The sequence below is a fragment of the Mytilus californianus genome, unplaced genomic scaffold (genome assembly GCF_021869535.1).
Source record: "Mytilus californianus isolate M0D057914Y unplaced genomic scaffold, xbMytCali1.0.p SCAF_6, whole genome shotgun sequence".
In the NCBI taxonomy this organism is placed as follows: Eukaryota; Metazoa; Mollusca; class Bivalvia; order Mytilida; family Mytilidae; genus Mytilus; species Mytilus californianus.
Window position 1 is genome coordinate 106,026,180 of NW_026262712.1, and position 72,089 is coordinate 106,098,268.

Genomic DNA, 72,089 nt, shown 5'->3' on the forward strand with positions numbered 1-72,089 from the left:
CTCAAAAATCATTTTGTCTCTGATAGTACAAATATTTAATTGTTTTAAGTACACATGCAATATTATAATTCATTTTTTTAATTGTATTCCAAGAAATAATAGTGGAACATATGTGTCAGAATTCAAAGTAATTATAGATTTTCAATATTATGAAATTGAATATCTTTAAATATATATATATATAAAGACATATGTAAATGATAACTATTGTACATGGATTTTTGGAGATTCTTACATGCAAGGTACTATAATTTTTTTCATTATTTTATAAACACTATCTGTTATGCACTCCGTTTTGAGCAAATGAATGTAGGAAAAAAAGTCACAGGAAATAAAGTCACAATAAAAAAAAATAGTAAATTTTGTATAATAAATTTTTGAAGATTCTTATTAGATGAAGACAGATACATATATATGTATATTTTCCCGTTTGAATGGTTTTACACTAGTAATTTTTGGGGCCCTTTATAGCTTACTGTTCGGTGTGAGCCAAGGCTCCGTGTTGAAGACCGTACTTTGACCTATAATTGTTTACTTTTATAAAATTTTGACTTGGATGGAGAGTTGTCTCATTGGCACTCATACCACATCTTCTTATATCTATATATTATATGTTTGAAAGGTATGGAAAAAGTCACAGGAAAATCATTTGAAATTGTATTTTGTAAATTATATCAACTGAATAGTGTTTCAGAATGTTTCAACATCTTTTAATGTTAGAATACAAGGGTATTTCAATGTAGGTGTTTATTGCAATTTAATAAATTTTACAAGATTAAAACAAAATGTTGCCCAAGAAAATGTCAATTTTTTTTAGAACAATTGAACAGACGGTTATTAGCTATATCGGGGCCTCGGTGGCCGAGTGGTCTAAGTAGTTACTACTGTAATCACTAGCCAGTCAACACTGAGGTTGTGAGTTCGAACCCGCTCGTGCGGGTGCACTCGACTCCAATCTTAATTGACTAGGATTGTCAGTTTTCCTATCGAAGGTCGGTGGTTTTCTCCGGGCACTCCGGCTTCCTCCACCAATAAAAACTGGCCGCCACGAAATAGCCCAAAAGCGGTGCTTAAAAGTGGCGTTAAAACACCAAAAAATCAAATCAAATATTAGCTATATCAAATGGCTTCAATTCATTACTCATTTACATTTCCTGTCAATCGTCTTCTGTCTGGACAGATTAACACTTAAAAGTGTGACTTTAAAAAGAAAAAAAAAGCAATGAAATACTGTTAAAAATGTGTATAAAATGTACATCATTTCTCATCAGATGCGTGACTTTTTTCCTACATTTATACAATGTGTGACTTTTTTTCCTACCAAATTTGTGACTTTTTTTCCTGTGACCTTTTTTCTGTTTACCGAGCAGATTATTGTCATCTTTGGGTTGTGTCATCATTCATCTTTACACTATTAAATTTCAATACAATTAACAAAGTAAAATCTGTATTCAAATAGGATCATTCCTTAAACTTCTTTCAATTGATTCAATTGTTTTCGAGGTGAAAATCTTTGATGCAAAAATGTAAATAATAGATACAAATTTTCAGTTTAGGGCAATATCATAAAAAGGAGTCAATTGATATTTTCACTCAAGCTGGCATTATTTTTAATAGATCTTGTAGGACTAAATTTAGACACTTAAAACTGATAAAGGCACATCTGCAGTAGTCTGACTTGCTAGGAGCTTTGGATTTAGGTTTAGATAGTAAAAGTTTTTATAATTTATATTGTTATATAATAGATTAAAAAATTATCTAAGTCTTTGTCATTTGTTCTTTATGGATAGTTGTCTCAAAGGCACTCATACCAAATCTCCTTAATTTTATACAAAGGGTAGTTCAGAGCTTGTTTTATGATATTGACGACTGTGTGTGTAGACCACAAGATGTTATTTGATTTTTGCTTTATGACGTTGTTGGGTTTTAGTTTCATTCATTTCTACTTTAATTCATATACACCAAGGGTGACTGGAGAATTTAAATCAGGCCAATCTTGGACTTCTTCCAACAGACACTAAAACCCTTGTCAAAGTGGGGCCTCCATTTGGTTGTGCAGGATGTATAGATTTGCAGTCACGATCAGGTCAGAATGGGGACGTTAAATATGATGACTAGAGGGTGTCACACTTTCTGCACGTTAAGAACCCTTGCAACAACTCTTTGAGGGGTCTTTGGTGGCCTCTTGTAATGTTAAATCTTTGTCCATAACCAATTTATCCTCATTTTTAAAGTCACTGTGGCAGTCTAAATTTCCGGTCCTTCATCCTTGACAACCATTACAGGACCTACCTATTTTATGCATTGCTGATTTGTTCTCATCCTGAACCTGTATGTTATATTTCCCACTGGATGTCAAGCAACTAACAATCAATCAATCAATCTTTTATTCATAAATACAAGCAAATTTATATCAAATAAAAGAATAATGTGTCTGAGGACACAATTGCCCCCACTCAAGCTTTGCAATTTTCCAAGTTAAAATATGGGCATAACTCTAGAACGGTAAATAACTCACTGCCCAAATTCGGACGCAGTCTGCGTGTTGTGGTTCTTAAGATTGTATATGAGTTTCATCAAATTTGGATGAGACAAACTTAAGTAAGAGTGAAAAATCTGAAAAGTTTGCAATTTTCCAAGTTATAAAGGGCATTAGACCGTTGGTTTTCCCGTTTGAATGGTTTTACACTAGTAATATTTTGGGGCCCTTTATAGCTTACTGTTCGGTGTGAGCCAAGGCTCCGTGTTGAAGACCGTACTGTGACCTATAATGGTTTACTTTTATAAATTTTGACTTGGATGGAGAGTTGTCTCATTGGCACTCATACCACATCTTCTTATATCTAATAACTCAAGAACAGTAATTAACATACTACCAAAATATAAATTCAGCCTGCGTGTTGCGGTTCTTAGAATTGTGCAACAGTTATATAAAATTTGGGCGAGGCAAATGTAAGTAAGAGTGCGAAAACAAAAAAAAAAAAGGCAATTTTCAAGTTATAAAGCGGCATAACTCTAGAACGGAAGTTGACTGACTGCCCAAATTCGTACTCTGTCTGCAAATTTTGGTTCTTAACATTGTGTATTATTTTTTTCAAATTTGGATGAGACAAACTCAAGTTAGAGTGAGGAAACAAAAAAATTGCAATTTTCCAAGTTATAAAGGGGTATAACTCTAGAACGATAAGTAAATCACTTCCCACATTCGAACTCTGTCTGCAAGTTTTAGTTCTTAGCATTGTGTATGAGTTTCATAAAATTTGGATGAGGAAAACTTAAGTGAAAATGTAACGGACAGAGAGCCAAAGGTAACACTTAATGCCCCTGTTGCCTAAGGCATAACAATGAGGAGATGTGGTATTGTTGCCAATTAGATAACTATCCATCAGAGTTATAAAAGGAACTGGTAGTAAGCAATTAACGGCACTGTATGTCCTTTTACAATGAGAAAAACCCATACCGTATAGTTGGCTTTAAAAGGCCCAAAAATGAAAAATATAAAAAATTTCAAACGATAAACTAATGGCCTAATTCATAACAAAACAATTTACGAAAAAACAAATATGACAGACATGAACCAACAACAACCACTATACTACAGGATCCTGACTTTGGACAGGCACATAAAAAATGTGGCAGGGTTAAACATGTTTGTGAGGGGTCAGCCCTCGTCCTAACCTGGACAGTGGTGTAACAGCACAACATAAGAACAAACTTTTGGCTTAACTCAAAAGATCTGTAGGAGGCACAAAAATCACTAACATAAAACCATAGAGCAAAGCAACGAAATAAGTGAACTCTCAGTTATTGAAAGCTAGTTCAAAGCCAATTCCAACTAATAAATAAATCATGTTCCCCCAGACTCAAGTATCAATCAGTACACATCCAAAGGATTTAGTGTGAAGACATCAATAACAGTCTGAGAAACGCATGACCTTATGTAATGCCAAAATATAAGTAGACAGTATGGACAGGATGTAGGATAATGAATTCTCATAGCTGTACATACATAGCAATAAATATTTAGCTACGTTTTAATTTTTCAAAAACAAAATCAATGTTAGTACCGATAAAAAAATATTCAAAGATTTTACTACTGTGTTCAATTGATAACCTTTAGGAATAAGTTTGTTCAAAGGATCAATTAGTTTACATGGATAGTGTCTTAATTTACGGGATTTATAAACAACATCACCATACAAATTACAATGTGATATCCCTTTTTTAATAAGACTTCTAAAGGTACAGCCAAACTTTCAAACCAAATCTTTGTATCTATGACAGAACTTAGTAATGGTTTTAATGAATTTGTGGTAAAGAAATCCCTGACTTAATAATTTACCAGTTATACATAAATAACGTTCATTGAAATTTAAACGTTACTACAGACAAGAGCATAGTGAATAAGTTGTGAAACATACACACTGTAAGACCTTCATTGCGTCGCAGGAAACAACATATCTAAATTGGAAAAGATCTCGTCAAAGCGTTTTCAAGTAATTGCACGGACAACGCTCTAAGTATCACTTTTCACTACTTAAAGGTCTACAACTAAACAAAACTAAAAGTTAAAATCATGAAAATTAAACTTAACCTTCATTAAGTCACAGGAAACAACATATCTAAATTTGAAAAGATTTCGTCAAAGCGTTATCAAGATATTGCACGGACAACGCTCTAAGTATCACTTTTCGCTACTTAAAAGTCTACAACTAAACAACTATAAAAGCTAAAATCCTGAAAATCAAACTCGACCATCATTGAGTCACAGAAAGCAACATGTCTAAATTTGACATCTATAACAACTATAGAAGCTAAAATCGTCAAAATTGAACTTCACCATCATTTAGTCATAGGAAACAACATATCTAAATTTGAAAAGATATCGTCAAAACGTTTTCAATTTATTGCACGGACACTGTTTGGCAGCCGCCCGACTGCCCGACTGCCCGAACATCACCAAATTAATAACCGATACTTTCCTTCGGAAATCCTGTTAAAAATGGAAAATTAACAATTGGGATTGAAAAATTGTCTCTTTCGTCATACATTTTAGAAAAGTCAGTTTCCTGTGTGACACTGAAATATCCAAATCTAGAAAAGGACATTAAGTGATGTCTGTTTTAGATTTATTTAAAGTAAGTTCCTTTGGGTAAATTTCACATATTCCTTTTTTATTTGTCATACACATGGTTTAGTTTATAATGTTGCTTCATATAACCGAGCCAAATCAATTATTTCAGAATGAATATCCTCTCGTTCTGTTCAATCATCAGTATCTTGGCATTGACCGATGTACTTGCCGAAAAGAACAAATGTTCGGAAGCAGAATCTGATCTCATGAAATACATAAAATGGCAGATGGAGATTTCTAATGGTGGACGTAACAGACCCTCGCCACACAAATGCCAATGTAAACCAAAAGGTATAGTCATCCTTATTTGATGTAGATGATTTATTCTTGTTTTTTCAACAATCCTTGTCAAAGACCTTTCAGCTAGAAATATACACTTGATTTTCTTTCCTGAACAACACTTTATGTCTAACAGAGAATTATCAAAATTATGGGTTTATTAAAAATTCTAGAATGCAGATCAGTTTTAAATTAGAATTTCCTCAAAGATTATGTATAAAGGTAAATTAGAGCAAATATCATTTCCTATTTTGCTTCCAATAACATTAGTCGGATAAATCTTAAATGACTAATTACATATCCACAACCACCTGACATTTAACCATTCTGTTGATGTACTGTCCAGAATGTTCAATGTGTCAAAACATTCCAGAATAGTAAATGAACTGCAGATATTCCTAAATGGTAGATACTCTTTTCTCTTTTCTTATTCAAGACTGGTAAACTGTTTACACCATTTCAGGATGGTCCCAATTTCAATGCGACAAAAAACAAAATAGAAATGACATTTGATCCAAGGACCTTGACATTGAAAACACAAAAGTGGTTTTTGCGTTTTAAAGAACAAAAAATGTATATGGAAATTAAAATCTATCTACATTCTTAATTTTTTATAATACTCTTAATTTTGATAATTTGTTGTTAAAATGCACAAGAAGCATATAACTTACTCAGCTGCTTACTTCTACTTCATTTGGTATATGGTGGATAGTTGTCTCATTGGCAATCATTCCAAATCTGCTTGGTTTTTTTTTATTAAGATAATTTAATTGTTCATTTTTGATTATAATAATAGTAATTCTTCATTTTAAAAAGGGTTACACGGTTAGCTATAAAACTAACATTCCCTGAGGCCATCATTGAAAACATTGAAATATAACAAACAAAGATTTACAAAATAATCAAATAAACACACACGTAAGAATAATCAAATGAGAAATTGTTATACAACAGGTAAAAATGATGAATTCATGTAGTATTGGCATTATTCAAAATACCTCAACAATATTTAAAATTTAAATAAGTGTTCGAAAAATTATTATGCAAATCAAATTACACAGCTTCTTAATGTTCCAACAAGTAATTTTTAGGTCTTTTTTGTAGGAACTTGTACCTGGGGTTGATATTTTCAGTGATATTGGTAAGTTATTCCATAAAATAGATCCTAAATATATAAAAGATTTCTTAAACAGCTTTGTTTTGGCTTTTGGAACTTGCAATTGTTTTGTAAGATGTATTCCTCAAATAATATTGGTTTATTTCTGGCATTTCTTTAAATTTTTCAGTTAAACATACAGGGGCTTCATACTTAATCCATTTATGCAACAGAACAGATTTATGGTATGAGATTCTGTCCATGATAGATTAGAGTCCATTCTAACACCTTAAAGTTTTTCAATTGATGATTTTTGAAGAATAGTATTCTCAATGGTTAGAATTTGTTCTGCTTGATGGAAACGCAGTCTTTGTCTTGTACCTATAACCATATCATTTATCATATTTTTATCAGAATTAAGTAACATATTATTTTCATGACACCATTTTTCAACAAATTGGAGATCATCTTTTAATTTTACTTATAATTGCATATCAGCAATACTCTCCTGATGTATGCATTAGTTGTGTCATCTACATACAAGTCTGTATGGCAACCGTTAATATATAATGGAGGGTCATTTATGTACAAAACAAACAAAATGGGACCAAGTATTAGGTCCTGTGGAACACCTAAATTTATCAATGTTTTATCAGAATAATATTGAGTACTGTTATGGACTTGCTGTGTTCTTTCTTTCAAATATTATTTTACAGAAAGCAACAGTATTGTCATGGAAGTTATAAATTTCAAATTCTTTGTATAAGATTTCATGATAAACATCAAAAGCTTTTTTTAATCCAGGAGAACTGCCAAATTGATATTTCCATTATTCATTTCATGTAGCCATTTATCAATGATATTAATGAGGGAAGTAAGACATTAATGGTTATGTCTAAAAACTGACTGGAAAGGGTGTAAAATTTGAAACTTAGTCAAATAATCATACAGATGTTTAGATACATTTGATTTTTGATCTCACAGTAGAAATAAAACAGTGGTACAGATTACAATCATTTTACATTTACAATTTAATACATTGTTTGAGCAAATCTGATCAGGACTTCTAGACTAATGTTCACTTATACAAAAAATATTATGCCATTATGGTGACAGTAGTTTATATTGCAGATAGATATACTTTTCTAGTACGATTGTGTGTAAACTGAGGATTTGTTATGATTTCTGGATACCAGTTTCAGGGGTTTTGACAAAATTCAGTTGTTTTTCAGACTTTTTAGTACCAATGTTGGAGAAAACCAGTGAAGTTTTAATTTTAATTTTTCTCTCTGCCAAAACTGAATATTATTAGCCAAATAATAAAAAACATATTTAAAAAGTTATTCTACAAAACTTCTGTTTTCAGTGAGCGAAAATTATTTTTTGAATATCAAATACGTTGTAATCTTCTGTGAATTGTGGGATAAGAGTTGACATTTAAAAAACAAGAGGCTCCCCCAGAGCTTGAATCGCGTATCTGTAACTTTTTGTGTAGATCCTGCTTCAATGATTATTTTGCTATTTTATGTTCAAGTATGTTAATCCGTGTTTAAAAATGTCATTTAAAGTTTCTCTCTATCACAATTTCTGCAAAAACTGAAGAAAAAAACCCCTGGAAAAATCATCTTTTAAGGGCAATACCTCTTTATTATAAGGGGTTTATTAACAATTTTGGTCAATTGATTTATTTGTATGCCTTACTTTGCTGAATAATTTGACCTTTTACAGATTCTCTTTATCTGTCATAGATTTTTTTTTAAATTATAAAAAAATGGTAAAAATCTTCTTTCAAGGTCAATAACTCTTATCAGAGATCAATCGATGATTTTGTTAATGTTGAATTATTTGTAGGTCTTACTTTGCTGAACATTTTAGCCAAGCAATCTATCATAGTTTTTGAGAAATAAAAAAGAAATGGTAAAAATCATCTTTCAAGGGGATAACTCCTGTAGGGGATCAATTGACGATTTCGATCATGTTGATTTATTCATAGGTCTTACTATGCTAAATATTTTTGCTGTTTGAAGTTTCTCTATATCTATCATAGTTTCTGTAAAAAACTAAAAAAAAAAGACAAAAAAATTTCTTTCAAGTGCAGTAACTCCTATAAGGAACCAATTCACAATTTTGGTCATGTTGACTTATCTGTAGCTCTTACTTTGCTGAACATTTTTGCTGTTTGAAGTTTCTGTCTTTCTATCATAGTTTCTGAAAAAAACTTTAAAATTTAATAAAAATAGCCTTTCAAGGGCAATAACTCATATAAGTGATCTTAAGACGAATTTTGTTCTTATCTGTAAATCTTATTTTGATGAACGTTTTTGCTTTTGCAGTGTCTGTCTATCTATCATAGTTTCTGTGAAAAACTAAAAAAATCGGTAAAAATTATCTTTCAGGTACTATAAGACATATAAGGCATCAATTGACAACTTTTGTTATGATGACTTGTTTGTAAGTCAAACTTTGGTGAACATTTTTGTTATTCAAAATTTCTATCTATTTATCATAGTTTCTGAAAAGAAACTTAAAAATTAAATAGAAATAGTCTTTCAAGGGCAATAACTCCTATAAGGGATCTATTGATGAATTCGGTCCTAAAACGTATTGGTAGATCTTACTTCCCTAAAAATTTTTGCTGTCTTAAATTCCACTTAATCTATGGAAGTTTTCAAGATACTAACCAAAAAGTGTGAAAATTCATAAAGAATACTATTTCAAGGGCAATGACTCCAAATCAGTCTGTCCGATTTGTCTGAAAAATTACCAACAAATAGACCTTTACCTGCTGATAATTTTACCCAGTCAGTTTTGCTCTAACTGCTAAAGTTGTTGACATATAAGCCATATAAGCCAAAAACTGTGGTTTATCCCTACGTTCTATTTTTAGCCATATTGGCCTTGTTAGTTGACTGACCGGGAAAAAACTTTATACTAGATACGTTAGGATCATACTCCCCAAGTTTGGTTGAAATTGGTTTAGTAATTTCAGAGGAGAAAATGTATGAAAAATTTTAGACGTAGACGACGACGGACACCGCCGGACGGACGACGACTACAGACACCAAGTGATAGCCCTTTGGGCAAAGTGAGCTAAAAATTATTTTGAAGGCATTTATTGTTGGATTTTGACAAACCAGGTGTTAAAAGACAGAATTGTTTAAAGTATATTTATTTATTTGGTCATAGTTTTGTCATCAATTGTTTTTGTCTTCTCTTGATATGAACACGTATAATATTTTTTTATAATTTAATATGATTGAAATATATAGTAAATTTATGAAAAAGAAACCAATACCTGTGTTGATATCATCAGAAAATGAAAACGCGTCACAACAAAAATATAACTAAATAAACAAATAAGTTTGTGACAATTCTACTTTATCAGTACCAAGTTAATTAAAATCTGACCAGAAATTACCTCACAATATTTAAAAAAAAATAAACAGTTTTAAATGAAATATATAGTGAAAAATCACAAGTGACAAATACTTATGGAATTGTTAAAAAATTTTCTGAAACTGACATTATCAAGATGCTTGATTTCTTGATTGACAACATATTTGTTACGTTTGGAGGACGTGTTTTTCAACAGACTGTCGGAATTCCAATGGGAACCAATTGTGCCCCTCTTCTTGCCGACTTGTTTCTTTATTATTATGAGGCTGACTTCATACAGGAACTTCTTAGGAAGAAAGATAAGATTTTGAGTCTATTTTGCGATTTTAATACGACCTTGAGAGGTGAACAATGACCAAACTGTGTGTCTTTGTCGTTCATTTATTACCTTGTAGTAACAACGGTCCATCCAGGTTGTCTGGAAGTAAATGTGACTTGATTGTACATCCTTGTGTTCCTGAACTACCTATGCATGTATTTATGATAATAGTTAATACCTACGATCCATACCATTAACGTGGTGGCCATCAAATGACTCCCATCCTCACCTTATTTTGGCCACTTTTCACTAATTTCCTATTTTGCACTCTAAGAAGGGCATTAAGGTTGTCAAATATTCATAACAACACATCTTGAAAGAGTTTATGGACCATGAATTGCATGGTTGAACTCCCTACTGTCAACACAGTTCAGCAGTGGCAGTTCTAAAAAAGTATGGAGGGTCATATAGGCTATCAAACAATGGAGGTTCTAATCACCACTAGAAACGGGATTGGGGGCGAAGGGGTTAAGTGCCATCAAATTTTTAATGATTACTATTTAATCGATCCTAAAAATATCCTAACATGTTTAAACATAAGCCAATATGTTGACCCTTCAACATGTCGGAACCTACAAGTAGCATCAAAACAAAAAGAGATTGCGTAAAAAAGACATAGTTCCTTGATTTCTACTTGATTTCCATTTAAATGTAAATGTAATAAAATTATTAACTCATCTAAAAATTAAAATATTGTAAAATATTCCACTTGTGACAAATTAGAAAAACTGACTATTAACTCATGCCCTAAGCGCATTCTTAAATGTATGTATTTTCATTCTTTGAATATTTTTCCATATTTTAATTCTTAGAAAATATGTAGTTATTCTATAACAAGTTTTCTATTAGACACAACTAGGAGTTCTGCCTTCAAATTTGCTATGTAAATTTAATCCAGTTATGACATCCAAGAATTTTAAGAGAAGCCAGTTTTACTTATTTTGTAATTACATGTATATAATAATTGCGGAAACAAATATAACATTTTTTTTTCAGATATGTTGAAAGACAGACCAGCTTTCTTTGCATTTGAAAAGACTAATAGTGTTATATTCACTGGAAATGACATTTTGAAATTTGACGATGTGAGAACAAACATAGGGAATCACTACAACCCAACCACTGGACACTTTACCGCTCCAAAACAAGGATTGTATGAGATATCTTGTCTTCTTATGGCTTTAGGAAGCTCACGAATCACCTTCCAGATAAACAAAAACCAGGCTATTTTTGCTAATGGATTTACACCAGGCAGAGAATGGAATTCTAACACTATATCTCTACTGATGGAATTGAAGAAAGGAGACAAAGTATATGTCAAACATCGACTCCCAAACAGGAAAGAAAATGTCCAAGGCAGTCAACATTCATTTTTTTCTGGCCGTCTTCTACAATAAAGTGTCAAATCACCTAATTAAAATGCTTCACAATTCTATATATACAAATCCAGTATAATCCTTAAAATATTTATTTCCCAGTTTGCAAGTTTTAAGCATAATATTATCAATTATCAATAAAACTCACATCCTATCAATGTTGATCTTCGTTATAAGGCCTCTGTATCAATCCTTTTGTCCTGATGCAATCTGATTGAAATAGAGACCATGTGTCCACCTTTTACTTACAAGAATCTGAAAACGCTCCATTCTATTTTCCGTTTTAAAGACCTTTTTTTAAAGACTGAAAAAACACCTTTAAAAATTTGAAGGCTGAAATATTATTGGCTGATGTATCTATTACAACAACAGGGAGTAAAAATGGTTGTGTTGTCAGATCCTTGTAAGCATGGACACATGGTCTGTATTTTTAATTATATTGGTTCTTATTTAACATACCTGTAATTGCTAACCCTTTAGGATAAGATCCAGGATAGCCACCACTAACAAGAACAACTCCAGCCACATGTTTATCTTGTGAAAATACAGGTTTGTGTTGTTTTAATGTCCCATCAACACAAGACTTGCACACGTCATACAAATCAGATTCCAACAAAGGAAGTATGGTCTGAAATTCAATACAGAAACAGTAAATAGAATAAAAGTGTTGACATAATAATAAATAAACCTTTCCAAACTTTCTGTCACAGAGACTGTGGATTTATTTATTTTTGTGGAAACAAACTTTCCTGGATTGAGGAAAGATCATATTTTCCTGAATATTTGATTCTGTTGATTTACCAAAGTCTGCACTAATCTTACAAGCCTATAGAAAATTTATACTTCTTTAAAAATCTAAAATGGTGGTTTGCATAAACCTACGAAATCCATGAAATTTGGTACCCCTCGCCCTTACAAATCAAATCACCCAATAAAAATGCAACCTGGGTTGTTACATGTATTCTTTGAACCAGATCATTATTGTCAGTCACAGCAGTATACATATATATATAGTGTTGACAAGTACAATTTCTATGAATCTTCTTTTTATGAGTATCATAGTCTGTCTTGTCAAAACCAGAACAAGAAGAACAAACATCTACAAATCATAAGTGTAAAAACAGAGCAAATATCGTTGGCATATATCATATCTACAGGAGCTGCTTATAAAATTGATTTGTACAATTTTAATTAAAATTTAAAAATCTAACGGCAAAATTGTTTCAATGGTATGTTATCTTGAATGCAACACATTATCAATGAAACTACACATCAAATATTTAGATATAAATGCAAAAAGGGTATAAATTTAAGACAGCAATAGCATTTCACCAACTCAATTAACATAAAAAAAAACGCATGCGTAACCGTATAAGTCAATCCTTTGCCTCTCTTTTTCAAGACAATATTACAGTAATTACTCATTACAACTTTCTTTTTATTTGAAGATTATGCTAATTTTTATAGTTTGACAATGTTCTTATGTTATGCTCTTACACCACTATCCCCGGTTAGAGAGGGTTGAGCGCTTATAAACATTTTAATCCTGCCACATTCCTTAGTCTGCCCAAGTCAGGATCCTGTAATTCTTTGTTGACGGTTGCTGTCTGTCAAATTTGTTTTCATTAATTGTTTTGTCATTAAATCAGGTCGTTCGTTTTCCAATTTCAATTGTTTCACATTTTGATATGTCTGTTCTTTTTATAGCTGACTATATCGTATGGGTTTTGCTCATTATTAAAGATCGTAGAGTGACCTATATTTGCTTACATCCACATCAACTGGTGGATATTTGTCTCATTGGCAATCATACCACATCACCTTATTTTTATATTGAATGAGATATCTTTAAGTAAGATTACAAGCGAGCACACACTGAAATGTCTCGCCTGGTTTACTAACAATGATTAACTTAATATTGACAGTCTTAAAAATAAAGGTTTTACTACAAGTAACGCATGAACTGTACATTATCATTGATCAATGACAATAAGGTCAAGGTCAGATAAACCCTGGTAGACAAACATAAACACCTCACAATCATTCCATACACCAAATATAATAGTAGAATAGTAGACCTTGTTTTCGAAGTATATCAAAAAACCAACTAAACAATCAAAACTCAACATTGAAAAAAAGGTCAAAGTCAGATGATACATTACAGACAGACATTTACACGTACAACCATTCCTTGCACTAAATATAGTTTACGTATTGTTTATAGTATCAAAGAAACAGACTAAACCAGGAAAACTAAACATTGACCAATTAACCATGAAAATGAAGTCAAGGTCAAATAAATCATGCCAGACAGTCATCTATACATTAAAATCTTTCCATGAACCAAATATAGTTAACATATTGCTTGTAATATCTTACAAACAGACTTAACCATGAAAATGAGGTCAAGGACAAATGATACCTGTCAGACAGGCATGTATGTACACTCTATTGCTTAAAGTATTGGAAAAACATACCGAACACAAAACGTAACATTGACCAATGAACCATGAAAATCAAGTCAAAGCCAGATGAAACCTGCCAGACTGACATGTACATTGATGTCAACCTCCTTCTGTTGCAATCAGTCAACTAGAGGCCCTAAAGATCCTGTTTCACTCACCTAGGTCTATGTGCATCTGACATGATTTATAACAAACTTTTCTAAAATTGTCCGTTTATAAATTTTGAAATTATAAAGAAACTAAGGTTTCAACTCCCTCAGGCAAAGTTGACCTTAGATGGATTTGGCTATTTGTTTTAGGTATTTTTGTCATACAGCTCTTCAACTGTTTCGGTACTTATACATCCATCGGATTTCAAATAGTTGGCTTTGAGCGTTCCTGATGAAGGTAAATCCAGAAAAGCGCTTCGGACGCATGAAATTATTAAACGTGTTGTTTTCAATTTTTTAACAATGGACACTATCAAACATTGTAGACTAGAATAGAATTCAAGACAAAAATCTTTTATGTTGATCTTGTATTGCTTTTTAGTTTTGTCTCTTAAAGTTTGTATCAATTTTTTATAGTTTTTAAGATAATAGGCAAAATCACCAAAAATTGGTAAAAATCGTCATTAAAGAGCAGGGACTCCAATAACGAGTCGACTGACGATTTCAATCCTGTTGACTTATTAATAGATCTTGTCTTGCTGATCATTTTTACTATTCAAAGTGTCTATCTATTTATTACCGTTTTCAAGATAATAGGCAAACACACTGAAAATTGGTAAAATCGTCATTAAAGAGCATGTGAAGTCACTAAGATACAGAAAGGACCCATACAATTTTAACCTCAATAAAACCACATATAAATATATTGCTGAACTACCTTGTATAGATACTGAGGCAAAAAAAAATCATAAAAGATACCAGGCCTACAATTCGACACATCAGACACTCATTTCATCTCAAATCAAAACAGTTGAAAACATATTTAAAAAGCATTAATAACCAAAAATTGCGAAAATGACTTGCAGTTCAAAAATACACCTAAGGCAATGTGTACCTGGGGTTTAAAAACCTTAAGTGTTCCGAATATTTCAACATTTTATAAACAGCATATTTACATAAAATGAAAATATCAGTATTTCATGTCAGCACAAAAGTGCAAAATACTGTCTACTGGGCTGGTGATACTCTCGGAAACCTCCCCCAGCAGTGGCATCGATCCAGTGGTTGTAAAAGCTGGTATGCAAGACACGTGCATCGTATTCATAAGACTCATCAGTGGACGTTGAATCAAAAGTTAGCAGGCCAAATCAAATACAAACCAGACATTACCCTAAAAGATTAAAATGATTACTGAAGACACACATTGATTTCAAGCGGTATATACTGATCCTTACTACTGGAAAAGAAAACGAGGTCAATGACATAAGACATGTGACGTCAGACAGATATCATCCTCAAAGTAAGCCACACACTATACAACATTGGCACCACAAGCTTATTTAAAAAGACATTATCCTTAAAACTAAACCCAACTACTGGAGAGTGAAAAGGTTTGTGAAAATTAAAGAGTAACAAGTTGCCAAGATAATGAGATGGTTCATCTTAGTTAAAACTAAGTGATTTAGCATTGTCATCTGTGTTTTTCAGTTTTCTCATTTCCCTAATCTCACAGAAATTGTTTCGTATAAGCTATTGTGTAATATCTGCAATGAGAAAACTATCCGCACAAAACAAAGGATGGAAAAGTGAACTTATTCTGGTCCCAAAAGTCAAAGGATAGGAAAGGGAACCTATATTGGTCACTGTCACTTTTCATTATCCACAACTATCCATTGCAGACTAAATGATGGGAAAATAAATTGATACTGATTACTCTATGGTCCCCATCACTGTAGGATTGATTCGTATTTTTCAACGGAATAATGAAGATAATCCTGGTTTTCAGTGGAACAAAAAGGTAAGTTATCAAAATTTTATTGAAATATAAACTCAAAATAAAGTGTAAAAATATTGAATAAAGAGATTCATATGATATAAGGCACCAATTCAATAACAAAATATCTGAGATCCAATGTTTACATAAATGTACAATGGCACATACTGAATATAACAACAGCACTAAGTATTCTAACAGTATTTCAAATTAATGGCACTTCATATTAATGTAAATGTTAAACACAAAAACAACCTAGTGGTGATGACATGCATTTGATATGAGTACTATATTTCTATGTGGGGTGATTTTTACTGTTTTCAACTTTTCTGTAAAATTTCCTCACTCCTACAATGTTTGCTGTATAGTAACAGAAAAGATCTGCAACTTTAAAAAACACCCTTTACTCATTAATTCAAGTGTGAACAAAAGATAGCTACATGGACTATTACATGGAAATATTCAAATTATTTCTTTTTTACCACACTGTAACAAATATGTCACACACAAAAATCATTAGCCATAATGAAAATGGAAAAATCAAAATTTGCCCCCCCCCCCCCCCTAAAAAAAATTTCTTAGTCCTACACTTCCTCAAGAATAGTTTCTCTTTTTATTTTTAGCATAAGCTATAAATTTCAACAACAAAATGTTATTTGAAAATTTTCTCCATTTCAGAATGCTTATGAATTTTCTTGGGGGCAAATAATTGAATAAACATACTATGGAACAGAAATAAAACAAATAAATGTTTTTGAAAAACACTGAAAGCATTACATAACATGATGAATGGTGCAGTAATTGTAAAAGATGACATTGAGTATGTTGTTCAGTTTTAAATGAGAGCAGTGAGCATGTTCAATCTGAGTATTACAAAGTGCATTCCTAGTATTATATCAAATAGTAATGGAGCATATAATACATATGTTAGTGTTTGTTTACAAGCGCTTGGTTTGGGGTTTACAAAATAGAAAGTAATGGGCCAAAAAAACAAACAAAAAGATAAAGACTATAGAATAAATTGCCCAAAAAAACATAGGACAGAGAAAGAAGGCATAAAAATAAAGAATACAGAAATGAAAGACCCAACCCACATTCAGACCCTCCTATATTCCAGCATTTAGTCCAAGACAGGCCAGTATAATTACTGAAGAAAAACTGACTTCAGTATTTAATAGAAATGTAAGTCACAGTGATCTACTTTTTTCATGGAGCTGATAAAAATGTATTAAGTTAGCTGACTTATTGTAACAAAACATTCAAAAAATTAATTCAGATATCAAAATTACTTTATCAATAACTATAAAATATTATTTAAAGAGGATAACTTAAGGATGTGACTCAGAATACCTGACTGCAGGGCTCATAGTGTAAATTAATGTGATTGTGAGCAATGAAGGGGAAAGATTGCGTTAATAGTGGGACTGGATTTATTTATAACTGTGAAAATGTCAAGCATTATAACTTAAAAAACATTCTTATTACTAAATATATTATTAATTGTAAAATATTGCAAAAAAAGAAAATATTTTACATTGAATAAGATGATGGGGCTGTATGAAATCTATGTCCCACCTCCAAATGAAATATGTGAAAAAAAGCCTGGCCTTACAGTCTATAAAATTTTGAGTAGGATTGTCATACTAAAGAATCAGAAATCTAATAATCAAAATACTGGATTTACTGTTACAAGCACAAATTTTGTACTCCAAATATCAAGTAAAGATTTATGACTGAAAGGCCTGGACCTAAAATGTGAAACTTTATATGTGTCTGTAATGGATAAATTGTAAGTCATGATTACCAAAATATTACAGGAATAAATACAATGGTCAAATATCATTGATATATCACTAAGCAAATCTAGAATAGGGACCTAATGTAAACAGACCCAAAGTCACATATGAAATGTAGGTCACAGGTAGACTCGAAGCTGTGATTTTTATGTGAGAGAGAGATTTAGTACAGCAAATCATTTTACAGTTTGAGAGTTATACAATATTTAAATATCAATGATATAATAAGGCTTCTTCTGAAATTGACATCATCTGAAAATTACCAAAAATGTTAATCCATATAACTGTGTCATAGTTGTTGCATTCTGTTGCACTAATTAATACTAATTAACACTAATTAACACTAATTAACATGATTGGTATCACAAAGTATCTGACAAAACAAGCTGAAATGAAAAACTTAACCATGCTTGATATACATGTGTATGGATAGACAAATGTTATATATATGCCTTAGCTACATTTGTGTATTGTATAAAAATATTACATTGTTAAGCCTCATCATCAGAATAATTTTGGACAAGTTTTATTAAAAGATTTCATCTTGATCAGAAGTTGAAAGTCAACTTTGCATAGCTAATTTTTTTTTATAAAAATGTTTAAGAAAATTTATCTCCAGCTGATGAGTCCATCAGAATCCAGCAAAGCCTTTTCACTAGCAACCAACTCTAAAGCTTTAGGGAATGCTGTATGCTCTACTTTCTTGACACGTTCAGCTAATGTCTCCTCTGTATCACCATGGTAAACTGGTACAGACTCTTGTACTATGATTGCACCGCCATCTACTTCCTCCTGTGAAAATCAAGTAAAATTTAAACAGATTAATCAAGTATTTGATAAACTTCTTATGTTTTTTTATTTTTTTTTCAATTTCACTTTTTTTATTTTTTTTTTCAATATCACAATCAAAATGAATAATCAACAATACATTACTATTATATTACTAACAGTTTCCATAATCAAAGTTCTTGCCTTGATATACCTTTTTAGCTAAGATGGCATAAAACAAACATCATTTAATCAAAGTTATTAAGGTTGAATGATATGCTTCAATGACTTGCAAGCAATAGCAAATGTCACCTTAAACTTTTGAAAATTTAAAGTCAGCTGCTATTTTGTCTATCTTATAATGAAAAATTCTACACTTTTTTAAAGTTTGAAACTTAAAGTTTTAAGTTTAAATAAGACAAATTAAGTTGTTTCTGTCAATTTGTACTTACTGCTACAAAATGTACTGTGCAGCCAGATATCCTAACATTGGCTTTGATCACTTGCTCATGTGCATTATGTCCCTTGAATGAGGGAAGGAGAGATGGATGAATATTCAACATTTTACCATGCCACTTCCTCACAAAACCACCTAAAAGTACAAAAACCATGCTTTAAGTCCCTTGAAAAAAAAGAACATATATATTTAGTCTTAGACATATGATTTTTTATTAGTTGTTAATGGCTTTGAACTAGCTTTCAGTAACTGCAAGTACTCTCTGATCTGTACTTAGTGTCTTTTGTGGGGGTATTTATGTGCTTTGTATCGATCTGATGAGTTAAGCCCTTTTCAACTTATTTTTATAGTTTGTTCCTATGTTATATTGTTACACCACTGTCCCAGGTTAGGGGGAGAGTTCGACACCAGCAAACAAGTTTAAACCCCACCACATTCTATATGGGCCTGTCCCAAGTCAGGAGCCTGTAATTCAGTGGTTGTCTTTTTTTCTGTATATCAATTTTGTTTTTCATTAATTGTTTTGTACATAAATCAGGCCATTAGTTTTCTCATTTGAAATGTTTTACATATGTCATTTCTGGGTCTTTTCTAGCATAAGATGCAGTATGGGTTTTGCTCATTGTTGAAGGCCAAACAGTGACCTATAGTTGTTAACTTCTATATCATTTGGTCTCTGGTAGAGAGTTGTCTCATTGGCAATCATACCACATCTTATTTTATATATATAAAACATACAAACATTATAATACAATAACCCCAGAACTAAATGTGTAAATGAGAATCCTATATCACAAGTTATGTTCCTTGGAAGAAGGATAAAACAATGAATGTTCCAACATCCTTCTTGAAACAAGTTTAAAAGTTTGGTATAAAATATGGGTTATTATAGAATGAACAAAATGGTATTATTTCATATTTGAAACAAAAAAGGACATATTTTAACTTAAGTTTATGAAATGATGAGATCACATTTCAGAATAAGAAAACATAAATTTGGCCCAAATGTACACAACTCTGGAGACATTATATATTTAGTGCTGATAATTAATTGAAAACTAGTTTATGAAGCAGTTGATCATACCTGGAGTTAAAAATCTTCGAAAATTATATTGATTTAATTGCAATTGGTAAAAATTTCACCTGCACAAGTCTAAATAAGGCATTGTTTTATTATCAATAACAAAAACAGGTTGAACTGAATAAAGTTCACATTATGTTTTTCTAAATAACAAATTAGAGACTATTCCAAATTCAGTCATGTCTACTTCTATATATTTTGAACCAAACAAGCAACAAAGGGTATCTAAAGGTACTTTCAATTTTGTTTCAGTAAAATATTTAAAGAAATTTTGATATTGAGATGACATTATTATCTTCCACGGTTGTATATATTATGGGACATGACCATGATTTATATTTCTAAAAGATCTTTTACTTCTATTAACTGTTGTGAAGATGTCTGACATACCTGTTAATATTCTCATAAATCCTGCCAAGCAGACAATATCAATACCAGCAGACGTCAAACTAGCATGCAGTGCTTCATCAAAATCATCTCTGCTCTTATAATCTTTGTGGGATATCACCTGTTGAGATATATTTTGAATGTATATAGGATAAAATTTGGATTTATAGTGCTCTTTATTGCAGAAATCAATAACATGTACAGCATTTTTAAGTTGACGATTCTATTCAAATTGATACAAAATATAATTATGTTGCTCAGAATAAGATTGATTGAATGGTGTTTAACACCACTTTCAGCACTATAGCGCTATTTCATGGCAGTAAGTTTTTATTGGTGGAGGAAGGTGAGTGCCCAATGAGAACCACGACCTTCCGAAGGAAAACTGACGATCTTAGTCAATTAAGATTGGAGTTGAACACACCTGCAACATGCCGGATTCAAACTCTCAACCTCAGTGTTGATAGCTAGTGATACAGTAGTTCTAATACTAAGACCACGCAGCCACCAAGGCCCCTCTCAGAATTGGAAACTCACAAGTAAGGTGAAACAACCACTGCAGTACTATTTGACCTAATATAATCCTACTCATCTAGTTTGTTACTGTTAATACCAAATGCATTAGTTTTGTTACAGTTGTGGTAGATCTACATCTGTCTGCCTTGATAAGACCCAATGGTTTTGTTTTGATACATTTGTGACAACTCTAGATATTTCTGCCCTAGTTACACCTTGCACATTAAGTTTATTACCTTTGTGGCGATTTTAGCTTTTTCTGCCCTAGTAAGACCTTGTACATTTGGTTTGTTAGAGATCACTAATACTATATCAGCTGAACTATTCTGTTCTGTTGTATGCTCAATCAAAGCCTGTAGATTTGTCCCTAAAATGACGAGAAACACATTTATAGAGACAACATTTTTTTTACAAATAAGTAATCAGTAAACAAGGGATGAATGGATGTGTGTTTAATATCCAGTGGCAAATACTACATGCAAATCAGAATTAGAACATATTAAACTGGATTAGAAAACTTATGGTCAGACATCCTGTCGATATTATGTACTTATTTTTTAGCATTGCATAAGATCATGCTTTTCTCAGACTGTATATGATGTCTTTAATCTAAATCTGTGGAATATATACTGATTGATATTTTAGTCTGGGAGAACATGATTTACTTATTTGTTGTTTACATTGGGTGTTGGAATTGTATTTTGTACATATGTATATAGGGAAAAAAATAATTTGAAACTAAACATCAGTTTTTTTATCTAAAAATTTTGCATCCGTATAAATGGAGTATACTGTAAGAGTTAGTACTGCATATAGAAAGTCCTTTAAAGTAGAAATCAGGAATCAAAAGCCATTTATATCATATTATGTTTCAATGTTAAATCAAAATAATTATAATTACCAGATCCAGAAATCAATACTGCAACCCTTTTTCTCTGTAGCAGAACAGGTGTCCTGGGCCAGCTTCTATCCAATCCATCTACTAGGTTGTGTACAGTCACTGACTTATCTACAATATATCAAATCACACTAACAAATAAGTTGTAATCAAAGAGCTGAAAGCTCTGAGGAAAAATGACGCCACTGTCTCTAATATTGTGATATTTTTTATGCAAGTCTTGATTTTCACATACCGTAATAAGTTTAACATTGCAACATGTCTCGTAAGCATATAATTGATATTCGTATATGTGTCTGTTTTTTTCAGTACAAATGAATAGGTCAAGACTACCTGAATGATCTACAGTATCCAATTACTACTGGCTGTTTTTTTGTATAAATAAATAGGTCAAGACTACCGGAATGATCTACAATATCCAATGACTACTGGCTGTTCTTTTGTACTAATAAAAAGGTCAAGACTATTTGAATGATCTACAATATCCAATGACTACTGGCTGTTCTTTTGTACATATAAATAAAGACTACCTGAATGATCTAAAGTATTCTAAGTAATGTGATTTTTTTCTTGCAATTACATTTTTCTAAATCAAGAATATAGACTACTAGTAGCCTTTTCAAACCAAATGATTATGAAGAGCCTGTTGTTAGCAAGCTCTTATACCCCACATACTCATTAAATAAGTTACTAGTGACCTAGTTATTTCTGTTACTTGAAGCAAATTATATTTCTGTATATTTAGACAATAGTATAATATTGTTTTACTAGTTTTATTTCACCTTGAAGATTAGACAAATAGGGATACTCCTTCAATTTTTTATTTCATGTCAGTCAGGTCACTTTATATGAAACTTGAAACCACTTCTCTGCCATATTGTTATTTTATAACAACTCTGCCCTTGACCATGTTGACCCATGTAATTGATATTCATTCTTTAACCATATATCATAGTCAGTTAGTTTTTGATTTTGCACTCCCACACCACCTTTCATGTCTTTCAGGTCAAATGTCTGTCTCCATTTAAGTTAATGACATTGAACAATCATGGTATTAAACACAATTTCAATAGTGATAATGCTGTTCTCGTGGGTCACCATATATTCAACTTGGGTAGCATTCCAGTTATTGAAATTTGTGTCAGATTAGAACAATGATCTAGATCTTTAGGAATGGATCTTATAATTTAATATGGAGCCATAGTATGGGATGGGACCCCTAAACGGTAACAAAAAAAAAACAAGCTTGAAAGGATACAATGTCAAGCGGCAAAATCTATCACCAGAGATTACAAGTCAAAAGAGGATGGACGGGATACGTCTCTAAAATGCTTGCTGAACTGGAACTACAGCAAGATCTCCAGACAAGACGAACAAAGCGTTGAAGCCAGAAGTTAATATTTATGTAAAAAGTAGTTGAGGGGCTGATTTCCGCTATTGAACCATACTGTCATTCTATAATATCATTGCGTAAGTATTTCTGTATTGGCCTTGTTATTGGTCCATGTCTTGGGTGTATTGGTCTGAGGCAAAGCGGAAGGCCAATACTGCTGGCCGAGAACCAATAATAAGGCCAATACAGAAATACATTAATAGTATCTTTATTAATTAACTACAGTGTTACAATATTTTTTTTATTTCATTTCACAAGAGATAAACATTTTTACCTTGAAGTGGGACTATCCAAATCTCAGTTTCCTTTTATAAGATGCAATATCTAATGATTCGGTGCCGTTTGAAGTATCTTCAGCCTTTTCTCATCTGATGAATTTTTCTACCCTTTCCAGTCATTATAAAGTGTTACAACTTTAATTTAGACACAACACATAAATAGTAATTGGAAAGGTACTGCCATTGCATGTGTAATGCAAATATATTTAAAAAAAAAATAATGTAAGAGTTGAAATTGATACAACTATCCATAAGCCAATTGACCAAAGAACTAATTGCACAATTACAGAATGCATATGCCTGGTTCGGGTTTAAAAATAAACAACTGTTTAAATACAAAACATGAGAAGCGACAGTAAACAGTAAAAATTGATTTGTACCATCAACATGATGAAATTATGAGGTCGTCAAGAAATGAACTTTGTGATAATTTACTCGTTCCCCAAACCTGAAATAATCCCATCGTCCACTTTCAAAATGCTTTTTAAATGAATGGGACCGTCTTTAACCTAAAATATATACCATACTGAACGTTTCAGCTTGTTTATGGTGAGTAAACCTGCGTCTTACAAACAACTGTTTACTTTCAGTTTGAGTTTATCGTGACTTACGATCTAAAAACTAGAGACGTTCCGAAATCCTGTTTTGTAAACAAAGATTCATATGCACCGCGTGGGTATAACCGTATTACTAATTTCCGATTTTTAAAATCTTCGTAAATCTGGATAAAGACCAGTTTCTATCCAATGGATATCAAAATGATTCCGATTTTCACTTTTTTTTAATGATTGTAAAGTTGAAATGGCATGAAAGGCTGACATTATTTAGGAGAACTATTTTGTCTAGCGATTGCTGATCATTGGAGGGTAAAAAGTCCAACACCATAACAAAACGGATCTATTTATCATGTATACATACCGATTGTTTACGACTGTAAGTGTAAGACATGTGCATAAAAGTGAAAGCTCGAATAAATATGAAAAATATAACAAAGGGATAGCTCCAAATACCATTTAATAACAAAAAACATATGGACAGGTCAAGATATCTTTTTGGTAAATTAAATAAAGTATGTAAACTGGTTCATGTCCGACTACAACACTTTGTTCGAGTGTAGCGTAATACAAGCAGATTCAAGTTAGTACGTAAAATAGTAAATATGAAACCGAGTGCGGTAGGCGGGGCAATAATCGACTTCCGTAAGTTCTGGTCAATGGTATCGGAAACATGCTGCTGATAGGGTCATTTTCCTAAAAATACTACTTGGTATCTTTTCTACTAATGTATTTCTAATATGAGATAAACTGATCAATCTGCTCAATTTCTACTTCAAAATAAAACTTAAATCGCATAATGATAAATGTTTGGGTGCCATATTTCAATGCGTCCAGTGGTGGTGGCAATGTTAGGGATTTTTTATTTTTTTCCTTCTTGACCAAGACAACCTTCACTATCCCCCAGTATCTGATTCAAATGTTGATTAACAGCTGTGAATCTGGTGACAAGGATACTTTATAATAAAAGAACAGAGTTCCAATGTCCCCCACATTAGGTCCGGCTACACAGTTATCGTCCTTTGATTTTCGTTGTCCACAAATATAGTCCCTAGTGTGGACAGTGTGTTACTTGTCGATTTTTTTTATACCCCTTCCGAATTTATTTCTCCATGTTTTATGACTCAAATAGTAAGTAGGGGGGTGAAATGACACTGTAAAAAAATTTGGGTCATGAATTTTAAAGTAAAGTAGTGATTTGGTCCAGCTGAAAAATGTTAAAAATTAGCACTTCGGAGGCTGTCAAAAGATTTGAAGACCCCCTTAGCATGAAATTGTCCATATTTTGAGTTAGAGCCGATGAAGTTTTCTATAATTTTGATATAATTTGTCCCAAAAGTAGTACAACACACTGTAAAAATATTATTGAGAAAGCGCAGGTGGGATTTTTTTAATTTTCATTTATTGTCTAAAAGAAATGCACTACGAAATAACTGTGTACTCGGACCTAAGAGGTGAAATCTGGAAATATAGAATCTGTACTTTGGCAACTTCCCTGAATGATTTGATGGTGTCAATTTATCAAATAGCATAAAACTAAAGGATTTAAACTTTTATTTGATAGAATTTCTGCAAAAATGACCAATTTTGGCATTTTATGGTCAAAATAAGCATTTCATAGCTTTTTCAATTTTGATGCATAAGTGGCATTCTGACTTTTCTATCTGACAGGTTTTTATGTGTCAATATTTGTGTTTCTATGCTTCAATCCAGTTGTATTACTCATTTGTGAACTCTGAATCTACAGAAAAGAAGATTATCTCAGACAATATGTGCAAAATGTGTTGTATATATGGTCCTCGTCTAACGCCCTGTTTGGATCAAGTTAAATGTGAGGAGCTTGGAACATAAAAGTTGAAGTCCATTATAAAGACCTCACTAAATTTGTATAAAAAGCACTTAACAATGTCTTTTGTGCCTGTTTTATGTCACATAATATCTTTCTTTTCTTCTGTAGGATAGCAAGTGGTTCAAATATAAGCCTGTTGAGACTAAAATTGCATGCATGTTTTTCACTAAAAAGTGAAAAATCTTTGTATCAGACCATACTGTCTGCAAAAAAAGTTGAATGCAAGAGTCTTTTTGTGCTCAGATTTATTATATCATGTCACCTGAGTATAGAAATGATAGAAAAGACACAAAATTTTATTTCATATAGCTTCAATATGCATTTTTAAATGTAAATATGTGATACGGCCTAAATTGACCCTAAATTATTTTCAGTCTTACTTGGCCTAAGACCCTTTTAAACTAATGTGATATGTTATTTGTAAGTTTTCTTTCCATTTAAAGTACATTAAATACATATGTAAGGATTATTTATAACCAAAAAGCTTTACAAATTTAAAATTGCTGGAAAATATTACATCTTCATGTAAGGCCCCCCTTCATTGGAAAACCTCCATTTTTAGCCACAGGCTCATATAAATTTGACTTTTTAATAATTATAATAAGTCTGATAAATCAAATGAGTACTCTATTGCTTTTAATACATAATATATTATATATTAAGGCATTTCAAAAGTATTTTTTTGCAATATTTTAATTTTTTAAGCCCCAAATGTTGATAGTTGAAAATTTTCAATTTTAACGTCTAAATTTAACACTCATAGTTGAATATAGAATTAGTCATATTGTCTATAATATATATCCTATTGCCATGAAACTTTGTACGCAGTCTTATAATTTAATAAGCTTTGGTCATACCAAGTTTCATTAAGATTGGTCAACTTTTTCTACCCTATTAGGTCCGGGTACACAGTTATCGTCCTTTGATTTTCGTTGTCCACAAATATAGTCCCTAGTGTGGACAGTGTGTTACTTGTCGATTTTTTATATACCCCTTCCGAATTTATTTCTCCATGTTTTATGACTCAAATAGTAAGTAGGGGGGTGAAATGACACTGTAAAAAAATTTGGGTCATGAATTTTAAAGTAATGTAGTGATTTGGTCCAGTTGAAAAATGTTAAAAATTAGCACTTCGGAGGCTGTCAAAAGATTTGAAGACCCCCTTAGCATGAAATTGTCCATATTTTGAGTTAGAGCCGATGAAGTTTTCTATAATTTTGATATAATTTGTCCCAAAAGTAGTACAACACACTGTAAAAATATTATTGAGAAAGCGCAGGTGGGATTTTTTTAATTTTCATTTATTGTCTAAAAGAAATGCACTACGAAATAACTGTGTACTCGGACCATTACACATATTTTATCTGTCCAAGGTCAATAATTAAAAAAAAATGTGTTGTTTTGTCTTTTAAAACTTTTTAAAATTAAGTTAGCAGTTGAAGACTTGAGAGCAATTTCTGATATATTTAATATTTCCAAGGGCATAACTAATTGAAAATATTTGATCAGCAATTTTTTTTGAAATTGACACATTGCTGATATTAACCTTTGATATGAATTTGATAAAAATCAGGCAAATATTGTACATGTGAGAGCGCTTACAATGCAAGTTTCCATATAATTAATATTTCTAAGGAGCAGAACTCTTTTGAAAACAATTGATCGGCACTGATTTTCGAACATGTCCGAGATATTGCTAATATAAACCTACAATATAAGTTTCATAAAAATCTGGCAAGAATTGTACACATGAGAGTGCTAACAATGCAATTTTCCATGTTATTGATATTTCTAAGGGGCATAACTCTTTAAAAAATAATTGATCGGCACTGATTTTCAAACTCATTGCTGATATAAACCTACGATATAAGTTTTATAAAAATCTGGCAAAAGTTGTACAAGTGAGAGCACTAACAAGACTGGACGGCCGGACACATGGACAGCCGGTATTTCTATGTACCCTGAAATGAGATGTGCGGGGAAAAAAAAGGGATAATAATTATCACCCCCCCTCCACTATTATCACAATTGACAACTGACTCAATCATATTTGGTTTGACTCAATAAAATAAAAGTTATAAATAAAAATAAGCTTACCTTCTTTACTGACAATTTCCCCAATTATAGTGGCCTGGACTCCACTGCTTATAAGACTATTTAAAACACCTTTAGATTCATCTGACTTTACAACTAACACACCACCAATACCACAGTTGAAGGTATGACTCATTTCTCTGGCATTTATATTACCCTAAATATATAGAAATATTTTCATTAGAACATTATCATAAAATTGTCCAGATCATTTGAATGTAAAATGTTAATGCTTAACATCTGATGGAAACTTCACATACAATTTGACATACAAATTTGGAAAGTTTTATGATAGCATCTGAAATAACCATTTTCATGTACAATCAATTTAAAAGAAATATATGGTAGATATACACAAAACAATATTCCAAAAGCATATTACAGAATAACCACATTTTTATTTTATTGCTATTACTCATTTTGGCAGTAATTTGATTGATAAATGACTGCTAAAATTCACTCACTGGCAAAATCACATGCATATGTTTAAGACAATAACAAGTTTATGAGATATGAATGTTCCCTGCTTTTTAATAAACCAGTAGCAATCTATGTAAACAGTGTCCTTTATGAAATGTGCCTTCAATCTCTCGGTGTACTGTGACTTCCATTTTGCAACAGGACATTCAGTTTTGTATGTTTTTTTTCTTCTACATTGATTATTCACTTTTTAATAAGTCATGATATTCTGCAGAATGAGTTTTTCATACATAAATTGCATATTTGCATAAAAAATAATAATAAAATTTGAAAGTATTTGTGTGTATTGTCTGCACATCCTATCACATTCCAAAATTTTTTACAATTTATTCAGACAATAGCATTACAAATGCCAAAGCAAGAATTAAACCCCTCTTCAAAATCATATTGCTGTATACATTTACATACATTTAAACTGTCTATGTATATTCATTTCATGTAAATGTATACAGTTATAAGCATTCAGGTTTATTGCAGGAATATGTGTTATGCACACAGAAATCATATCAAATTCTTTTAATTATCAAACAATAACTTATTCACATAATCTTATTTTACAAATGAAAATAAATGTGAATACTGAACCATTTGTATTACCTACCTTATCAGCAAGCCAACCAAATACAGCAGGGATATTCCATTTGTTAGCATCTATAGATGCTGCTAAGTCAGATGGTAAAATTCTAGCCACATTTTCTACAAGTCCACCTCCTGTGATGTGAGCAAATGCATTGACCTTCATTTCCTTCATCAGGGGTAACAACTCGTTAACATATATTTTGGTAGGAGTAAGTAATACATCACCTGTAAAAAAAAATCTAAAAATACATCACAAAATTCTAAACAAAAAAATAATTATTTTAATGTCATAATTCATTACAAAGTCTTAGGACAAAAAAGATCAATTTATGGATTAATAAAATATGTTAAGGAAAGAGTTTTTCTTTATATTTTAACAACACACTATTAAAATATTAACTGTAATAAGGTTAAATTTAAAGTAAAAGCAAAGCTGAAGGCTGGAAATTTTTTTGGTGTCAAAATCATGTAAAGACGACATACCTAATGTAGTTCCTCTTTGAAAAGGACAGGGCATGTCGTAGGTCATCTCCAGTTTATTTATAACCTTCCGCACTAGACTGAACCCATTACTATGGAGACCACTGGAAGGTAATCCTATCAAAGTATCTCCAGCCTCAATCTGATCAAGACGTGGTATAATGCAAGTCCTTTCAACTGCTCCAACAGCAAATCCTGCAAGATCATATTCACTTCCTGTGTACATTCCAGGCATTTCAGCGGTCTCTCCACCTGACAAAAAAATTGCATACAGCTACAGAATGCATATGATAGATGCAATATATAGAGAATATTATATGGCTTTTTCAATATAACATCTGTATCAACCCTAGACACCAATATAATCCCAAGAGCTCTGCTTACAGCTCTTTACATAATGCTAGCAAAACAAAGGTTTGTTTGGCTTGCTTGCTTTGTTTGTATCAGTGTTTGCTCAAGCATTGTAATTAAGATTGACATCTGAAAACAACATAAAAAGGCGGATTTAAACTTGTATACATTATATTTAAATTTGATTGGACATTATCAAATAATCAAATTTACTTATACACAGGTTTAACTCTGCCTGCTTATATTGTTTGCAGATGTCAGTCTTAATTACAATGCTTGAGCAAACATTTATACAAACAAAGCAAGCAAGTCAAACAAACCTTTGTCTTGCTAGCATTATGAAAAGAGCTGTAAGGTATAACATTGCTAAAGGGTTGATACAGTGTGTGATACTGAATAAACTGCTTCGCTGAGCGCAGCTGGATACACCCGCAGAGGTCCAACCCTGAACAGTTGGGGCAAAAATGGACACAATATTCAAGCTTGATACAGGTCTGAATTTGGATTGTAATTAAATATTTGACATATTATAGGTTTCTGAATAAATGTAGTCAAAGAACTTGAAATTGGTTATATGAATTGAATTTATATTCAATTAAAGATTTCTTGCTGTTGTGCAATACACTGTGCTGTTGCGCATTACTTAGTAAATCTGTTGTCAGACTATAAACAAATAAAGTTCAATTTCTTCTCAATGTCATATTCGAAATTTATGAAAATCAATAGGGAGATTACATCAATAGCTATAAACAATTCACCAAAGTTTCATGAGAACTGCTGAAAGCATTTTTTAGTTATTGTCCGAAAACTGGAAAATCCCCCTTTTTTTATGAATAAAACCCTGTAGCTCGTTAAATCTAAAATTTAAAAAATCCAAAAGGGAGCTCATGTCAATAGATATAAACAATTCACCAAAATTTCTTGCAAGTTGGTGAAAGCATTCTTGAGTTATTGTCGGAAAACTGGAAAATCCCCCCTTTTAATGAATAAAACCCCAAAACTCGGAAACGGTAAATCTGAAATTTATAAAAAAACGAAAGGGAGCTCAATGGTATACCATAATACTTCCCGTAAACAGGCGTATAAAAACCCATATCATATAATAAATGTTTTCATGTTACATGACATAATACAGATTAGAGGTTTGATTAATCTTTTGAAAGCTTGGCTGATATCTATATCCTCATATGCATGGATGGCTGATACAGAACAACAGTCACTGATTGTAGTGCACATACAATTTACTTGTATTTACTACATATAGTAAGCATATAATAAAGCATTAATTTCAAAGTTATATTTTATATTTCATTAAAAATAAACAGTCTTGTAGTTACAAATCTTCATCAAAATGCTTAAAAAATATCTCTACTCAAATAGTTTTAACCTTTGTTATAATTTACCGGTACATAAACTTGTCCTAATATTGATACATTCTAAAGAGGGGACATCAGGATAATGCCTTTTATTTTGTGGGAATTCAGGACAAACCCTTAACGGCACTCAGGAATAAATGATTCATTTTCCAGGATCTGGGAAGGAATGCTTTTTTTTTCGGGAATTCAGGATGACACCCCCTCCTACTGCCTTCTGTTAATATATATGTACATGTTACATGTCAGTGGCAAAATGCAGAGAACTGGTAAGTGTTGTAGATATTATATTGCTATTTACTTTTTGAAGCACAATTTTAAATGTATAAAATTTGGCAGCATTCTGTCTTATATAGAAATATTTTAAATTTAAATGATTTCCCAATTTTGAATTTTATCTTTGAAAGGAGGAATATAAGGAGACACTGTTGTATAAAAATATTTGAAACAAACTTCATTGATGAGGTGTAATGCTACTTTCTATCCAGTCATACATTTTCATGACAGTAACTTTTATTGGAATGTACTCAAAATTAACAAAACAACATCAACTTAAATCAAATGTCAAGTTGTGCGATAATTTGGTGGAAACTTGAAGTAGGTATATCTTAACATTCTGAGCATTTTTACTTTGTTAGATTTTCTATATCTATTAAGGTTTTCAAGATATTAGACAATTAAAGCATATCACCCTTATTATAAATTTTTAGCCACAGTGGTCATGTTGGTAAATTTGAATGAGCAAAAAACACTAACTTTATGCTAGATATCTTAGATTAGTTTTGCTCATACTGCTTTAGTTTTTGAAAAAAAAAAAAACTTATGTTCTATTTTTAGCAACAGCAGTCATGTTTGATGATTGGTGAAATCCCCGGATATATTGTTCCCTAAGGAACATTCTGGTCAAGTTTGGTAACATTATGTATTATATATTTCAGAGCAAAATAATTTGTTTAAAAGTTTGTGACAATAGACAGACTGACAACAGTAGAAGCAAAGTGATGGAAATAGCTCACATGGCCCATCAGTCCAGGTCATCTTATAAAGAAGAGGTAAGAATACTTCATACCTGCAAGGGCACATCCAGCTTCTTTACATCCTTTAGTGATGCCTGCAATGACATCTGTTGCCATGGAAACACTAAGTTGACCAGTGGAGAAGTAATCAAGGAAGAACAATGGTTCAGCACCATGGGCCAGTATGTCATTTACACACATAGCAACAAGGTCAATCCCTATAGTGTCGTGGCGACCAACTTCCTGTGCTATCTGTAATCAAAGTGATAAATCATAATTCATAATTCATTTTTTTAACAACAGAATGTGGCATTCTTGTGATTAATTTATATGCTATGTTCTATTTATTATAACAGTGGCCATGTTAGCAGATCGAAATTGTACATAAAGAGAAGGCAATCATGAATATGTCTCATGGCATCCATATCCCTTTTATTTATTCACAACAAACTCTTCAATACAGTATGGTTGGCAGCAAATGAAAACAAACTCTATTGTGGCATCATTAATAACCTTCAAGGTGTTTAAGTTCTGAATGGGACAGACAGATGAGTGTTTCACCCCCTCAAACTTCTTTTGCTAGGGGTATACTAATGTATGAGCTGCGTCGGATAAAAATCAACCTTCTGCAACAGCACTTATAGATTCCGTAGAGACATTTTCAACCTGAAATAGTATTGATATTTATTTGCATAAGGTCAACTTCTATCCGAAACAGCTCATTTATGTTCAAAAATATTCAACATTCAATGACTGATCCAACTAAACATCTATTTATGAATGCTTGTAGAGAATGAGTATAATGATCAGTGACGTTCCCTTACATACTATTTTTTTATATTAGAATTCTTGGATTATTTTTTTTTTATCACATTGATGTTTGATGTAAATTAAGTAGTAAATACAAGAAACTATATCTATTTCTACCCTTTCTCACGGTTTTGATGCACTGCATTGACATCACCCATTGTTGTATAACAGCAGTGGAGTACAATAAATCAAACTAATCATTTAGTAAAGCTAGAAATATAATTTATTTCATAAATACATTTGGAATCAAATATTTGATTTAAATAACAAACCTATTACAATATATTAAGCTTAATCCAAGTACTAAACAGAATGACCAAGGCATGTTAAATGTAACACATACTTTCAATTTTGTGCCAACCCCATCAGTTCCTGACACCAAAACTGGGTCCACAAATCCTGCAGCCTTCAGATCAAACAAAGCACCAAATCCTCCCAACAGGGCATCACATCCTGGCCGTGTGGTTGACTTAGCCAGAGGTTTAATGGCCTGAACTAAACTATTACCAGTTTCTATGCTTACTCCTGCATCACTGTATGTCATCTGGACTTGTAAACGATTTCTGAAAAAAAAATTCTACACAGATTACATTTCTGACTCAATCTATATAAGCTGATGAATTTAAACATATTTTAAATAACAAATCAAAGATACCTTGAAACCAGTCGACACAAATAAGCCAAAGATATTCACAATTTGTTTTTATTCACATTTAATATTTAAAGCCCAATGCTATACCACAGTGTAAATAGAAGCAATGAAAAAGGAGGGTTTAAGAGAATATTCAAAACACGCTGGTTTAAAAATTATTCATCAGCTATTTCAATAAAAAACATAAGTGTTATCAATAACAACTGAGCATTGCCATAAGGGTATGTAAAACATTTCTTAAATTTATGTGGTGAGACTACTTATATGTACCTAGTAAGTAACCTAAATCCAATATCACTTCTGTAAAAACTGTTCTGAAACTGTATAAACTTGGCCCCATCTGTGGCCCTCTCACAAGCCGTTTTCAAGGATCTGTCAACAGCAATCACTGCCAACACTCGTCCACCACTTGTTACTGTAGTGCCATCTTTCAAACTGGTACCAGCATGGAATATCTGTAAACCAGTTTTCTCAACAACATCTATACCTAATAGTTTAAAAATGTATACATATATTGGAAGTCTCAAACAGATTCACAATTTTTTCCCTCTATTAAATCTACTTTTATTCATAATGAAAGTCTTCTTTAAAGAGAAATAAAATGCTTCGCTGAGCGTAACCTGAAACGACCCCAGAGGTCGAAACCTGAACAGTTTGGGTAAATTTGGACACAATATTCAAGCTTGATACTGTCTGAATTTGGATTGTGATCAAATTTTTGACATAATATACCGGTAGGTTTCTGACACAAAATAAATGTGGTCAAAGATCTTACAAATCTATTGCAAAATACTGTGCAATTGAAGATTTCTTCTTAAAACTTTTCAAAAATTCAAAATTTGAAAAATTTTGAAAAAAATATGAATCCCTTAAAATAATTGGAAAAAAAAAATAACCCCCATCTTTTTGAAACCCCCCTTGGAGCAATAACCCAAAAACTCAATCCCAGCCTTTCCTTTGTAGTTTGGAACATTGTAGTACAATTTCAGAGAGATCCATACATTTAAACACAAGTTATTGTCTGGAAACTAGAAAAATGCTTGTTTTTGGCCCTTTTTTGGCCCCTAATTCCTACATGTTTGGGGCAATTAACCCCAAACTCAATCACAGCCTTCCCTTTGTTATATGGAACCTTGTGGTACAATGTCAGAGAGATCCATAGACTTACACACAAGTTATTGTCTGGAAACTAGAAAAATGCTTGTTTTTGGCCCCTTTTTGGCCCTTAATTCCTAAGCTGTTAGCCCCATAACCCCTAAAATGAATCACAGCCTTCTGCTTGTGGTATTAAACATTGTGGTACAATTTCAGAGCAATCCAAATACTTATACACAAGTTATTATCCTGAAACTAGAAAAAGGCTTGTTTGGGGCCCCTTTTGGGCCCCTAATTCCTAAACGGTTGGGACCATCATCCCCAAAATCAATCCCAACCTTCCTTTTGTGGTATTGAACCTTCTTTAAAAATTTCATAGAGATCCATTCGCTTAAACTAAAGTTATTGTCCGGAAACCAATGTGTCTTCACACAAGTCCAAAATAATGTGAATTCTTAATTGATATAGAGCTTGTCATACATGGTAGGTCTATGTTCATTCTAGGTCATATGTTGACCTCTAGAAATCTATTTTGAAAAAAAAAGTTGTGTTTTGGGATAACCGTCTCCTTGACATGTACCAATACATATACTTTTATTTATATATAGTGTTAAGCAATAAGTAGTTTAAATCAAAATTTGTTGCTATACATATCATTTATGACCAAATAAACAAAATTACTTTCAGACAGTTCAGTGTCTTTAAACACTTGATTTGTTTAAATATTACCATTAATGCCTTAATTTTTTTTTTTTTAAATATGTGATAATATATGAAACATACAGCAAAAAACATCATAGGTGACGAACACTTATTGCATCTGTACATGTACTACTTTAAACGGTTGTTAAAGGAAATATTTTTTCCTGTTTTAAAAGTGCAATAACATAAAACGGAAAAAGCAGGTAGATGAACTGCATCTATTTTCTGCAAGGCTATACTATAAATACTTAGGACAAAACATTATTTTAACAACATATGTTGCAATAAGTTGATAAAATTTTCTAAAATGTTCGAATTGATATTAATTCTTTTTGTGGTCAGTGCGAGTCACCAAGCCAAAGGCAATGCTTGCAGTATTGATGATGTCATTCAGGAGAAAATTGAAGGTATTTCATTATTTTTTATACATAATCTCATATTGTAACTATCGGGTCATCTTGAATTCTGGTAATAAAATAGAGAAATCATTTGATGACTGAATCAAAATTAAACCTTTATCTTTTCACAGGAAAAAACACCTAGATGCAAAAACTTCACCTATTATAACCCCATGTTTTAAGTCATTCGGTATACTTCACTGAATTAAAGGAAGCTATCAGCTTTATTAGTCTCCATAAGCAATCACTATTATTATTTGCTTAATGTCTAATGTCAAATATTTCATGTATATCCATGATAAAAAAAAAACTATAATAAAACCATTCTAGTTTCTTTAAATGCAGATGAGAACAAAATGTACTTAAGTGCCAAATTTGAATGATTACTAGTTTAATTGATCCTATAAATATCCTAACAAGTTTAAATATAAACTAATATGTCGACCCTATACCATGTCATAACATACAAGTAGCATCAAAAAGAATTGAGAATGCATAGAAACAGATATAGTCCCTTACATTTCTACTTTATCGATATTTAAAAGAAATGTAATAAATAGAAAAACTAATCTAAGAATTAAAATATAGTTAAATATTCCACTCATGACTTAAAAAACACTGACTATTAACTCATGCCCTACAAACATTCTTGAATTATTGTGTTGTTCGGTCATTCTTTGAATAGTTTTCCATGAAAACATGTAGTTATTCTATAATTAGTTTTCTATTAGACACAACTAGGAGTTCTGCAATCAAATTTGTAATGTAAACTTAATTCAGCTATAACATCCAAGAGTTTTAAAAGTAGCCAGTTTTACTCATTTTGCATAATTATGGAAACAAATACATTGAATAACAAAATAACATATATATTTCATATATGTTGAAAGACAGACCAGCTTTCTTTGCATTTGTAAAGGCTAGTGTTCTATTCACCGGAAATGACATTTTGAAATTTAAGGATGTGAGAACAAACATAGGGAATCACTACAACCCTACCACTGGACGTTTTACCGCTCCAAAACAAGGATTGTATGAGATATCTTGTCTTCTGTATGGGGTAGGACCCTCCAGAGTCACCTTCCAGATACACAAAAACAATGCTCTTTTTGCTTATGGATTTACACCAGGCAGACAATACAATTCTAACACTATATCTTTACTGATGGAGTTGAAGACAGGAGACGAAGTATATGTCAAACATCGATTCCCACAGAGGAGAGAAACTGTCCAAGGCAGGCAACATTCATATTTTTCTGGCCGTCTTCTACAATAAAGTATCAAATGACCTAATCAAAAAGCTTCAATAAAACTTAAATCCTGTCAATGTTGGTCTTCATTATGCAGCCCTTGTGTAAATCTATTTGTCCTGATGCAATCTGATTGAAGTAGAGATCCTATGTCCACCCTTTGCTTAGAAGGATCTGACAATGTCCTGTTTTACATTCTGTTAAGAAGACCTTTTGGAACACTCTTGTTTTGTCATAATAATACACACCTTCTAAAAGGCTGATGTGCCTGTCCCAAGTCAGGAGCCTGTAATTTAGTGGTTGTCGTTGGTTCATGTCTGTCATATTTGTTTTAGGTAAATTGTTTTGTTATAAATTAGGCCGTTAGTTTTCTCAATTAAATTGTTTCATATTTTCATGTCAAGGCCTTTTATAGCCGACCATATGGTATGGGTTTTTCTCATTGTTGAAGGCCGTACAGTTGCCTATAATTGCTTACATCCACTTCATTTGAACTTTGGTGGATAGTTGTCTCATTGGCAATCATACCACATCTCCTTACTTTTATACTGTTATAATTACTAGAACAGAGTGTTGTCAGATCCTTGTAAGCATGAATACATGATCAGTATTTTAATCAGACTGACCTTAATTTAACATACCTGTGATTGCTAACCCTTTAGGATAAGATCCAGGATATCCACCACTAACAAGAACAACTCCAGCCACATGTTTATCTTGTGAAAATACAGGTGGGTGTTGTTTTAATGTCCCATCAACACAAGACTTGCACACATCATACAAATCAGATTCCAACAAAGGAAGTATGGTCTGAAATTCAATACAGAAACAGTACATAGAAATAGAGTAGAAATGTTGACATAATAAAAATAAACCTTTCACAACTTTCTATCACAGATACTGTGGATTTAATTATTTTTTGTGAGAACCAACTTTCGTGGATTGAGAAAAAATTGTATTTTCCTGAATATTTGATATTTTTGATTTACTAAAGTCTGCACTAATGTTCCAATCCTATAGAATATTCATACTTATACAGTTTTTAATTCTGAAAACGCATAATTATATGCAAAGTTCGTTTCATTCAACAGTTACTATCAATAGTACCTGTTCAGTGAGTACTTTTAAGATATTTCGTATTCATTATTAAATATATTTTCGATAAGTTACCCTCCCACCCATCCCTAACTTTTAATTATTGTACTAGTTAGTTATTTTTTGTTTTTGTTTTACATATTTAACTTGTGGGGGTTAATTTTGTAGGGCCCGCAATTTTGTATACTCTATTTTTCATGTATGTTTATTAATTATTTGTTAAACGAACTTGTACAATAATTTTCGGCCAAAAATAAATTATTATTTATCTTGTTTTCTATTCTGAGCCAGAGATAATTTGTTGAAAATTTAAATTTGTGGTTTACCTTTACCTATGAAATGCTTTACGTTTGGTATCCCACGAATAATTATAAATCCACACTACAAATCAAAATCAGCCACTACAAACATGCAGACTTTGTTGTTATTCTTTTTATCAGAATACAGTATTAAAAATCATCTGATTATTGTAAGTCACAGCAATACATATTGTGTAGACAGTACATTATTATAATCCAAAGGTCATATTTTGTCAAAAGTAGAACAACTGGAAAGAAACACAAACCTCTGAAACTCATCAGTATATAAAAATAAACACAGCAAATATTATTGGAATATCATATCTGCAGGAGCTGCTTAATACAAGTTTGTACAATTCTAATAAAAATTTTAAAATCTAATGGCAACATTATTTCTATAAAAAAGGTTAACTTGAATGCAACCCAATATCAATGAGTAACTCATTGTTATGAAACTACACATCAAATATTTAGATATAAATGCAAAGAGGGCATAAATTAAAAGACAACATTTGTATTACAGCAACTCAAATAACATAACAAGAGGCTCTAAAGAACCTGTGTCGCTCACCTAGGTCTATATGCATAATCAACAATGGACTCTCTCCAACATTGTAAATAAGACTAGAATTCATGAAAAAAAAATCTTTTTTGTTGATCTTATATAGCTGATCATTTTGTCTGTTTAGTTCCTCTCTATCTTCTTTAGTTTTTGCCCAAAACACAAAAGAGGGTAAAAAAATCCTCATTTAAGGGCAATCACTCCTAAGAAGAGTGACAGTCTACTACCTATATTGGCAAAATTTGACTTGTTTGTGGATCTTGCCTTTCTGATCATTTTTGTTAAAGGGCAATAACTCCAATAAGGAGTCATCAGAAAATTTCCTCCATTTGTTTTAATGTAGATCTTGTCTTGCTAATAATTTTTGCTTGTTTAAGTATCTATCTATCTATAATCATTTTTAAAATATAAGGAAAAAACGCAAAAAATTGGTAAAAATCATCATCAAAGGGCAATAACTCTAATTAAGAGTCAACTGACGATTTCGACCATGCAGACTTATTTGTAGATCTTGTCTTCATGATCCCTTTGCCAACTTAAAGTTTCTCTCGATCTATTATAGTTTTCAAGATAAAAGGTAAATATTAAACAAAATGGTAAAATTTGTCATTTAAGGCAATAACTCCTATAAGAAATCACCTGAGTTTGTTGACGTCAAAGAACGATTGGTAGAGCTCAACATTCTGAACATTTTTGCCCTGTCAGATTCTCTCTATTTATAATGGTTTTCAAAATAATTATGTTTTCAAAATAAATATGTTCTATTTTTAGCCATGTCAGCCATCTTTGTTGGCAGATGGGGTCATCGGACACATTTTTTAAAGTAGATACCCCAAATTTGGTCTAGTAGTTTCAGAGGAGAAGATTTTTGTAAAAGTTAACGGACGACAAGTGATGAGAAAAGCTCACTTGGCCCTTTGGGCCAGTCGAGCTAAAAAATGCATGTGTAACTGTAAAAGTCCAGGCAATATTACAGTAACTTCTCATTACAACTATCTTTTTATTTGAAGAATATGCTGATTTTTAAAGCTTGTTCTTATATTGTGCTCTTTCAACACTGTCCAAAGATAGGGAGGGTTGAGTGCCTACTAACATGTTTAATTCTGCAACATTCTTCATTCTGTCCCTAGTCAAGATCCTGTAATTCATTGGTTGTTGTTGGTTGCTGTCTATCATATTTGTTTTTGTTAATTGTTTTGTCATAAATCAGGCCGTTGGTTTTCCTATTTGAATTGTGTCACATTTTGTCATGTCTGGTCTTCTTATAGCTGACTATACCGTATGGGTTTTGCTCATAGTTTAATGTAGTACAGTGACCTATAGTGGCATACATCCACCTCATATGCACTCTGGTAGATAGTTGTCTCAAATAAGATTAAAATCACTTTTTTTTTTAAAGTTAAGTGTCAAATATGTTTTAAAGCAAACTTTGAACATTTTGAATCTTAACCAAATTATTGGGAAGTAATGTCTTCCATTGGATGAATCTAAAAGCTATATTGCCGGAAGTTTTCCTTCAAAAATTAAAGGATGGGGATAAAGAACTAAGTTATGCTGCACAAAATTGCATTTCACAAGAGGATTGGCAGTGAGCTCAACTTCATAAACCTTAATCCTTTTGTGGACCTTCCAAAAAAGGATTAAGTGCACAACAGCAATATCCTTTCTTTTCTCTGTCAGTAAACTTTTACACCATGTCTAAGAAAAATATACTTTTACCTTAGCAAGCAATTTGTCATATTCTGAGAAATTCTTATACATTCACAACAATCATATTTGCATTTGACCATTACCAGAAACAGAAGCAGAAAAACAAGAGTATTTTTTTTTCATTTTTGTACCTGTGTTTCAGGATCTCCAAATCTACAATTAAATTCTAAAACTTTTGGTCCATCTTGTGTTAACATCAATCCTGCATACAGTGCCCCTATAAATATATACAAAGTTTGTTTTATATCAACCATACATTTCATTATCCCTAATGTATTTCAAAGTGAGTGACACAATTATGATTTGTAATAAAATTAGATAAACTGTTGGCACAGAGATATGTCTCACCTGTCGGCATAAAATTCAGAAAAAGACAATCTAATGGACAGCAATATGATTTGTTTATTAACTCGCTGGAACATTATCTAGGGCCTGAAAATAATCGTCGAAATGATATGCACTGATAGCACTGTAACTTTATACAAAATATCACTGATCTATCACAAGTAGTTCTTATCAAACTGACTTCAGCAGAAAACTTAACATTGAAAATTGCTAATCAATTCAAAGTCACTGGAGCATGACCTAGGGGGCAGGGCCTCAAAATAGTAGTCAAACTGATAATTACTGATAGTAATGCAACTTCATACAAAATATCATTAATCTATCACAAGTAGATCCTATCAAACTGACTTAAGCAGAAAATTAACAATGAAAATTGCTAACTAATTCAAAGTCACTGGAGCATGACCTAGGGGGCAGGGCCTCAAAATAGTAGTCAAATTGATATGAACTGATAGTAATGCAACTTCATACAAAATATCATTGATCTATCACAAGAAGATCCTATCAAACTAACTTAAGCAGAAAACTTAACATTAAAAATTGCTAATTAATTCAAAGTCACTGGACCATGACTTAGGGGGCAGGGCCTCAAAATAGTCGTCAAACTGATATTTACTGTCAGATAATAATGCAACTTTATATTAAATATCAATGATCTATCACAAGTAGTTCCTTTCAAACTAACTTAAGCAGAAAACTTAACAATTGTTGACGCCATCACCGGAAAAGCAATCCCTATGTCTCTCTTTCCGTGACTTTCATCGTAGGCGAGACAAAAAAATCACCCAGTCATGTTAATGGACAGGTTGCTTTTTTTACAGAATTGACTAAACTTAATCATTGTTTAAGTTATATTTTAGAATGTAGAGGATCATAGAATGAAGATGTTCTAATTTAAGAGTTTAAAAAATAATTTTATAGTATGAAAATAATGGGGTTTTTTTTCATTACGAGTACTCAGTAGACATCTTTGGGACCACCAGTGATATTTTTCTATTACATATTATCAGTTCCCCATTTCACACCATGGACAGAAGTATTGATGAAAATGTACCTATTTCTTCCTAAATTAAATGAATAACACATATTGACCTAATTATAGTCTGTTGCCTGTCTAAAATAAATGACCATAACTTAAAAAGCTCAACTTTAAGATCAGCAGAACCTATAAGAATTCTATGAATTTGTGGTATTGAATCAGTAACTAGAATTTGTTACATGTACATCTGACCTATTTTTCTTGTATCTCTCTACACACACACTAATTTACCTTTATATGTCCTGCCTTCTGACTTTAATCCAAACACTGTTTTCTGTATTACATCTCTTTCTATAACTTGTAACTCTTGTTGTGAAATCTGAAATAATAAAAGCACATAACATACACCATTTTTTACACATCATATCAAATTTCCATCAACTTTTCTCCATGTTATTAACATAAAAAAGATAATTCATAGCTGGCCATCATTCTTGATTACCAATCACTGGTCAAAGTGACCATACAAACATGAAATGGAGATGTTAATACAGATAAACCAAAATCTTACTGCACCTTATCAGAATATACAGGGCTGTGAGAAATTTAAATGTGTGTTCACAAAACTGTAAATAATGTTGGGTCATCAATTTGATATCCATGGCTTTGGACGTTTTTAACCTATCACAACCTTTTGATGTACAATTTAAAAAAAAACCTTAAGATTCTAAAATACCATATCAACGGAAAATCTGATTACATAATTGCCAATCACTACATTTTGGGGTACACTTTTTTAATAACAATAACAAGAATGCTATAAATTTTAGATTGCTATATCAAAAGAAAATCTGATTGCATAATTGCTATAGATCCCTATGTAGCATGTGGAACAGAATATGATTTAATTTTCTTTTCATTAGCTTTCCAGAGTTCGCGAACACTTTTTTTGACCTGTCAGTCATGGGACTGACAAAGCAAGATTATATGTCAGTCCTACAAAATCTGTCAATTTTATCCTGAAATAAAATTAATAACAATTGCCAGGGACAGCTCTGTGAACAAATTTGATAGGCCACATGTAGCTTGTCGCTTTAGTTTGTTTATAATAAAATTCAGAAACCAGTACCAGAAATTAGCCGCAGGTACATCTGATGACCGATGTAAAAAACGTACTTTAAATTAGCTGCGGGTACATCTGATGACTGATGTAAAAAAAGTGCCGACATAGGCACTCCAACGGCTGTTTTTGCATCGGTCATCGGGACAGCCGCTAGCGATCAAAATACCGGCTTGAGCCTCATTTTGGCCTCCAGGACCGACGATTTTCGCAAACTCTGGCTTTCCACAACAAGAGTTACATAATCTAAAGACAATACAAGAGGTACTTGTCTACAGATACAATGACTATCTCCTACCTTTTTTGATAAAGTTAGGTCGTACCAAGAAGTAAAAGATTTTGTCGTAGCCTCTTTAAGTTCTCCATTTCATCTGTTTGAGTGATAAATTTCATGCATAATATTGCATATTTTTAGATAATATCATCATTCTATTTGGTATAACACCCGTGCAAAGGTTGAACATCCACAAAGAATGACAACTGATTAAAGGTGTAAGGAGAAAAGATATGGAGAAAATATACAGAGAAAATACCAAACAAACAATGTAATTGTATTTAGATTAGGAAGTTTTAAAAAAAACTTGAAGGGCTATATCATTCCACACATACCTTGCAAAGTCCATGGTTTTGTATAGGAAACCTTAAAATAATTGAGATAAAAATATTTAGAGGTGCGCAATGGCATTATATTATGAAGATTCTGAGAAAATTTAATAAACTTCTGATGAGGGGAAGGGGATATAAATGTGTACTGAAGTGTGCACATGATTTTCTGTAGAAAACCTTGAAAATGATTCTGACAGAAAAAACAAAACTGCAAGAACTGCTAGCAAAGCTCACAAAATTATATTGTGCCCCTTGCAAAGTCTATGCTTTGATAATTGAAATCACCCCCCCCCCCCCCCCCCCCCCCCCCCCCCCTTCCCCCTTTTCCAAAAAATAACTTGAGATTAAAAACAAGATAGCAGGTGCACAATTGCAATTGTATTGTAAAGATTCTGAGATAATTTCAACAAATTCTGATTAGGGGATTAGGGGTTTAGGGGGAGAAGGGATGGATGTAAATGTGAACTGTAGTGTGCAAATGATTTGCTAAAGAAAATCACCTAAGTAATTCTAAGAATAAAATCAATAAATTATGATTAGTCACAAATTTGTTAGAATGATAAATTTCATGCAGAATATTGCATACTTCTAGATAATATTATCATTTTATTTTGTATAACACCTGTGCAAAGGTTGAACATCCACAAAGAATGACAACTGATTAAAGGTGTAGGGGGAAATATATGGACAGAATGTACCCTGTCACATCAAATTGGCTGTAAAGTATGGTCACTATGCATGATGATAAAAAATTATACCATGTATGAGAGGTTTCTGTATACAATTTGGATAAATATGAACAAGAGCATATTAATGACAAATGATCCTACCAAGTATGAAAGCTTTCTGACAAACAGACTCTTAAGTATTGTTGTGATTTTGATGGACATACAGAAGACTATTATTCCCCTGTGGAGGGAGCTGCAGGGAACAATTACACATTTCCTTAACTGCAATGACATTTGGCACTGGAGATTTTATGAAAGGTTTACTGAAATGAATTTACCTCTTTAGGACTTATATATACTAAGTACTAAAGACTGTATGCTATTGCAGTATACAAGTTTAAGTCTCTATGATTCTCTGAATGTTCCATTGAAATCTAATCACTGGTTGAAGAAACAATACAAATATGAAATTAGGATGATTAAACAGACAAACCAACAACTGACTGCACCTTTTCAAAATCTACAGGACTGTGGGAAATATTATTGTTTGTTCACAATACTGAAAATCATGTTATGTCATTAATTGGATATCAATGGTTTTGGATGTTTTTAACTAATCACAACGTTTTGATGTACACTTTAAAAAATATACAGAATACTTAAGATCCTAAAATGACAAATCAACAGAAAAATTGATTTCATATTTGGTGTAGATTGCTATGTACATGTAACAGAATATGAGTTAATGTTCTATTTATTTGTAATAAGCCACAGGGGTTAAATTATCTTCTGACAATAAGAGGTTCTTTTATAAATACGCAATGATTATCTCATACATTTTTTTTATCAATTCAGATAGTACCAAGAAGACGTTGAGAAATGTAAAAGAATCTATAGTAGTCTCTTTAAGTTCTCCATTTCAAATTTGTTAGAATGATAAATTTCATGCAGAATATTGCATATTTTCTGTAATATTATCATTTTATTTTGTATAACACCTGTGCAAAGGTTGAACATCTGCAAAAAATGACAACTGATTGAAGGTGTATGGGGGAAAGATATGGAGAGAATGTAAGGAGAAATTGTCCAATGTACAATGCAACTGTATTTAAGTTAATGAAGTTTGAAAATAACAACAATACCTTTAAAGCGCTTCAGACGCATTAAACTTATAACGTGTTGTTTTCATTCTTTAATCAAAGTGCTTGTGAGCACTGACGGGTAAAGATTGCTTTCATTTTGCAATTTAGTGAATTTAAAACAAAGCATTGAATTGTGTTTAGCTAGATAAATTATAAATTTTAGTTGGAGTTATCTTTCTCAATTCATGATTGTACATTTGTAGTTGAACCTATCTTTATCACAGATTCATACATCATTGTACACCACGCATTACTTATGTAAATTTTAACATGCTTAATAAAGAAAAGTATGGTAATTCAAATACACATCATATTGTAACTTGAATCTGAGTATAACATATCTTTAATAAATTGCTTGACATTGATTGGATAGGATCTAAACAAAGATCACCTCACTGCACTATGTTGTTTGAACTATGAAAGGTAGTGATAAACCTTGGAAGATTGCAATCTTTACCCCAAAATGAATATCCCTGACATATCTTTTAACAAAACATGGACATAACCATCATGACCATTCTGAGTATGAAAGCTTCAAGACTAACAGCCTCAGACGAGTTGTATTAACAAGGCATTACAATCATTTTATTTTTAATCAAAGTCCAATTACTCACACAAGAATTGACAAATAATAAACTGTTGTCACAGAGATTTGTTTCACCTTTCATTAAAAGTCGCTGGACCATGAACTAGTAGGCAGGGCCTGGAAATGGTCAACAAACTTAGATGTACAGACAAGAATGTAACTTAATAGAAAATATTGTTGTCTATTGTAAATAGTTCCCATCAAACTAACATAAGCAGAAAACTTAACATTGAAAATGGCTAATTAATTGAAAGTCACTGGACCATGACTTAGGGGGAAGGGCCTCAACATAGTCGTCAATCTGATATGTACTGATAGTAATGCAACTTCATACAAAATATCAATGATCTATCACAAGTAGTTCTTATCAAACAAATTAAGAGAAAACTTAACAATTGTTGATGCCAACGTTGTCGCCGTAAAAGCAATACCTAAGTCTTGCCTTCCGCGACAGGCAAGACAAAAATGGCAGTATAACATGGTCAACAACACATGATGACACACACTCCTACCAATTCTGAAATCTTTTGTCAAGTGGTCTCTGGGAAAATGCATTCAAAGATTTCATTGTGTTACAAAGGTAAAAATAATGATCCAATTTCAATAATTCACCTGTTATTGTCAAATCAAAATGATGTTATAGTATGGTTAACTTTACATAATGACAAAAAATCATCAAAAAACCTTACCAAGACAATACAGGTACAAGATGTACTACAAATACAATGACTATCTCATACAAAAATCCTACCAAGACAATACAGGTACAAGATGTACTGCAAATACAATGACTATCTCATACAAAAATCCTACCAAGACAATACAGGTACAAGATGTACTGCAAATACAATGACTATCTCATACAAAAATCCTACCAAGACAATAAAGGGACACAATGTACTACAAATACAATGACTATCTCATACAAAAATCTTACCAAGACAATACAGGTACAAGATGTACTACAAATACAATGACTATCTCATACAAAAATCCTACCAAGACAATACAGGGACAAGATGTACTGCAAATACAATGACTATCTCATACAAAAATCCTACCAAGACAATACAGGGACACAATGTACTACAAATACAATGACTATCTCATACAAAAATCTTACCAAGACAATACAGGTACAAGATGTACTACAAATACAATGACTATCTCATACTTTTTTTTATAAATTCAGGTGATACCAAGTAAAAGTTGAGAAAGATAAAAAAAAATCTGGTGTAGCCTCTTTAAAGTTTCTCAAATTTCACATCTGTTGGAATGATAAATTTCATGCAGAATATTGCATATTTTTAGATAATATTATCATTCTATTTGGTATAACACCCGTGCAAAGGTTGAGCATCCACAAAGAATGACAACTGATTTAAGGTGTAGGGGGGAAAGATATGGACAGAGAAGTTGTCCAATGTACAATCTGATTATATTAAAGATTATGAAGTTAAAAATAAAATTAATACCATTAGAAAGAAATATCCCTTATAGATCTAATTTACTTGATCTTTTCAGACGATGAGGTAAGTTTTTAACTACCTTGACTACCCCTGAGGCTGAGGGTCTTGCACGGTCGGTACAAAATTTCCATAACAATTTTTCTGTAAAGTAGCACATCTACCAATGAAGTTTTTCTTATGTGAATATGATTTATTCATTAGTTTGTGCTTTTAAAAAAATAATATAGACAATCTACAAGTTACACAGTTAACAATTTTAGGCTTCTGTATTGGATGTTCCTTTGTTTTACCAAGAATATTGACATAAAGCTCCTAATTGTTTCAACAGAGGATATGGACATATAGCGCTTATTCAAATAGAACAAAATTGCTACACCGAAATGTTCCTTGCAAATAAGAACTGTGAAATAAGGGGTGATAAGGCTGCAATAAGCTGAGGATACTCAAAGTCCAATAACTCCAGCTGAAAATTTCAAATCAAAATGACAGTAAAGTATTGTCAACTACACAAGACATCCTACTTAGTATGAAGGCTTTCAGGCAAACAGCCTCATGTGTATTTATTTCATGTAGTGTGATTGTGTTACAATAGTGAAACAAGAGGCTGTCAAATTGACAGCAAACAGGGTTTTTATTACATTTATTAGTGTCATTTTTAAAGCAATGGAGGGCAATAAATCCTGTGAAAATTGTCAACATCAATCTTCACCTCAATTTTGTCACCAGTAACAACAAACTGAAATTTTATTAGCTTTAGTCAAACAGTTCTCCATTTAAAGCATGGAAACTACATAGGGGGCCATTTTCTAATCAAAAAAGGGGATGAAACTCCTGAATGGCAAAAGTGAAAATCGTCAATATTGAGCTTGGCATCAATTTTCTCATCAGTAACACTACATGTATATGAAATTGTGAAAAGCATTGGGTGATTAATTCATAAGATATTGGATGGAAATTAAGTAAAGTGCTATTTTCCAATGAGGTACAATGACAGCTAAAGTGAAAATTGTCATTAAGAAAGTCAACCTCCATTTTGTCAACAGAAACAACATATCATAATTTTTAAAGCATTGGTTGAACAGTTCATTATAGAATGAAACACATTTTTCTAGAGATTATTGATGTGTAAACTGGGGCATTTAACCCACAAACAGAATAAAAATCTGAAGGAGTTAGTGTGAAAGCTTTTAGTCAAACAGTATCTGACCATTGATGTATTTCCAATAGATAGAGACCATTACAATATTCCATTTGGTGCTACACTTGGGGGATAAGAAGATTCTTATGCCTTAGCAAAACATCCTCCACTGCAGAGTATTATGAAATACAGTAATTTGGTGTGATTATGCTGCAATAAGCTGGAACTTGTCAAAGTCCAATAACTCCAGGAGAAAAGGTCAAATCAAAATGGCAGTAAAGTATTGTCAACTACACATGATGACATACAATCCTACTGACTATAAAAGCTTTAAAAGAACAGCCTCAGACGAGTTGCATTCACAAGGTGTATTGTGTTACAATAGAATTTCCTTTAATCAAAGTACAATAACTCAAACAAGAATTGACAAACCAAAATGACAGTAAAGTATGGTCAAGTACACATAATGACAAACAATCCTACCAGTTATGCAATCATCTTCAAAGAAGTCATTGGGTAAGAATAATGGTCAAAGTTCAATAATTTCCATTAAAATTGTCAAATCAAAATGACTGGTTAGTGTAGTCCACTATACATGTTGACAAACAATCCTGAGGAGACAATACAGGTACAAGCAGTATTTTTCTACAATCCTACCAAGACAATACAGGTACAAGCAGTACTTTTCTACAAATCCTACCAAGACAATACAGGTACAAGCAGTACTTTTCTACAAATCCTACCAAGACAATACAGGTACAAGCAGTACTTTTCTACTAATCCTACCAAGACAATACAGGTACAAGCAGTACTTTTCTACAAATCCTACCAAGACAATACAGGTACAAGCAGTACTTTTCTACAAATACAATAACTATCTCATACTCTTTTTTTAAATTCATGTTATTACAAGAAGAAATTTAGAAGGGTAAAAGAATCTGGAGTAGCCTCTTTAAGCTCTACATTTGATATTTGTAAGAATGATAAAATTCACGCAAAAACCTGCATATTTTCAGATAATATTATCATTCTATTTTGTATAACACCCGTGCAAAGGTTGAACATCCACAAAGAATGACAACTGATTAAAGGTGTGTGAAGAGAATAAACTGAGAAATTGACCAATACACAATGTAATGGTTTTCACAATTATAAAGTTTAAAAGGGAAATTAAAACCATTAAAAAAAAGTATCAATGACACATCCAATTTTCTTAATCTCTTTAAAAACATTGCCATAACCATTTTTCTGAAAAGTAGCATGTCAACAACTGAAGCTATTTGATGTGAAAATTTTTATTTATTATTTGTGATTTTTAAAACAGCATAGACACTGTACATGTACTTGCTAACAACTCGAGGCTACAGTTTTGTTTGGTCCTTTGTCTTACCTGAGGATACGGACATATAGCCCCCATTCCTCCAGTGTTAGGTCCTTGGTCCCCTACATTCAGCTGCTTATGGTCCTGTGCTGGTGGCATCAGAGCAACATTATCTCCATCACAAAATGCTAAAACCTGTTAAAAGAAATAAAGACTGAATTTATGTTTTGCATATTCAAAACAATGAGGTTGAGAAATAAACCAAAAGCTTTCATATTAACCCTCTACAAACCAGGTAATTTTTGCCTTTAACACCTGAAAAGGCAAACTAAAAAATAGTTGAACATAATCTGACTAGTAGCACAAATTTCTGAACAACAACAAATGCCAACGATGGGAATATGTATTGAAAGAAAAATATTCCCATATGATTACAAGGTAGATTGTCTCACATCAATGAAATTGGAGTGGGTTTTATAGTGTTCATTGTTTGAAATATAAATTCTGAACAGCTATTTTTTCTCTGTTGATATTATATTCTTTATTGTTTGTGTGTTTTATACCTGAGAAGAGTTCATTTTGTTAACGGGTCCTGCAAAATTACTTCTGGTAAATATAAATATTTTATTCAGATTCCTTTTTTATCTAAATATTATTTAAAAGTATAAAATAATTTCCATACATGCACTTACTGCTCATCTAAGAAATATAATTCTGTCAACAATCTGTAACCAAAAACTAAATTATATTCAATGAAAATCTTTCCAACCCAAGGCTAACAAATGTAAGCTCATTTTAACCAATAAATACGAGTACATACCGAAACTTCTTCTCCTTCTAGAAATTCTTCCACAACTATCTCCTCACCAGCAGATCCATATTTCTTGTTCTACAAAATACTGATAGTATGAGAATATTTTGGTTATTGTCATCTTTGGTAAAACCATGTTTTCTATATTTTCGAAGTATAAAACAAGGCCACATATAAAATATCTGGTTTGGTTGGGCTTATACGTAATTCTGTTTTCCAGCAAAATGTTTGCAGGTCTGGCAAAGCTTAATTCCTTGTATGTCTGACAGAACCAAACTAAGACCACTTTTCTCTATCATCTCAATGACCATCTTGTGACGATTCTTTGACTAAGACTTGCAAATATATCGCATGGAAAGAAATCGTTGAAAGTCCAGTGTTTGTAACACTTATCATGCTGATCAAGTGTATTCATCATATTCGGACATTTAGAACATATAATTATCTTCCATCTTATCTTGATAGCCTAAATGTTCTTAAATTGATGAAATCAAATCAAACTGTATGAGGAAAGAGCAACGCATATGCTCAATATGGAATCAAGAGAAAACTGAAGAGTTGACGAATTGGAGATAACTAGAGGTATTACTGTATAAACACTAAAAAACTAGAAAATTAATGAGGAAGCAGAGGGAGATTGCAAATAGTTAAGAAGGCAGGAAAGTGGAAATATTGTGGTGAACACAGTGATATGAAGAAATACCAGATTGTTAGAAGTATACAAATGTTATGAGTCTGTAAGTTACATAAAATGCCCTAACATGTGATAAAACAAGTAAAACACTAATGATACCCCAACTTTATGAAATCAGTATATAGGAAGTGACCAGTGATCAATCTTAAAAAAAGCATCAAACGGTGATGCTCATTCAAATGAAGCCTGATAAGAAATTACAGGATGTTCTTAATTGAAATTCCCTAAAAAATTGTGACAAAAATTTCTTGCATGGCCATTATGTGTTAGAGTTTGTAAGTAATCAGTAAACAGGAAGTTGATAAAGGAGGAATCTGAAGACGCATCACAGAGTGAAGCATGCTCACATGAAACATGGTTACTATTTTCAGAATGCTGAATTTTGCAGTACCCAAGAAAGCGATTAAATTTTATACATGGCAATTGTGTTAGAACATATAAGTTTTCAGTACACAGGAAGTTGTGGATTGATGAATCTGAAACTAATATACACAAGACTGATAACAAATTTTATGAGGCTCTTGTAGTTCCTTAAAAAAATGTGACAGAATTTCATGGGCTGGACGACCAGACAGAAGTAAAACAGTACACACCACCTCCTTCAGAGCAGGGTTATAATCATATGAAGATAAAGTATGTATTCACAGACCTACACTGAAAGGGAAATTACCAAACAGGATAAAAATATGATTTGTACTTGATTAGTACTTTTAAATTGAATACTACAACCACTGTATCAGAACGGCTTGACATGCTTTGCCTTTGTTGATTACTATAAAATTTAACCTACTACCAAAACACAGCAACACTGAATTCACAAATTAATGTGTACATTTATTATTGTGAATTACTGATTACTGGTAAAAATGCAAGATTTAATTAATGAAACTGCTAAGTTTTTGTGAAGGAAAACCACTACTGAAACTATGAATGTAAGTTTTTATTATTGCATACATGATATTGTTGCATTTTTTCACATTAATAAGAACATCGAAAACATTTCTGAACTGACATGCTTGGTCTTCATTGATTAGTACAAAACTTAACATACCACCAAAATATCAGTAACAGCTTGACATGCTTGGTCTTTGTTCTGTGCTACCACTACACCTTTCCCTGCTGATAATCCACTGGCCTTTATAACTAATGCTTTATAAGTAGCACTAAATAGTGGAAAAAAAAAGATTTATTTCTGCTACTAATTTCTACAAATAAGCTATTACTATTGGAAACTATAATATACTCCTAAGAGATATAAGCTAAACAAAATTTTAAAAAAAGATGCTGTTGATGGATAGCTGTTTAACACCCAGTGGCAAATTTAAGTTTAATATTCAGGACAAGAACATGTTAATTTGATATGAATATCATCTTGCTTTGTTTTGGACGAACACACTGAGCAAAATTTTTAACGTGCTTTTTCAAAGGGAACAGTCTACAGGAAGAAACCCTACTTGAACACATTATTCTAACTCCGAGTCCATCAGTCTTTGCTCTTACTTCTAAATGATACATGCTTAGTAGAGGAGTAGCACATACAAATTTGATGGCTTTGGTTAGACCAGACGGGGGATTGAACCCACCACTTTCCGCACTCAGTTTGTAAATTTCACAAAAGTTTTTATTTTCAGACCTATTTTTCATATTTTGTCTTAGGTTATAACTCTGACAGTAGATAAATTTGGCTATTCTTTTTAGGTCCTTTTGGTCATATCGCTACTAAAGTTTCGACACATTTATACATCACAGGCTATCAAATGTTTAGGCTTGAACATTCGTGATTAAGGTAAATCGAGAAAAAAGGCTTTGGATGCACACAATTAAAAGTTTTATTTTCATCTATCTTAATTTTTTAATAACACATTTTACAATTACCTCTTAATATGTTTGATAGCAGCATCTGGACATGTAAATGTTTGAAATCTAGCTGTTGGTATGTTATGTCTTTCCATAAACTGTTTAGAGAAACTTTTACTGGCTTCAATTTGTGCAGCTGCAGCACTAGGGCCAAAACAACATATACCTAGAAAATAAATCTTACAATGTCAATAAAACAAACGTTAATAGCACTTGAATTATAACCAATTATTCCTAGTTCAATAGCATGTGGGCAAGTCATTCCTTTTCAAAACTACACTTTATAGTATTTCATACAAATTATTCAATTTTCAAAAAAGGTATTTTTAATCCATTTTTAAATGCATTTTCAAGTAATTTTTACTGTAATTCCAACAAGAATAGTAGATCTTGGACTTTCTCAAGTAAATTTGAACCCCTGTTTTTCGCACTATATTTTTTAGACTAGATATAACAAAATAGACAATCTCTGTTACCATGTTGTTGCAGGGTATCAGCTATCCCAGCAGCCAACGGATCTTCTGGTCCAATAACAACCAAGGAAACTTTCTTATCATCACAAAATTTCACAACAGCATTAAAATCTTTCACACTTAAATCTGTAAATATACAAGCAAAACAGGTTACAATATTTTTACACGCATTTTTATGCCCCACCTACGATAGTAGAGGGGCATTATGTTTTTGGGTCCGTCCGTCCCGCTTCAAGTTTAAAAGTTTTTGTTCAAGGTAGTTTTTGATGAAGTTGAAGTCCAATCTACTTGAAACTTAGTACACATGCTCCCTATCATATGATCTTTCTAATTTTAATTTTAATGCCAAATTAAGAGTTTTGACCCTAATTTCACGGTCCACTGAACATAGTAAATGATACTGCGAGTGGGGCATCCGTGTACTATGGACACATTCTTGCTATATATGTTATAAGGTAGTTAATGATATCTTAATCTAGAATCGGCTTAAATAGGAAGCCATTGATGAAAGGAATAAATTTACTTAATAAGAAGTAGCAAAGTGCTGATTGAAGAAGTTTGTCCTGTTGAGGATGGCTTCATTTTAACAGAAAGTTCTATTGTATAACAAGAATACAAATTCTGTCTAACTACGGTACCAATATATTACATTTACATGTAAACTTGGGTCATTTTGTACTTCCTTCCTCAGTTTTCTGCATGTTTCCTGAATGCCATTTATAAATGCTTGATCATCTCAATATATCATGTTAACCATAGTTCAGTTTACAATTTCAGCATTAACTTACTTTTAAAGGCCATATAACAACAACTACATGCTTTAGAGTGCCTCTTTTTTTTTTAAACGAAAAAAAATAAAAAAAATATTTAGGGTTCTTTTAATGTTCATCAATATTGTTCTGGCAGCAAGAGTCCAGCTTTTGAGACATCAAAGGAGAACACTGTCTGCATTGTACACAATGTTCTAAACCAGACCCCAACCCCTGACATTTCAGGATTTACATGTTGTTTGAATTTTTTTCTTCTCTCAAGTCTTTCTTAATTCTCGCAACCCATGCTTTAGCTATTTAAGAGGTTGAACCATCTGCCACAACCGCACCTAAATCGGTCCCTATTTAGGACAGTTTAAGCTATGACCATCAGATGCAAAATTGTTTGGATGTCTTAATGTTATCTAAAAGAGAGGTGAAAGATACCAAAGGGACATTCAAACTCATAAGTCGAAAATAAACTGTCAACGCCATGGCAAAAAAAAAAATAAACAGCTGCGCCATGAGCGCATGATACGCCCGTTGTCTTGTGTGTGAATTTTTATGCAATAAGCATAAATAGTTTCTGACATACGGCGTGACATGCGAAAACCCCCTTTTTTTTTTACGAAAAACTCAATATCTCTAAAATAAAATTTTGAATCAAAACCAAAAAGTATACAGATCTTTAGATTAATATAACTAAGAAGTGTGTTAAATTTTAAGCAATAATCATAAATCTTTTTTGAGATACGGCGCGACATGTGAAAACCCCCCCTTTTTAAAAAAAAAAATCAATATCTCAAAAATAAAATTTTGAATCAAAACCAAAAAGTATACGGATCTTTAGATTAATATAACTAAGAAGTGTGTAAAATTTTAAGCAATAATCATAAATCGTTTTTGAGATATGGCGCGACATGTGAAAAACCCCTCCCCCTTTTTTACAAAATACTCAATAACTCAAAAATAAAATTTTGAATCATCACCAAAAAGTATACAGATCTTAAGGTTAATATCACTAAGAAGTGTGTAAAGTTTTAAGCAATAATCATAAACTGTTTTTGAGATACGGCGCGACATGTGAAAAACCCCTCCCCCTTTTTTAACAAAATACTCAATATCTCAATAATAAAATTTTGAATCATCACCAAAAAGTATACAGATCTTAAGATTAATATAACTAAGAAGTGTGTAAAGTTTTAAGCAATAATCATAAATTGTTTTTGAGATACGACGCGACATGTGAAAAAAAACACACAACTGTTTTAGTTACTAAGTCCCGTAACTCAAAAAGTTTTAATCTTATTTTCACCAAAAAGTATACAGATCGCTTGACCATCATAAGAAACAACTATGTTAAGTTTCATGAAATTTGGATAAGTCATTCTCAAGTTACGGTGCGACATGTTTACGCCGGACAGACAGACGGACAGACGGACAGACAGACGGACAGACGGACAGACAGACGGACAGACACCGGACATTTGTATACCATAATACGTCCCGTCAAAAATTTGACGGGCGTATAAAAAAACCATAAGACAAACAACAGTATACAAAACACAGCATAGGAAACTAAAGTCTGAGCAACACAAACCCCATCAAAAACCTTGGGTGATCTCAGGTGCTCCCAAGGGTAAGCAGATCCTGCTCCACATTCAGGGAAAAGAGGACAGGATTCCGATTGTGGTTACAACAATTGGAACATATCAGTCGTCATCTGTGAAAAAGATATTCCATAACAGTCAACCAACTCGTGATGGCATCTGTAAAATTTACGAAGGGATGATTTCAACTTCACCACTTAGAACTCTTGGTTTAATAGCTTCCTTGTTAGCAGCAACTGTCTATCAGACTATAAGGAAATCATGATAGGAAATACAAGCCCTGGAATATTGTATCAACTGGGAGATATACACTCCAAATGCAGGCGCTGCAGGCATGGCAGGAATGAATCTAATGAATGTTATTAAACTGAAAGTAAACCGATATCTTATACTAGTAATATGTTAAAACAAATGTTTAATCTTCATTTTAACAGTTTCACTATCTAAATCACTAAATGATAAAATATCTGTTAACCTTACCAACATTTTCTATTTTCTTGGATTGACAAGTCCCTGCATTTCCTGGGGCAACATAAATCTGACCGACTTTTGGTGACTTTGATAGTTTCCATGACAACACATGTTCCCTTCCTCCACTACCGATTACCAGAACTGTTTCTGTCATTTATAATCTACCAAACAATATATATCACACATTAAGGCAATTGATTATTCAAGACATTCCATTTCGATTTTATGAATGAACTGCCCCAGTTAACCTATGGTCATTTGGGGAAAATGCATCATATTATCTAAATATTTTTCTTTTTGAAAACAATCTTTAAATGATAAAATAAGTGTCAAGTTTGCCTTTGTCAGTGTTCATTGTATGTACATTTATTACAAGTGTAAGTATTTAATAATTTATGGACACAGGCGTAGGATTAAATATTGTCCTCCCTGAAATTATGTCCACCATACATTTTTTTCACAGTAAATAATTATAATGTAGTGTGTTTCGTGAAATCAGTAAAAAGATCAACGTGGAAGAAATTTTTAATTGTTCGTTCATCGTGAAATGGCAATTTTATTTTGGTTCTTACGTGCAGATACCCCCCTTTACGCCCCTCTTTGAATGAAATAATTTGATTGATAGCTTTGAAAACTATATAAAAATGTTCATGAAAAACAAATTCTGACTCTGACAAAAAACCATAACCCCCACCTCTTGAAGTTAAATGGTTGCTTCCTAAGGTATGGGAAAAACCTGGATTCAGAATATTTTTTTTGTCATCTGTTTGACCACAATATTTTTTTTCATGAAATTGGGGATCAGAATACTTTTTTAGGAAAAAACCATACCCCCCTCCCCCTTGAAGTTAAATGGTCGTTCCCTTATACTATATACAGTCAGGGATACTACTTATACAAGTAAGCTTTATTTACATGAAGAAGTAAATAAAATAAACTTATATAAGTTAATTATAATGTTTGAATAATCTCCCCTTAATTTTTCTCAAAAATTTACTTGTATAAGTAAATTTTTTTACAATCCCACAAAAATTCTGAAGTTTTGAGATGTAAAAACATGCCTTTATCAATTTTTCTCAGGTTAGCTCATAATTTTTGATTAGAGTCTAATGTTTCATCTCATTAATTCAACAAAGAAACTGATTGTCCAAAGATCTTATTTGTGCAAGGCCTTCAAAAATTGCCCCTTGGGGGCTTGTAAATGAGCAGTGTTCTGAAGATAACAGACAAATGAGATTTTCATTGTCCATGAAATTACACTTAAATGATTAGTAAAGACATCTGCAAAGGATAGACAATCAAAAATTCTATTAGAGCAAAGAAGTCCTAAGAATTCAAGAATAGAAGATAGGATGACTTTTTTACTTGTATAAGTAAAAAAATTTGAATGTCTAAGGGACACAACTAAGCCCAATTTTTTTTTACCTATACAAGTAAATAAAATACACTTGTATAAGTATCCTACAAATTTACTTATATAAGTATATTAATATTTACTTATATAAACATAAGTATATTAATATTTACTTATATAAATATAAGTATATTAATATTTACTTATATAAGTATATTAATATTTACTTCTTCAAGTAAATAAAAATTACTTGTACAAGTAGTACCCCTGACTGATATATATAGTGTTAAATTTTGAAAAAAATAATTTGATTGATAGCGTGGAAAAATTAAAAAAAAATTGTTCTCACTTGGCGCGAAAAAAAATTCTGACTCCACAAAAAAACCATAACCCCACCACTTGAAGTTAAATGGTTGCTCCCTTAGAACGTTGGTTTTCCTGTTTGAATTGTTTTACACTAGTAATAATTTTTGGGGCACATTATAGCTTGCTGCTCGGGGTGAGCCAAGACCCCGTGTTTAAGGCCGTACTTTGACACAATTGTTAACTTTTTATACTTTGTGACTTGGAGAGTTGTCTCTTCTTCTTTTTCTTTCGATTTTCAGTAGTCCGTTATCTGAAGATCATATACTGTTTTGCGCTGCGTGGCCTATATATATATTTACAAAAACACAAAAATAATTGAAAATGAATTTGCCATTATTTCAATATTTGGCACTCATACCACATCTTATTTATAGAGAGAGAAAAATACGTTGAGCATAACGCACGAAGGAGTAAATCTGCACATTTAAGACAATTTGTACCAACAGGCATTAAGATTGCGTTTGAGATTGCTACATGAAAACTCAAAGAAACGAATAGTGACTTTAAACCTACTTGCTGTGCTTTGCAATGTTATTGTCTTGAAACACGTGTTTACCGTGAACCGGAAATAATAAAATGACCTTACTTTGTTCAATATTTCCCGCCATTTCCGTGCGATACAATAACAAGTTGCTTTTTGGTCATGTGTGTGGAAGATAATAGTTTCTTTTTATTGTAAACCATTACAATTTTGGCATGTTGAGAGAAGTGTTAAATATAAAGCAATGAGGGAAAAAAATAGATTCCCAGACGTATAATTTCTTGAGGAATAATAATGATTCAAAACATGGGGGACACATGTACCTTCTTCCAAAAATTTATAAAATTAATCTAGAAATAAGTAATGAGGCATTGCGAACTGGTCAGCAAGCAGGACACATTATAATGTTCGTTACCGACCAATCATTAATAAATGCAACTCTCCCGCGAGAGATACTTACTTGGTCTAATTATAAAACCATTATTGAAGAGGCATAACTTTTACATTCAAGATAAAAAGATTCCATTAATAAAAAAGAGTCACACGAGGTAAAAAAAGAATGCATTCTTATTGCCTATGATGTACGTCAAGGTACACAAATATGATCATTGATAATTTAGAAGAAACTGTTATCAATGCATTAGAATTAATTGACACACATGAGAATATACTTTAATGATTCTCAACAAAATATATATATATTTAACTGCATTTGCATGTTAAATTAATTTTTTGAAACAATGAATTTGAGTTTAATGGACTGTTATACAAACACATTATAGGAGCGTTCATGGGTGGTATATTTTCACCAACATGCACAGATCTGCATCTGTCTGTCCTATTCATTAAAATCTTAGGTAAGTTCCAATGGAGAGAAAACATCAAATTACACTGTCAATAGGGATGACGGTTTTATGGTCCACAGGAAAATTAGAGCAAGTTGAAGATTTCTTTAACCTAGCAAACGAAATTAACCATCTACTTTAGTTCTAATATGAGGTGTCGACATCTAGTATGACCTATTTAGAGGGTGGTAAAGCGTTATTTTCGTGCAACGTTTTCGGCCTTTTTATTTCACGTGATTTCGTGTTTCGACGTTTTATTTCTCGTTTTCTCGTGTTTGTTTCGACGTGCGTGCTTCGTGTTTTCCCTTAATTATTTCCCGTGTTTCGTGTCGGAACTCGTATTTTTCCGTGCTTGTCCCGCATTTGATTAAAAAGTAAACCGGGACTGCCCATGCAGATATTGTTTTAAATTATAAACTGATTAACTGTTCCCAAGATATTTATCATTGATTAATAGTATTGTATTACTATGTTAAATCGTATGCAACTAGAGGACGCTAAAAAGTGACCACAAGCAGGGTCGCCATGTCAATTTATAATGACTGCATGATCTCCAAGAACGGCTGAGTAATAACTTTTGGTACTTTTTTCCTAAACATTTACGATTTTATTCCTTGGCTTCTTTTTTCCAGAGTGTTTTTTTTCCGTGCAACGTTTTTGCGATTTGTTGTTTCACGTGTTTCCGTGTTCAGACCCCCCCCCCCCCCTTTTTTTATTACCACCCTCTATTTAGATACCGAAGTGTACAAAGGTGATCGATTCCATAGTAATGGAATTCTTGATGTTAAGTCACGTATATTAAAAACACAGAAATGTATCAATATTTACCAATCACTAGTGCACATCCAAAACACACATAAATTACAGTGCATTAATTTACAGTGTGTGAATAATACAAGAAATAATAGTGACATCAATGAATTAAATAAACATTTAATTAGCTTACAAGATAACTTAATTGATAGAGAATACTGTAAAAAGGAAACAGTAAAAGTTGTAAAAAATGTATATTAACGAATAGTCTTTTAATATTTTACTTGTTTTATTTTCAGTTGAAACAGATTTTTTTTATCTGATTTGTCAAAAATTTAAATGACTAGTATGCATAATGTTTTTATTGTTACAAATCAAATCCCAAAGCCCACTATAACTCATTATGTAGAAGCAACAGCACTATTTTAAAATATCTCTCTGTGAATATCTAGACACAGATGTTTGATACCATATGCATAGGTCGTTATAATTAAATCTTGACCATTTATCTTTCACTTGTTTATCAAAGGGTACAACTGTGGAAAAGAAAGTAAAAGATATGTACTAATTAACTCTAGAACAGTAAAAGTGACACCACCAAAATTCATACTTGATCTGTGTTTTGTAGTAATAAGCATTGTGTATAAGTTTCATAACATTTGGTTGAGACAAAATAAAGTTAGAGAATGGAAACGAAAAATTCAGCAATTTTTCCATTTGTGAAGGGCATAACTCTAGAACGGTAAAAGTGATGCCACCAAAATTTATACTTGATCTGTGTGTTGTGGTAATAAGCATTGTGTATGAGTTTCATAACATTTGGTTGAGACAAACTAAAGTTGGAGAACGGAAACAAACTTTGGGACGTACGTATGGACGGACGGACGGACAAGGGTAAAACTTAATGGCTACAGCGGGGGCATAAAAATGGAAAGGGTTGCACAAATGTCTTGTTACGTAAGAATTACTGACGATGTGTTTTAGTTGATTTTAGTCTCTAATGCATGATTTTTTTATTATTAATTGTTTTTGGCTTTTAACTAGCTGTCAGTAACTGCAAGTACTCTCAAATCGTACTTTCTTGTTTATGACCTGTTGATACTAATTGTAATGCTTTTTTGTTATTTAATGTTATTCAGGATTATATCTGGTCTATATACCAGCTTTGATAAGTGTTTGGTATTACTATAAATTTTCACTTCTTCGTACTATGAACATCAAAATTATTTATTTTGTAAAAATATTTCCTTTCTCTATTTGAACTGTACACGTAAACCTAACAACAAAATTATTTTTATTTACCTGTGTTTAAAGTAATTGCAAATGGCTGATATTTTTGTTCAAGTATATTGTTTTTCTTAAATTGTTTAACATTTCACAGCGGTATAACATGTTACTTTAATTATTCTTCTCTTAGTTTATTTTTTTTGTATTTGTATTGTAACATAGATCAAATTTATTTGTTAAGTGTATGTTCACTCGTGTTAATATGTCTTTTGATTGAGTTAAGCCATTTCAATTGATATTTTATAGTGTGTTTTTCTATGTGGTGATGTCACACTATTGTCTCAGATAAGGGTGAAGGTTTGGTACCATTAAAACGTTTAAACCCGCTGCAATTGTTTGCACCTGTCCTAAGTTAGGAATCTGATGTTCAGTAGTTGTCGTTTGTTGATGTGGTTCATAAGTGTTTCTCGTTTCTCGTTTTTTATATAGATTAGACCGTTGGTTTTCCCGTTTGAATGGTTTTACACTTGTAATTTTTGGGGCCCTTTATAGCTTGCTGTTCGGTGTGAGCCAAGGCTCCGTGTTGATGACCGTACTTTGACCTATAATGGTTTACTTTTATAAATTTTGAATTGGATGGAGAGTTGTCTCATTGGCACTCATACCACATCTTCTTTTATCTATAAACCACACTGTGACATCTGCACACATTGATAAGCACTGGAAAAGAACTGCCTGTAAAACACGACAATATAATGACACCTGTTCTATGACATGTAAAATTTTGTATCTAACTCCTCTACAGATTACCTTGCATCAGTTGAAGTTATGTACAACAGTTATGAGCTATTTGCACAAACACTTACAAAGTCAACCTGAAGGGTAAATTCTCAAACTGCATGGTTACATCGGAGATTTCAATTGAAAAGGGCTTACTTAACTTATCGATATATAGCACACAGTAAAATTAAGTTATAGTTTTCTTGAAATCACCTGACAAGAAGGTACATTTTCTAGTAGGCTTGATAAAAGGCCAGTGGAAGAGAAAGTGAAGTTCTGTATACTAATTAAAGTTATTATACTGCATGTCAAAATGCCAGATTTTGATTGGTTAATACGAGGGAGACAGTTTACTCTATTCTCAGTGTTCTGTGGTAAATACTCTATTACCCTTCACGGAGACGCTTGATCAAGTGTGCGCTTTATGAAATACGACTCTATCATATGACAAATACTCTATTACCCTTCACAGAGACGCTTGATCAAGTGTGCGCTTTATTAAAAACGGATGGTTGTTATGTACAAGACGTCATAGTTTATTACTTTGAATTTGAAACTTAATCGACAGTAATAACAGAACATTCAGTATAACAAATTAAATAACACATAGCTGAGAGGGTGATAGAGCAGATTGTTACCCCTCGAAAAGACATTGTCAAACTTGGCTTCGCCTCAGTTGACAATATTTTCTCGGCCGGGGTAACAATCTGCTCTATCACCCTCTCAGCTATGTGTTATCTATATAATGTTAACCTCTAGAAAATGTCATGAAGAGTTCAATTCGGCTTTGTTGTTTCTAACAAGTCCTCGAAAGGCAACTATTCAATGTCACGATCGAATAGCTGATAAACAGTTATCTTCTTGAAACGTACAGAAAAAGTAAAATTAACTGACGACTGCCAAAAAAAAAAAAAAAAAACCCCACATACAAAAAAACATATCGAGGCCTTGTATAGCCAACTATACTATATGGGTTTTTCTTTTTTAAAGGCCGTACGATTGCCTATAATTGTTTACATCAACTGTATTTGAACTTTGATGCATAGTTGTCTCATTGGCAATTACACCACATCTCCTTATTTTTTTAACATCTGAAAAACGTCCCACTATACAAAAGTATAGAAATGGGCATAATTGATATAGTTTCTGCTTCTACATAGAGAAGAAACACTCTTAATAAGTGGTAAAGAAAGTGTCTTTTTTTTTGCTTCAGACTTCAAGCGCTGATCGAAGGTTGTTTAATACAATATACACATGTACATCATATCTCCTTCGGATGCATGCAAATTAAGAAATTGGTTTGCAAGTGACTGTAGTGAATGTAGGCGGTGATAACATTTAACCATTCGTTTAAATTTATGTTACAAGGTAAACGTTGCTGGACATGACCATTTTTCATTGTTTCTTCACTATGTTCTCTGCATCGCCATACAACACAAATTCCTCACTTCTTACTATTAAATCTGATGATGTGAAGTTGATTTCTCTTTTTACTTCTCATTGTGTCATTTTTTCTTTTTTTTACTCTTTTGTGATGCTAAGCATTGCATGTTATTGCAGAAAACAAAAGTTGTGTCGATTTTGCTCAATACCTGTACCCTGTATGTACATTATGAAGATATGTAGATGTAAATGGCATATTCTATGTAGAATGATTTTATAATTTTGAATAAGAAAAATATATGTAAGTAGTTATTATAAAAAAAATCGGCTTCATTTAAGTGTCACTTCTTTTTCTTTTGGCAGTAAGAGGTATGATTAAAACAATAAAATGTATTTTTTTGTTAATTTTCTGCTTTTAAATTTTTGTATGTCATACAATGCTTATTTCTTATTCTCATTGAAAGTTGTTCTGTGAGTTAATTTTAATTTTTTTTATTAAAAGAAAGGGTCTATTCTTTATATTTGAGTCCCCATTAATTTCCATTCTTTAAATTTGAGAGCCCCATTTTCTTTGTATTTGAATGCCCCATTTTCTTTGTAAACCCCATTATCCTCTATTTTTTTTTTACTTTTTTTCCATATTTTTCTTTATTCAATTTTTGTTGGGTTTTTTTGCCATCTAGCTATTCTGCATATATTTTGTCAGTTATTCTTGATTCTTTAAAACCCAACCCAGACCCTCATCTATTAGTGGACTTTGTATATAGGTTTTAAAAACACATTAAATGAAATAAGAAGAACTTCCCCGGGAATAGACGATATTCCGGCCGAGGTTCTGAAAAACGACTCAGCAGCAGAATTGCTGTATATTATTATCAGTGGATGTTTTGATCTAGGAATAGTACCATCGGAGTGGAATAGAAGCATCATTAACCCTATATTAAAACCAAATTCAGATGATGACAGGAATCCATTGAACTATAGAGGAATAACGTTGATATCGGTTCCGTGTAAAATTTATTGCATCATACTGAATGCACGTCTCACAAAATGGTTAGAAGATTACAACTACTTATTGAAGAGCAAAACGGTTTTCGGAAAGGTCGAAGTTGCGAAGAACACATCCATTCACTCTACCAGACTTTAAACGATAGGAAAATTTCTCGGAAATCAACTTTTGCATGCTTCATTGATATGAAAAAAGCATTCGACACTGTCACTCGAACATTATTATGGTATAAATTGCGAAAAATTGGAATACGCGGAAAGTTTCTTAGTGCTGTACAATCCCTCTATGATAACGTCGAATGTACCGTTCGTGTGAATGACGATCTGACTCCATGGTTTGATTTGACAATTGGCGTAAAACAGGGATGTATTTTGTCACCATCTTTATTTTCGATATACATTAACGACCTCTCGGAGAGTATTAACGCCTTAAATTGTGGAGTACCAATAGACGATTGTCAGATGAGTTTATTGCTGTACGCAGATGACATCGTATTACTTGCGCCGAATGAACCCTGTTTACAGAACATGCTTGATATTGTAACGGAATGGTGTGAAGCCTGGAAATTGTCGATAAACGATAATAAGACGAAGATAGTTCACTTCCGACCACCTTCGATAGACATTTCGCAAAGTACGTTTACATGTGGTGGACATACTTTACTTTTTACCGACTCATACAAATACCTTGGTGTATGGTTGGATGAACACTAAACATTCCAGAAAAATGCCAAAGAACTATCTAAAGCCGCCAGTCGTGCTCTAGGTGCATTATGTGGAAAAGTAATAACAGCTGGAGGTATGACCCATTCCGTATTTACTAAGTTATACAACACAATGGTAGAACCAGTTATTCTATACGGAAGTGGTGTTTGGGGATATAAGGACTAGTTGCATCTCATCCGTTCAAACTCGAGCATGTAAATTCTTTCTGAATGTTGGAAAACACACTTCAAACCTATCTACAAGAGGTGACATGGGTTGGACATCATGCAAAATTAAACTGCAGAAATCGTGTCTTCGGCTATTGTGCAAACTTCACAGACTTGAAAACAATCGACTCCCAAGTAAAATTTGGCGTTGGGCGGGGCGACGACGAAAAGGTTGGACTTTCGAAGTAAACAAACTTGTGACTAAACTTGATGTATGTGGACTTATAAGTGACACATCTTTATCCACAAAATACGTTATGAAAATAATTAACGAAAAGCTAGAACAATTGGACAATCATCAATGGTGTGAAGACATTTTCAACGACCGTGGTACATTAAACGGTAACAAACTCCGTACATACAGACTATACAAACAAACTGTCCTTTGATTGAGTTAAGCTATTTCAGTTGATATTTTATAGTGTGTCTTTCTATGTTGTGATGTTACACTATTGTTTCAGGAAAAAGGGTGAAGGTTTGGTACCATTAAAACGTTTAAACCCGCTGCATTTGTTTGCACCTGTCCTAAGTCAGGAGTCTGATGTTCAGTAGTTGTCGTTTGTTGATGTGGTTCATAAGTGTTTCTCGTTTCTCGTTTTTTATATAGATTAGAACGTTGGTTTTCCCGTTTGAATGGTTTTACACTAGTATTTTTTTTGGGGCCCTTTATAGCTTACTGTTCGGTGTGAGCCAAGGCTCCGTGTTGAAGACCGTACTGTGACCTATAATGGTTTACTTTTATAAATTTTGACTTTGATGGAGAGTTGTCTCATTGGCACTCATACCACATCTTCTTATATCTATGTAAACGTTGAGTCATATGTAAAAATGAACATTCCACTTAACCAAAGGATATATGGCTATGTTTCGAGCCGGCTCGTTATCTCTGGCCTTGGAGACGGGTCGCTACTCCAGGCCGTAAGTTCCAATTGAAGATAGACTTTGTATATATTGCGATCTCGGACATGTAGAGACTGAAAAACATTTTCTGATGGAGTGCCCTTTATATGCAGACATAAGATATGATTTATTTTGTGAATGTAATTATTTAATTGAGAATTTTGATACAATGCATATGGAGGATAAGTTTATATTTATAATGAGATCCGAGCAAATTCAGAAATGTCTATGTAAAATTTTACAGAAATGTTTTATGAGAAGAAAATTATTTACATTTGATTGAAGATATACAATGTTTTATTTTGATAGCCTAGTTTTTGTCTAAGTTTTAAACATTAAGCATATTTGTTTTTCTCAAATCTTTAAAATAAGGCATTTTTAGTCATTGAGATTTATATTTTTATTATATTTATTTCTATTTTAGAAGACAACTGATAACTTTTTTTAATAGGAACTCTAATAAATGTATTTTATATAATTAATAATAACATTTTATATTTGATTGTATTTTGAAAGCGATTTTTAATTCTAGAAATATTTTACAAATTAACATGCAGTTTATTGTATATATGTACATGTATGTTTTTAAAGTGCCTCATAGGTCAACTGTTTGGCTGGGCATTGATTGAATTTTAAAGATATTACTTAAATTCATTTGTATATATGTACTGTATCAATCAATGTGTGACACTCAAATAAAATATATTTATCTCATATAAAGTTGTTTGGTTAATTAAGTATCCAAACATAGTAACCATTGGTTATCCTAGTAATCATTCATACCAAGATCATATAACAGTTGCTTGATACAATTTGCCCAGTGTGTACATTTTTTTTACTATTTTCTACTAATTCTTTGTAGCACGACTTCATAATACAAGTTACAATGTCATGAATTTTAAATCATAATTTGAGCATCCTAAAACTTTGCTCATATCACAATGGAAGTCTTCCTAATTAATAATATACCATTACATTAGCAGTCGGCCTCTTAAACCCTAGTAATGTTTTACAATAGTCCAAGTCAACCTTTTCTCCATTTGGTGCTCCTTTTTCTTTTTTTTTTTATTAAACTGGACATAATTATAAATCACTTTGTTGGCTTGGATGACATAATCATCTATTAAATAGAACTGATTCACAATCATTAAATTGTTTGACATAATTGATTAGCGTCACTCATTTAACTAATTATCTTAGGATTGTTAATTGTAATCGACTGGATTTAAATCAGTGAAGCGTGGGTTGCCTTTGAATGACAGTCACTGATTCCACAAGCTGACCACTGAATTGTTTTGATAAGAACCGTTATGGCTCATTATGAGTAATCACCTTGAGTAGGTATAAAACAGACAAACTGACTAGAGCAGCTCATTGTCAAAGTGTCTTCCAGCAGTTAACTTCTAATATACACAAATGGCTTATCGACAGAACGTACCATCCAAGATGTCTTTCAGCATTGAACAACTGTCAAAGAGTAGCAGGGTCATGAATCCCGTCCGCACTGATGCAGTTGTCAATCATATCCACGATATATATCTACCAAACAACAGCCAGTCATGTACAGCAGATATGATGCTTTCACTTACCAACTCTGTTCAACGTACTCAATGCAAGAGGAAACGACAAGACTCATTACACTCTGATGACAACAGCTTTAGCTCTACGGACTCTACATCAAGAGATTGTACTTCACCTGGTTCATGCTCAGATAATTCTGATAAGTCCAACCAACAAACAAAGAGAGCCAGAACTACCTACACAAACTCACAGCTGGATGAATTAGAAGAATACTACAGTAACAGCAAATACCTCCAGATTGAAGATCGACCAGAGCTTGCCAAGAAACTCAAACTCAGTCAACATAAGATTAAATGGTGGTTCCAGAATCGAAGAATGAAAGAAAAGCGTCACATCAAGAGTACAAGCTACAACGGTTCACCAGAGTTGTCACAGTTCGTTGGTGTAGGTAAACCTGGTTCCCGAATGATTACAACATTGGAATCTAATGGTGACAATAGACAGCAGTCATACTCACCATTCCTTATGTTCTCGCCGTATATGTATGGTATGTCACCTTTTATGTATCCTGGTTACAGTCAGCAGTTCTACAGCCGTGTATTACCACATTAAGTGCAACATAACAGGACTTGAGGACTTGGAATTAGCTTTTGACACAATATGTGCTTCAACTTTGTTTAAAATATGCATTTGTATTTGCTTGTTGTATTTGTTTTGTTAACGATGTAAATAAATGTAAAATAGTTTATTTATTGCCTATCTTGTTTGTTTTATCAAGGAAATAATGGAAACACATATGTCCTTAATTTTCTGATTAAAACATGAAAATGCAGTTACCTCTCTTCAGTACTGAAGTATGTTTGGCGGTGCAATTATGACGACTTTTTTTTTAGCTAAAAGAAGTTAAAGGGTTATTAGATATAAAAAGGAGATATTTTGTATCCTTCAACAAAACAGCAACCCAAAACAAATAACAACAACTAACATCTAGAGGTCAATATACAGTCTTCAACACTAGGTGTTTTCACAATATGTCAAGCTCCAAATCGCACTCGATTCTAAAAAGTACATACAATCGAGAGAGGGTAAATATCCGCTTCAACACGTTATTCTTCAATACCCTCCACTCGACAACAATATCTATATAACAGAACGTGCAGAGATATAATTACAGGGGGAAAAATCAACTTTATAGTTACAAAAAATTCGGAGTACAGGCAAAATACCGAATACAAGAATGCCTTCGGTTACAGGAAGCAAATACGAAGTCATGAACATGCTGATATATAATGAAATCATGCAGTTGTGCCCTAAAATATCATGACATGGGTTCAACTTGAGTGTAGATTTCATACAGCAACATCACAGACAGTACAAAAATCCCCATCTTGTGCAATCCTCAGAAAAAAAAACATTACTCTGGCATCAAATCATAAATTATTGAATTGGCTTACATTTGAAAATATTCATGATTCAAAAAAAATACCGGATTGAACAATAGCAGCACTTAATTTATAACATTTATCAGTCAGTCTTTTAAGTCAAAAGATATGATTTAAAGGACAACTATTAAACTTGTTAGCTTTTTAAATTATATTTCCATTAAATTGATTGATAAATGTTTGCTTTAGGTCCCGTGGCAAATATTTCATGCATGTTCTGCATGGTCGAGAGCAAATTAACAATCAATACAATAAGTAGGTCCTGCAATAGCGATCGACCGGGATGAAAGGTTGAAAAGTTGAAATGCTACTGTAAAAAGAGGTTATATTGGATACACAAAGACATTTAGCTTTGCGACAGGCCACCTTGATCCTTTCAAATAGTTGTTGCAAGGGTTCTTAACGTACAATAGATAATGAGTCAGTCCTTTTATACGTGGCATCATATTTAACGCCTCCATTCTTATCGGACGTTGCACAGCCAAACGGACGCCCCAGTTTCACAAGAGGTATATATATACTGACAGTCGGAAGAAGACCAAGGGATGACCATATTTCTATATCCCAGTCAACCCTTGGAGTTTATTTCCATTAAAAGCTATATTAATAATACTTTAAGGTGAAATTATAGTACCAAAATTATATCTCTATTATTCTGATTCAATCTACTACAACACAGAATCCAGCTAATACAAATTGGAATTCCAATATCTACAAGTAGAACTTGGAATTTTGATTTATGCTAATTAAAATCCAGTACAAATCAGAATACCAATATCAACTAATAGACATTGAGATAGTTAGATTTGTACTAGGAGGATTCTGTGTTGTACTAGATTCCTAGTAGGATACAGGATGTTACTAAAAACAAATAGTGAGTATGATTATGGAATCTACTGGATTTTTTGTTTCGCCTTGACGAAGTCAAAAAAGCGAGACTTAGGTTGCTGTTTTGGCCGCCGCGGCATCAACAATTTGTTCAAGTTTGTGATTAGGTCTGTTTAAGGGGAAACACTTAAGTTAAGTCAATGATATTTGGTATGCAGTTGTATAAGCATTGGTACATCTCATTTCCATGGAGACTGTTTGGCCCTGCCTCCTCAGTCATAGTCTATTGACTTTGAAACTTTTGCATAGTTAATTATATGTTAAAATTTGTGATTAGGCCAGTTTAAGGGAAATCACTTATGATATCTGAATCTGATAAGTCAACGATTTGGTATGCAGTTGTAAAAGCATTGGTTCATCACATTTCCATGGAGTTTATTTGGCCCCGTCGCTTCAGTCGTGGCATGTTTCATAGTTCACATGTTTAAAGTCTATGATTAGGTCAGTTTAAGGGGAATCTAGAAAACTAAAGACTGAGCAATACGAACCCCACCATAAATTGGGGGTAATCTCGTGTTCTCCGGAAGGGTAGGCAGATGCAGCTCCATATGTGGCGCCCGTCGTGTTGCTCATGTTAGTACAGACCCGGTAATAAGTCAATTCGGTAGGTCTCATTCGGAGAAAGGGAGACGGGATTGTAATTACTACAATTGGAACATATCCGCTATCCTCTGTTAAATTATATACAGACGAGATATATCTCTGTGTCTACAGTTTATTTTTATTGCTTTTTATGTTAACTGATACACGTTTGGTATTAAATTACAAAAAAAAACATAGATATTAATACAATGCCATTTTCAATACTTTATTACAAACAAAAATACATAAATTTTCGTAAAACTCTTTTTTATCTATGATTTTCAATAAACAAATTGACTGCATGCGAGAACTAGGTAATACACATAAGAGAAGTGATCTCAAGAGAACTATGCCATTACTTTAAAAAAATAATAGAAGAGCAAACAACTCAAGTATGGGGGGGGGGGGGGGGACTTTTTACTTTTTTTTACAGACTCCACACAACAAGAGAGAACAACTATGTTGATAAGATAATAAAGAAAGTTCATGGCGTAATAATCATGACCCAAAATCATTACACGAACATAAAAAAACAAAACAAAGCAAACCGTCTTGAAAAGATGTGCTTCCTCTCAAAGTCACAATGAGGCTTTCAGCTTGGTGCAAAAACTCCCACCCTATTGCAATATAAAAATAAAGAAAACTGATATGATTTGCAATGTGACAAATATCCATAT

General features: G+C 32.4%; 3 protein-coding genes across 3 annotated transcripts; 2 read left to right on the forward strand and 1 right to left on the reverse strand.

Moving 5' to 3' along the window:
* The first annotated feature begins 218 nt into the window (after positions 1 to 218).
* Positions 219 to 11,762, forward strand: LOC127706308 (complement C1q-like protein 2). Its single transcript, XM_052210824.1, has 3 exons — positions 219 to 242; positions 5,244 to 5,425; positions 11,221 to 11,762. The coding sequence occupies exons 2-3, from the start codon at positions 5,245 to 5,247 to the stop codon at positions 11,619 to 11,621; spliced, it is 582 nt and encodes a 193-aa protein (XP_052066784.1). The 5' UTR covers positions 219 to 242; position 5,244; the 3' UTR covers positions 11,622 to 11,762.
* Positions 11,763 to 16,013: 4,251 nt separating this feature from the next.
* LOC127706307 (trifunctional purine biosynthetic protein adenosine-3-like) lies at positions 16,014 to 59,228 on the reverse strand. The gene is made up of 21 exons (XM_052210823.1): positions 59,184 to 59,228; positions 56,960 to 57,111; positions 54,124 to 54,246; positions 53,666 to 53,813; positions 52,842 to 52,953; positions 51,106 to 51,174; positions 50,355 to 50,480; positions 42,527 to 42,614; positions 41,043 to 41,128; positions 37,887 to 38,055; positions 34,071 to 34,287; positions 33,492 to 33,711; positions 32,392 to 32,590; positions 29,602 to 29,850; positions 29,141 to 29,343; positions 28,063 to 28,216; positions 21,895 to 22,002; positions 21,230 to 21,360; positions 20,481 to 20,598; positions 19,005 to 19,144; positions 16,014 to 18,576 (listed from the first exon to the last, which is right to left on the reverse strand). The coding sequence occupies exons 2-21, from the start codon at positions 57,102 to 57,104 to the stop codon at positions 18,394 to 18,396; spliced, it is 2,988 nt and encodes a 995-aa protein (XP_052066783.1). The 5' UTR covers positions 57,105 to 57,111; positions 59,184 to 59,228; the 3' UTR covers positions 16,014 to 18,393.
* LOC127706309 (complement C1q-like protein 3) lies at positions 35,858 to 37,322 on the forward strand. The gene is made up of 2 exons (XM_052210825.1): positions 35,858 to 36,004; positions 36,874 to 37,322. Exons 1-2 carry the CDS (start codon positions 35,905 to 35,907, stop codon positions 37,269 to 37,271), a joined length of 498 nt encoding a protein of 165 aa, XP_052066785.1. The 5' UTR covers positions 35,858 to 35,904; the 3' UTR covers positions 37,272 to 37,322.
* Positions 59,229 to 72,089: the final 12,861 nt, after the last annotated feature.

Excerpts from the sequence above, each read along its gene's own strand:
- LOC127706309 (XM_052210825.1), top strand. The coding sequence starts at position 35,905 with ATGTTCGAATTGATATTAATTCTTTTTGTGGTCAGTGCGAGTCACCAA. Across the intron at positions 36,005-36,873 it reads CATTCAGGAGAAAATTGAAG|ATATGTTGAAAGACAGACCA; the intron begins GTATTTCATTAT and ends TATATATTTCAT.
- LOC127706308 (XM_052210824.1), top strand. The coding sequence starts at position 5,245 with ATGAATATCCTCTCGTTCTGTTCAATCATCAGTATCTTGGCATTGACC. Across the intron at positions 5,426-11,220 it reads ATGCCAATGTAAACCAAAAG|ATATGTTGAAAGACAGACCA; the intron begins GTATAGTCATCC and ends TTTTTTTTTCAG.
- LOC127706307 (XM_052210823.1), bottom strand. The coding sequence starts at position 57,104 with ATGACAGAAACAGTTCTGGTAATCGGTAGTGGAGGAAGGGAACATGTG. Across the intron at positions 50,481-51,105 it reads TAGAAGGAGAAGAAGTTTCG|GTTTTAGCATTTTGTGATGG; the intron begins GTATGTACTCGT and ends TTCTTTTAACAG. Across the intron at positions 38,056-41,042 it reads TTGGAGATCCTGAAACACAG|ACCATACTTCCTTTGTTGGA; the intron begins GTACAAAAATGA and ends ATTGAATTTCAG.